At 33.8% G+C, this 72089-nt stretch overlaps 1 protein-coding gene and 1 non-coding gene across 5 annotated transcripts; both read right to left on the minus strand.

The window, feature by feature from the left end:
* Positions 1–9685: 9685 nt before the first annotated feature.
* On the minus strand, positions 9686–9791 carry LOC128042032 (small nucleolar RNA R71). Its single transcript, XR_008197240.1, has one exon. It is a non-coding gene; the product is annotated as a small nucleolar RNA R71 (small nucleolar RNA).
* Positions 9792–17498: 7707 nt separating this feature from the next.
* On the minus strand, positions 17499–24915 carry LOC105773619 (cleavage stimulating factor 64). Of its 4 annotated transcripts, none has more exons than XM_012595649.2 (10): positions 24520–24915; positions 24269–24347; positions 23251–23425; positions 21814–21847; positions 21485–21714; positions 21326–21403; positions 20340–20375; positions 19764–20252; positions 19088–19339; positions 17499–18037 (listed from the first exon to the last, which is right to left on the minus strand). In XM_012595649.2, the coding sequence occupies exons 1-10, from the start codon at positions 24548–24550 to the stop codon at positions 17888–17890; spliced, it is 1554 nt and encodes a 517-aa protein (XP_012451103.1). In that variant the 5' UTR covers positions 24551–24915; the 3' UTR covers positions 17499–17887. The 4 variants fall into 4 exon arrangements, with proteins under 4 accessions (XP_012451103.1, XP_012451104.1, XP_012451102.1 ...); XM_012595650.2 differs by having other exon boundaries at positions 21485–21702; positions 21814–21850; XM_012595648.2 differs by having other exon boundaries at positions 21814–21850.
* Between the last annotated feature and the right edge of the window lie 47174 nt (positions 24916–72089).

Raw genomic sequence — 72089 nt, forward strand, 5'->3', positions numbered from 1 at the left:
ATGGATGATAAATCCAATTGAATTATGCTCAAGTATAATGATTATCCATGTCAAATTCATTTGAATCATGTTTAAATGAACTAACTTGTGTTGTTGATGTGCTTAGGCTTATGCCAAGTTTGTGGATATGAATGATGTTTATTAGTATGCTTGTACAATGCATATGAAACAGGTAAGAAAAGGGAATGAAATGGTAAGTACGTAATTGAGATGTATTATGATGTTATAAAAGGTTTAATGTGATAAATGATGTATTTATATGTGAGTAAACTGCTTATGCTATGGATGAATCTGCCTATATTATGGAAAAATACATTGAGTTGAGAATTAATAATATTTTTAAAGCTTATGATAAGCATTGGGGACGGAATGGAAAGTAACTAAATTGAAAGGTGTATAATCTTATAGAAAGGGTGATGGTTATACATTATGTCCCATAAAATCCTATCATGTTATGAATGATTACTATATGCGACTTTAGTGAACTTACTCATTTATGAGTTGATGACCATATCAATTTATGAACCTTATGGCATTGGCATAGATTTATGTTTATTGTATAAAGTTTATACGAGCTTACTAAGCATTCATTGCTTACGTAGTTATTTTTTCTTTAGTTTACAGTTTATCGGAAGCTTGATCGGGTTAAAAGCTATTCGGAGATCCATCACACTATCCACTAATTTTAATCGGTAGATTTTGATGCTTTGGTTATGGTTATAATTGCATGTATAGGTGGACTATGTCTAATGTTTAGTTAATGATAAAGGCATGTAATATTTCTTTGAATTTGTGAAACTTATGTTATTTTGATGCCTTGATGATTGGTGTGCTTTTGGCACTTTGATGTTTAAAGGTTGGTGTTTATAAAATAAAATGGATGCATGGTTTTATGGCTAAAGTGGTAAGAGTTGGCATGTTTGGAAAGTGATCATTTAGGGCATGTTTTGAGATGAAATTTAGTCAAGTATATTTGGTTGAGGTATGACCATTTGGCCATAACTTGGTATATATATATGTTGGTTGATGGAATCATTTGGAATGGCTAGAATGAGGACATTTAAATGGTTTTGATGCATGTGAGAAGTGGTCCCAATGGTAAGGCCATTTTGATATGTTTGATATAGAAACAAGTTAATTGATAAATGATTATATATGCACATGTATAAGTATTTTATGATTGATGATATCTTAGCATTTTGGTGTTTTCATGGTTGATGTTAGAATTGTCAAATTGATGTATGTTTTAGTGACCATTTTGGTATGTTTGTATATGATTTTGGCATGTGGTCATGGTGGTAAATTTGCTTAGGAAATTAGATGAGAAATGTATGGTTGGTTAATGGCTAAAATTATGCAAAAGTTTTAAACATGTTTAGTGTTTGTGATTGAGGTGCCTTTGGGCATATTGGTTGTATGGATAGATACCATATTGATTTAGCTCCACTATGCATGTTTTAGGTACATTTTTGAATGCTTCAAATAAGTACAAATGGTTTGAATGTGTGAGCATGTTTAGGGTGAAGGAAATGGCTTGAAAATGGCCTATTTCTTATCCACACGGCCTAAGACACGGGCGTGTGTCTCAGCTGTGTGTGACACACGGCCACACGACACGGTTGTGTGTCCCCTGTAGGTTTTTAAACATTACATTTCAAGAGTTACACAGCCTGACACACGAGTGCGTGGCTTGGCCGTGTGAACTAAGTTAGAGAGTTACACGGGCTGGGACACGACCGTGTGAACCTACTTTGAATGCCCACACGACCTGAGACAAGGGCGTGTGTCTCAGTTGTGTGAGTCATACGGCCTAGCCACATGGCAGTGTGACCTCTGTGGTGTGAATTTTTATGACTTTTTTCCTAAAGTTTTAAATGTTTCTGGTTTAGTCCCGAATCGTTTCTAAAGTGTTTCTAAGGCCTCGAAGGCTCGAATAAGGACGATATGCATGTGTTTGAATGAAATATGATGCGATTCATGAAATGATTTGTAATTGAATATTTTAAGTTAAAAATTTCTAGTAATGCTCTGTAACCCTATTCTAGTGACAGATACAGGTTAGGGGTGTTACATTGCATGTATAGATAACATGAAATTTCGTCGTCAAAGTATGAAACATAAATCTTGAGGTTAAAGGATGCTTGTGTTTGGATAATAAAAATGTGTTGTGTCTGAAAGGTCTGGATGTGTCAATTACGTGTAAGTCAAGATATTATTACTTCATGAAAGATGGGTTTAAGTCTGAAGAGTTTGTGTTTTTCTTCGGGGTCTTCAAAGAGGTTCGTTGGGACAAAAACACACGAATCTCTGAAACAACAAGTTCATGGACATGGCATTGAAGGACCATATCGTGTAAAACCGTAACTTGTGGGTTATGGCATCATATGGAAAAAATACTGTATCGTGTAAGGCTGCAACTAGTGGGTATTGTAACACCCCTACCCCATCTGTCTCCGTCGTCAGAGTAGGGTTACGGAGTATTACAGTACAACACAGAACATTTAGTATCAAATAGAATCAAATTTTCTAATTAATTATCAACATTTATATTATCATGTAATTTAAAGTGAAACATGCACTCATGTGCCTAAAATCGGGTCTACGAGGCTTTAAAAATAGTTTAGTAATAATCGATGACCAATTGGAAACAAATTAGAAGATTTAGGGAAAATATCAAAAATTTCAAAGCAAGGGTCACACGGTCATGTGTTCAGTTTGTGTGACAGAGCCCATACCGTGTGGCTCAAGACATGGCCGTGTGGCTACTTCACACACCCGTGTGACTACTTCACATGTCCGTGTACGCTGATCATGTAACTAATTGTGCCTATGTAGTATATAAGGTCACACGGTCGTGTGACTAGACCGTGTAGCTCAAGGTTACGCGATCGTGTAACTCTCTGTGCCCGTGTGGACCAACCTCACTGAAAATAAATAAGGCACGCATCTATGTGAGTAGACCGCGTGTGACACACGACCGTGTGACAACTCGTGTCCCAGGTCGTGTGCATTCAAAATTGGCCCAAAACTTATCATTTTCACTCCCAAAAGCTTAGATACCTAAACATACCAAAAGCACATGCATGCAAGCCCTCAAAACACATTCAAAAACACTCAAAGCATGCCAAACAATCAACCTATGTGCGTAACCAATGTGCCATCACTGACACCACAATTCAAATACTTAAACAATCCATCATCCTAACTAGATACTCAAGCTATAAATACATTTTTTTAAATGACTTGCATTCATTCACAAAGCACCACACATCACTTTATGCCAACTTACCATTTCTTCTTCACATTCAAGCCCTTTCACATGTACCATAATTTATCACTCATGCATGCATATATTACATGATCATTTAACACCAGCACTTGTCCGAATGGTGTCTCCTATAGTCGCTACAGGTTTGAACCTTGGTCGTTGCAACTGATGCCCAGTCCTCGGAGGCCCGTCAAATTTAGCTCATTTCTTAGGATGTTGAATAGAACTAAAGGGATCTGAATCCCTCTTAAGCTTACTCTAACCTTTTTCTCGGTCTCTCCTCTCACGCTCAGTGCACTTCAATTCCTCCGCTATCGTCGCCTTGTCAACCAAAGCTGTAAAAACCCGCTCCCTCTGAGGAGCTATTAGAACTCTGGAATCATACCTCAGTCCCTCCTTGAACCGGATACTCTTCTTATAGTCATTCGGAACCAAACAATGAGCATACCTGCTCAATTTTAGAAACTTGGCCTCATACTCAGCCACAGACCTCTCTCCTTGAACTAAGCTCATAAACTCGCATCTACGAGCCTCAACATAACTCACCCCCACATACTTGCTCTAGAAGGCGTTCTTGAAAAAATCCCAAGCGACTTGTTCAGGTTGGGAGCCTTGCTCAACTGTCAACCACCACTGGTAGGCCTTATCTCAGAGTAGAGATATGACACCCCTCAGTTTCTGTGTGGGATTGCAGTCGATGTCGTTCATGATACGCTCAATACTCAACCATTGTAGGGGGACTCCTATGACACATCTAAACAGCTCAGAACCATTTGATCGGAGTTGTTCAGTAACTAACCCTCGCCCTCTAAATCCAGAATGGGTCTCAGTGACCCTCTCCAAAATGCTCAACATAGCCTGGGACAGTATGTCATCCCCAAATGTTGGAGTCTAAAAGCCATTCTCAATAGTAGGAATACCAAATGTCTCGCAAACCTCCAGATTGGGCATATTGGCCAAAGAGGATGACTCTAATCGATCTTTGCTTCGGCGTCCACGACGCCTAGGAAAAACCATGTCCACGACTGCAATGCTAACTCATTATATCAACTTATCTACAATGCCAGAAGTTCACAGATCAATTCAAAATTCTCATCAGATATCTTATTTTATAATTCATATCATAGTCTCTAACTAAAACCACAAGTTCAATCATCATAGTATTTTCCTAGCCAAATAATATAGCTAAAGTAGGAGTACTTACAAGTTCGACGTTAAAGACTTGATCATTTATAAAATCAATTTTCAGAGTCACTCGAATAATTTTTTCCTTCAAAACACATTTTAACAAAAGTAGAAGCCCAGAAACACAACCCGAGTTTTATAAACCTGGCTCTAATACCACTAAATGTAACCCCTCATACCCAGCCTAGAAGTAAAGGCCAAGTCTAGAGGCTACATCAATTTATATCAAAACAAACCAATCTTTAACTACTTGAAATTTACCTTTCAGAAATCATGTAATTAATTAAAACAAACATAGAAATTCATACGCCAGAAGCATAATTTGAAATAAACACACAATAGCATAAGTTTATAAAAGTGGTAAAATAACTAAAGAGAATTGGCTGAGCTTCTGCCACGTCGACCCGCTTAAGTCTGTGGTTACCTGTAATCCAAACAAACAAACTAAATGAGTTTACACTCAATATGTACCTTATATTCTCAATTAAACAGTAATATAACAGATGTGATTTTAGATCATCTTTAATCAATCAAATTCTTAGAACCGGGTATAGAAACAGACACAGAGTATCTTAGATAGAGATGCAGAACATATCAAATATAGATGTAGATTGCTACCCTATCCGCTACACACCATCTCCGTCCATCCCAACACACCATATAGGGCATAAAGTACCCATCTATCCCTGCACACCGTTTAGTGACGGTATGTCACTTTTTAGAATAATCGCAGCCTAGCTGCCAGATCAGAATGTGATAAATGGACAAAATTAGCAACATATGTGGCTTAGCCACAAGAATTGGCAGATTACTAAACTGCTCACACTTTCTTCTTTATATAGTCCCAATCCCGATGTAGATGCATATCTCATAGATATCAGATATAAGTATACAGTAATACAATTTCATATCAAACTCACGTAATGCTATCACACTTATTTATCAGATCTCATAACAAATGTATATATCATAATAATAGGTTATTCAGTAACAGAGTGTTAGATGACAGTTTCCATGTCTAATTCAGATCATACAAACCCTACAATAGCCCTACGTTCAATTTGAACGACAATTACAACCTTAGGAAAAAATCTTGATTTTTGGTCCACACACCTGTGTGGATTCACACGACCTGGGTAGCTGACCCATGTGGTCCACACGACTTATCACATGCCTGTGTGGCCCTCTTGAAGTTACACACGGCCTAGCACAAGGTCGTGTGGCTCAAAATAGTAAGTTACACGGTCAAGCACACGTCCGTGTGACTTGAAACACAAAATACCTCTCACACGACTTGGACACACGCCCATGTCCCTAGCCCGTGTGACTCTAATTCCAAAACAGTGAGTTACATGACCTAGACACACACACGTGTCCTTGGCACGTGTGACCCTAATTGACAAATAGTGAGTTACAAGGCCTGGCAGACGACCATGTGGCATCAACAGCCATGTTTTCTGGTGGTCAAAATTTGTAGAAAATCGGGTTTTCATTACACACCTGGTATAGTTCTGAAGTAGGAACAACACAGAAGAATCTCGGAACCTAAAACAACCATCCAATAAATGATTAAACGACTTAATCGACCAAATTTTCATAATTTAGCATTGAACTAACTATGTCGAAAGCTTCGACGCAAAACCATTAAATGAAACTAACACTTACCGATGAATCAATGGCAATTACTTGAGTTAGCACGTTGGAGATCACTACCTTCGATATCTACGCCTAAAAATGAAGTTAAACGATCACTTAATAGAGAATTCAAACAAATCAAGTTGAAACCAACTTCGACATAAACGAACGAAAACGAATGTTTAACAGAAATTCTACAAGAAAACTCGCACAATTTTGACTAAAAGGTTGGTAAACATTTAGATCTAAAATCATGTTAGTTTTACGATAGGTGGTAAAATAACGAAAATGCCCTTAGATTAAGTTACCTAAGAAAAAATTAAAATTGGCTCATAATTTGCTTCTGCATTAATAAATAACTAATAATCAGATAAGATTGAGGTGTTATAAGGTCGGAGTGTGTATTGAGTGGTCTTTAGCCGGAGAGTTACTTAAGTGGCTAATGTAACGCTTCGAATTCGGGCCGGTTCGTTCCAGTCAGGTTTGGGGTGTCATATATGTTATTGATATTAATTTATCAATGTCTACTTCTTGGGTTTTAGATACCAGTTGTGGTTCTCATATTTGTACCTATGTATTGGGACTACAAATGAGTAAGAATCTCGCTAAAGGAGATGTGGACCTGCGAGTTGGAAAGGGAGCAAGAGTTGTTGCATTAGCTGTAGGAACACATATTTTATCATTTTCTTAGTGAACTTGATTTATGTTTGGAGGATTGTTATTTTTTTCCCAATTTGACTAGAAACATTATTTCAATTTCTTGTTTAGACAAAATTGGTTTTGAGATAATTATTAAGAATAATTGTTGTTCATTTTATCTCGATAATGTTTTCTATGGTTCAACACTATTAATAAATGGCCTCTTTATTTTAGATAAAGATATGCCCATTTATAACATAAATACTAAAAGATCAAGAATAAATTACTTTAATTAAAGTTATCTTTGGCATTGTCGTTTGGACCATATAAGTGGGAAGCGCATATCAAAGCTTCATAAAGATGGATTTTTGGATTTTTTTTTCAAACAAATTGATATATGTGAGTCTTGCTTGTTAGGTAAAATGACTAAAACTCCTTTTAATAGTAAAAGTGAGCGAGCTAATGATTTGTTGGACATAATACATAGTGATGTATATGGACCAATAAATAATCAAGCCAAGGGAAGTTTTCAATACTTCATTACTTTCACTGATGACTTCAATAAATATAGGTATATTTATCTTATGTGCCATAAATCTGAAGCCCTTGAAAAGTTTAAGAAATTTAAAAATGAAGTACAAAAAAAACTAGGTAAAAGTATTAAGGCACTTCGATCAGATCGAAGAGGAGAATACTTAAGCTTAGAGTTTGATGAGCTTTTAAAGGAATGTGTGATTATCTCACAACTTACACCTCCTGGTACTCCACAATGGAATGGAGTTTTTGATAGAAGAAATCAAACACTGTTAGACATGGTTCGATCAATGATGAGTCATGTTGATCTTTCTACTTCCTTTTGGGGACATGCACTTGACACAGCTGTCTTCACACTAGATTGTATTTCATCTAAATCAGTTCAAAAGGAACCATATGAGATATGGACTAGGAAGTAGCCTAGTATGTATTTTATGAAGACTTAGGGTTGTGAAGCTTATGCCAAACATCAGACGTCTACAAAGCTCGAACCCAGATCTGAAAAGTGCATATTTATGGGATACCCTAAGGAAACTAAATAATATTATTTCTTCAATCCTACCAAGAACAAAGTGTTTGTTGCTCGAATAGGAGTTTTCCTTGAGAGAGAACTTGTCTCTAAAAAAGAAAGTGGTAGAAAAATTGAACTCAGAGAAATCTGAGAGGAACAGTATATCACTAAACTAGATATTAAATAACAACAGGTTCCACAAATTATTGCGGAACAACCAATTATTCTCAAAACACAACTACCACGAAGATTTTTAATGGAACGCCATGTACCTATGAGATATGGATTTCTTATTACAACACATGGTGATATTCTACTTATAGATCAAGATGAGTCTAGGACCTATCAAGAAACAATGGGGAGCCTAGATTCTGATAAATGGCTTGAGGCCATGAGGTCTGAGATGATTCCATGTCAAAAAACCAGGTATGGATATTAGTTGACCCACTTGAAGGTATTAAACCTATAGGGTGTAAGTGGGTCTTCAAAAAGAAAATCGGCATGGATGGTAATGAACAAATATAAAAAGGGTGATTAATTGCTAAAGGTCTTTGACAAGTTTATAAATACAATAGTGTCAATAAATCCACACAATTGGCTCTAGCGTCTCTCTTTTTCTCTTTACTTATGTTAAGTTGATAAACATGATCGCTTTTTATTCTTTTGTTTTCAATTAAAAGTTTATGGCTTAATTTTGGTTGATGCTAGATTAATTGCATTTCTTTGTTTAATATTATTTCTACTTTGTTGATATGTTCTATGCATCATTTGTTTACTCATTCAAATAAAATCGTGTATGTTATTCTTGCATTATAAAGTATTAGAAAACATTTGAATTAATTATTTCATCCAAACAAGATGGTAATTAGTGGACAAAATATTTGAATGGTGCATGTTTGATTGATTTGCCAACGGATTTACCATAACATTGTCAACATAGTTTTAAATACTATTAATTAAAGGAAAAGTAAGTAATCCGCTTTGTCATGCCATAGTCTGTAAATCTTGTGATTGTTATTTTAATTTTCGATAATATTTTGTTTGCCTTGATAATTTTTAGAATTAATTTAGTGATAGTAGATTCAATCACCTTTTATTATTTCCTTTACCAAATTGTATTTACTAATTTCATAAATATTTTGCCTTTCATATACAATCCTTGTGGAGATGATAATTGATACTTATCACTTTATTACTTGTTAATGATTGTGTATACTTGCACATTTTAGGGAACCAAGTTTTTGGTGTCATTGTCGAGGATTTTTAATGTTTATTCATTATTTGTGAATTTTATTTTACAATTTGGTTTATTTTTATTTTTCTATTATTTTTATTTAATTTATTTGTTTTATTTTTCAAGTGTTTATGAACATAAACTAAATCATTGATCTATTATCAATTGACCTTGAAATAGAATGCACCTTTCGACAAAGAAGAAGACAAGCAACCCAGATACAAACCGCACAAACCGCAGATATGAATATTAATTAAAGAGAAGATGCAGTGAGTAATACTCAAAATCAGATCCTTGTTGTTGATGACAAAGACCTTACTATCCGTCAATATGCTATGCCACTCTTTCATGAGTTCAATCCAGGGATTGTAAGACCCGAGATTAAGGCACAATAGTTTGAATTGAAACTAGTAATGTTTCAAATGCTTCAAATGGTGGGACAATTTAATGCAACACCCACTGAAGATCCACACCTTCACCTTCGATTGTTTATGGAGGTGAGTGATTCATTTAAATTAGCAGGAGTCATAGAAGATGCATTTAGGTTGAAACTATTTCCATTCTCGTTAACGGCAAAGCATAAGCATGGCTGAATTCTTTACCGCCTAGTTCAGTAAGTACTTGGTAGTTATTGGTTGAACGATTCCTGATGAAGTATTTTCCACCAAGTAAGAATGTCAAGCTTAGGAATGAAATTACTACGTTGCAACAACACGATGATGAATCCTTATATGAGGCATGGAAACCTTTCAAGGAGTTGTATGGAAGTGTCCACATCATGGTATTCCGTATTGTATCCAGTTGGAGACTTTCTACAATGGTCTCAACGCACACACTAGAATGGTTGCAGATGCATCTGCAAATAGAGCCCTTCTTTCAAAATCATATAATGAGGCTTATAAGATTCTTGAGAGAATTTCTAGCAACAATTATCAATGGTCGACCAATTGATCAGCCACTGGAAAAAGAGTAGCAGGAGTACATGAAGTTGATGTATTCACTTCATTAGCAACTCAGGTATTTTCTATGAACAATATGCTAAAGAATTTTACTAATAATGGTTTCAATACTAACATGGCAGGACAATAGCTAAATCAATTCGAGAACATTTCATGTGTTTACTTTGGAGATTGTCATACATTTGAAAATTTCCCAGCTACTGTATGCGTAACCAAAACCAGAGTAGGAGCGATGTAACAACTCGTTTTAAGTGGTATAAAAAACAATGATTTTGGGACCACAAATCCGACGAATGGGTCCATAAATATAATTATTTAATATTCACGAGTCTAATATAGTATTATATAGAACTTTAATCTGATACTTTTTCTATTTGGACGAATAGTTAAGTATAAGTGGTTTGTCCCTAAAGTAAAGTGGTTTTAAAAAATGAGGTATTGGGACCTCGTTTCTATAAATCGAACCCGCAAATATTTTTATTAAATATCTTATGAGAGGTAGACAACCAAGAAATAGTGGCATTACATAAGTTAGTAGAAGCAGAACCAAAGATAAAGTAGTTCGATTTGAAGCTCGAGCTCCAGCCAGAGCTTATGAAATCTATGCACGCGAGGAGGCCTCAACTCCTAATGTTATTGCTGGTAACTTTTCTATCTTTGATGTTATTGTGTATGTATTAATTGACCCTGGGTTAACACTTTCATATATACCCACTACGTTAATAATGGAAAAGAGGTTACCAGTTGAGTCAACTGATTATGTCCTTAAAGTAATGAACCTATTAGATCAAAGTGTCATAGTTGATCTAGTTTGCAAACAGTGTCTACTGAAAATTAAATGGTTAAAGTTAGTTTTGTTCAGGTTCGGTTGGTTGATGCTTATGTTTGAATTATGGTATCAATGAGGGCATATTGGTTAGGCACTTAGGTTTATTATTATTTGGTATGTTTTCGCATGTTTTGGTACATTTTTTGTAGGTTTGTTGGCTGACAATTGCATGACTTATGGTATAAGTAATTTAGGTTGAAATTTCTTGTTTAGAAGGTACTTTCATACACACACGACCTGTGATACGGTCTACCACATGATCGTGTGTCTCATAAGGTTGCATGACACGGCCATGTGGTCTGCTTAATTTTGGTGCAGGCTTGTCCACACGGCAACAGTTAGTTACACTGCCTAGGCACATGACCATGTTATGGGACCACACGGCCTTAGCCTTGTCACATGGCCTGGCCACACTACCGTGTGACCCTTGTTTACACTTTTTACCTAAATTTTTGTAAAATTTTTAGATTAGTCCAATTTATTCTTATGTTATTTTATTAGCTTCTTGCGCTCAATTATGATGGATTATCATTAAATGATTGTAATTATATTATGTTATGAAATGTTTGATCATTTATATTGAGATAGTGAATAATGTTGATGTTTTACAGTTGTAATACCTTATAGCTCGGGTTAGGTGACCGGACCAAGTATAGGGTGTTACATTTAGTGGTATTAAAGCTACGGTTTAGTCAGTTCTAGGATCGAACGTAGCATGTATTGAGTCTAGTGATACATGCCACTTTATAACTTGTGATAGTGTGATGACTCCTTATCAGCTGACTTGTTTTTGTATAAATAAAATATGTCAACTGAATCCGATCAAGAAAATTTCGACGAGGTATAGATTTATATTTCAGCCATCGATCAAGGAGCTGCTCAAAATTTGCCTAGGTTGCAAAGGCCCAGGGAGGAGGCTCAAGGTGCCTTTCTCCATATGATGAATGACATGTTTACTGCTTATATGAGAGTTAATCTCGCGGCTCAACAACCTCCACCCCCTCGTCCCTCGTCCTCAAAGCCCTATACGATAGAATATCCATAGGATTTTTATTGATAAAGTTCAAAAATATGGGGCCAAAGAGTTTTGCGGTAATATGAGTGATGACCCGACTAAAGCTGAATACTAGTTAGAACACACATAGAGAGTTTTAGATGAGATGTTGTGTCTTCTCGAGGATCATCTGAGGTATGCAGTATCACTTTTAAAATATGAGAATTTTCATTGGTGGTCGACTCTAACTGTTGTAGCGAATGCAGAGGTTGGATACGATATTTAGATCAGTTGTTGAATACGAGTATGAGTTTGTACAGCTCAGTAAACATGCTCGTGAGATTGTGTCTACTGAAAAATAAATGTGTCTCCATTTTGAAGATAGATTAAACGATGAGATCAAGATGTTGGTTGGTGCAATGGAAATCCATGAGTTCGTAGTTTTATCTAATCGAGCTCAAAAAAATGGAAAAAGTATACAACCACAGGAAACAGAATGAAAAGAAAACTCATGACTTTAATAAGAAAAATACATCCAGAGCATTTTCTACTTCCCCGTTGGAGAAAATGAAAGAATCTGGTAGTCATTTTTCAACACCATCAAGGTTTTCTGGAAAAGATAGATCAAAATAGATTAATATGATACCACTGACAACTTCAGTAGCTAGTGTAGGTAATGTTCGGAATATTATTAGACTTGAATGCAACCATTGAGGCCGGAATCATTCTAGGTTATGTAGATTGAAAGGCGGGTCCTATTTTGTTTGTGGATCTCTTGATCAATATATGAAAGACTGCCCGAATCAAGCTGATTTGAATGAAGACCAGAATGTAAAGCCTGTTGTTACTCCTATGAAATACAGAAAACCAGGAAATAGTGGATCAACAAAAGTTAGTACAATCAGAACCAAAGATACACTAGTTCGATTTGAAGCTCGAGCTCTTGCCAAAGCTTATGCAATTCGTGCACGCAAGGAGGCCTTGGCTTTTGATGTTATTGCTTGTACTTTTTCTATCTTTGATGTTATTGTGTATGTATTAATTAACCCTGGGTCTACCTATGCATATGTACGCACTACATTAATAACGAAAAAGACTTTACCAGTTAAGTCAACTGATTGTGTCGTTAAAGTAACGAACTTATTAGGTCAAAGTGTCATAGTTGATCTAGTTTGCAAACAATGACCATTGAAAATTTAGGACTACAACTTTCTCTTTGATTTGATGTTATTGCCTTTTAATGAGTTTAACTTTATTTTGAGAACGGATTGGCTGACGATACACAATGCTGTAGTGAATTGCAGACAGAAATGAATTAATTTAAGATGTCAGAATGGTGAATTGATTTCTATTAAATCTGATAAACCTGATTTTGCATCAAGTATGATTTTAGCAGTGTCTGCACAGAAATTGATCTGAAAAGGTTGTAATGCATTTTTAGCTTATATTCTAGACTCTAGAGTATCTGAAACGAAAGTTGATCGAGTACGGATAGTGTGCGAATTCACGGATCTATTTCCTGTAAAATTGTCGGGTTTACTGCCTAAGTAGGAAGTTGAGTTTGCTATAGAGTATCCGCAACACATGCAGGACCTCAGTCATCGATAGGACGCTTAGGACCAATACTCAAATCATGTAAACTCAAATCATGTAAACTCTAATTACATGTCATTTGTATCCTACAAATTCTTAAAGTTCAAATGGGGCTCGGTAATCATTGTATGTCGTTAGATATGCAATCGGTATATATATGACATTTCATAACACATGTATAATTCAATTTAAACATATAAACACGATTTAATTACATGAACTTACCTCGACGAGTGTACGTAGATATAGAGCCGATTAATCCGAGACTTTCTCTTTGCCCTGATCTAAAGTCGTACAAGGTTTGTATTGATCTATACGGATAAATTTAACTCAATTTAATATATAATTCATTCAATTTAGCCCAAAAACATATTTTAGAAAATTATCATTTTACCCATATATTATTAATTCCTTTGCAATTTAGTCCCTAGCTCATAAAAATGAAATTTTATGAAATTCCACCACAACCCACTATTGTCAAATATCAATTAGGTCCCTAGTAAGCCCTATATTTCATTTATTTCATAAAGTAACCATGTAAAATTTCTATTTTTCAATTTAGTCCTTAATTGACAATTCAATCAAAAATCTCTTAACAAAAGTTGTTTATTTAACAACCAATATTCATTTTCTATCATCAAACATCAAAACTCATGTATATTCGTTAATGTTAAAACCCTGATAGATTAACAGTTTCACAAATTAGTCACCGGGCTAGCTAGATTAAGCTACAACGATCCCGAAAATATAGAAATAATTAAAATAAGACAAAAATTCATACCAATGCAAGGTAAATTTTTTTTCTAAAACTTCAAGCTTCCATGGCTTCCATACTTTCTTAATTTCAGTTGTAAGAGATGAGAATAAATATGATGGCTTATTTTATTTTATTAGTTTTATCTTTATTTTACAAATTACTTAATTAACCTTTAAAAACATTTCTAATTACACTTATACCAAGTCGTGTGCATCCACTATCTCTATTTATGGTCTAATTATCATATAAGGACTTAAACTTTAAGGTTCTATAACTATTTAATACATTTAGCTACTAGAACTCAACTTTTACACTTTACGTGATTTAGTCTTTTTCATCAAATTGAGCATGTAAACGGTAAAATTTCTTAACGAAAATTTTCTACGGTATTACTATCATGCTGTAGGCAATAAAATAATATAAAATAAATTTTTCGACCTTAAATTTGTGATCACAAAACCACTGTTCCGATTTGACTGAAAACGGGCTGTTACACGTTCAAGACTTAAAAACTGTATTACAGACCATGCGTGAAAAATTGATTAAAATTCTGACTCAGGAAGTTAAAGAACTGAGAAATATACGAATACCATTAGTAAAAATACTGTGGCATTGACACGGTATCAAAGAAGTTACTTGGGAATCTAAAAAATTGATGAAATCATAATATCCAAACTTACTCTTAGGTAAAAATTTCGATAACGAAATTTCTTAAGGGGAGAGAGTTGTATTAACCCATTTTATGTAGTGTAGAAAACAGTGATTTCAAGACCACAAATTCGACGAGTGAATCCGTAAATATTATTTAGTATTTACTAATCTAAAGACAACAAAGTGTTTTTACTTATCTTATAACACTTACGAACAGGAGTGTATGTTTTGACAATATCACAATTATGCCTACTGACATAACTAGCATAAAACTTCCAAGGGCACCCTTGGTTACAACATACCCTTGTTCTTCCTGGTTCATTCTTTGTGAACCTTAACTACACTCCCTTAGCAAAGGCATATTTCTTGACAGCATCCTTAAATATATCTAGGAACCTAAGCCTTATTTCCCATATAGGGATTACACATTTAGAGTCATACATATGTCCTATAGAGTTCTACCCATCGTATGGTGTCCTCAGTTAATCATCACCCTTCTCATTGTCCCCCTCTTCTCTTGGATCTGATGAGTCCATGTACTCACTTTCATGCCCATCAACCTCGCCCTCATGAACATTTTCAGTATCTTTCCCTAAAAAATCATCTCCCACAACCCCATCCCCTTCAACATTATCATCATTACCGGCACCTGTTTCTTCACCCTTAGCTTCAAAATCAATACCTGATTTTCAACAGTCTTCCCACACCTCTTCACCTGCATCTTCAACAATGCCAACAGCTACCCTTCCCTAACCCACATCAATATTAATTCCTTGACCCACCTCATCATTATTCCCTCACCGCCACCTGTCCCTAAACTTTATTAAATCTATTACCCCCACCAACCTCTGTATTAATTCCCTTATCAATATTCCCACTACCCCCACAAACATCTCTATTAATTCCTGCAGGTACTTCTCCATCAACATCATCAATACTATCTGCCACAAAGATTTACATCAAATCTATGTTCTAAAATGTTTGACATTTGCCTCACTGTTGCCAACATGAACTAGGACTAAGGTATTTCCATTAAAGACTACATTTGGTACCTCATAGTAAATACAAAATTTACCCCCATAACCCAAGTCTTCTACATTATTTATTATGCCCCAATAGCATAACAAATCAAGGTCAACTTGGAATTTCTCTACGGTCCCTCCTACATAATCCCATTTAGGATTTATACCAAAGTTCCCACAAAAGAAATATCTTAATACATATATCTTAATACATATATTTTTCCTGCATCCCCCGTCATTCTGCAACAAACATGATAAAATATATACTTCATTATTATATTATAGTATATCAATATTCTCAGATTTAACACATCTCAAATCAAATAATAAAAATTACACACAAAAGACAAACTATGGCGGTTTCAAATAATATAAAATGATTATTTTAATATTATTTCCCATATATCTAAAGAAGAGAATCTACTGGTTCTTTTGGAATATACTAAACAAACTAAGCTTTAACATAAAGATACGGTCCGCGTATAGCCACTTGCAGAAGCTGGGACCATAAGTCTGTTGAAAACAGACACAACAGAAGGCATCTCAATCTTTTAAGTTGTTTAAAAAGGCTTATCTTGTTGCTATCATAGCCACTTCACCACAGCAAACACTACCAATTCGATTTTGCTTCGACCCTGCGACTTCTTCAAAATATGAAAGGGGTTTGGGGGTTTAGAGAATTAGGGTTTTGATTTCAATAAGGAGTTAGCTGTTTGGGTTTCAGAAATTAGGGTTAGATTCAAACAATCAGTTATCGTTCTAGGTTTTGGAAGGAACAACTTGATTTTGGGATTAGGATTTTTGGGTTTCGAATCAAAAGATGGGTTTTCTGATTAGGTTTCGATTCATAGAATGGGTTATGTTCTAGGTTCGATTCGTATCGGGGTTTGAATACAATAAGTCTGTACGATTTCTTTGATAGAAATGTGTCGCAACTTTTAGATTTTGTCGGTTCAATCTGATTTTACCCAATGCGGTTGAAGGGTTTCTTTGTTTGAAATATAACATGATTTAATTTTTTTAACAACTGTAATAAAATTCCACGTGGAATTTCCTGTGAAATAAAAAATTTTAACCAACCATTGTGCCACATCAAACGTAGGAGCTTAATTGATTTTCTTCTATACTGTTAAAAAAAAAAATCAAACAACTATATTTATTACGTTACAACCTAAGTACTAAATACTAAAATAACACTAAAACACGAGTAAAAGGACTCAAAATATATCACAAATAGACACCTATTAGTGGTTAAGGAAAATCCATCACCCCCAAGTGATATGATGATATTTATCCAATATGCTCTTGATTAGTATTAACCACAAATCCTTGACCAAAGCAATTAATCCGGAGTAATACGAGACTAACATGGATAAACGAAAATAGACATCATGCCACACTTTTAAACTTGCCTAGAAAATATCAAATTATACAATATCGAAAGGCTATGTTGAAAATTAAATTTGACTCTTCCAAGGTCATGATTAGTTGCTAAACCCTACTAATTGAAATCGATTATATTTGTTGCAAACATAGAAACCTAATATCAGGTATTTCGAACATTAAAGCGAAGACTAATTTAAATAAAAAGTTTTAGGAATTCATGGTGTAATTAACTAAAAGTCGGGCAATAGCTAAAAGCCAAATAGCATTCCAGACACATATTTGAACCCGGGAGAATCAAACATGCATACAGAATAAACCAAAATTGAACTAAAATTCCGAAAATTTTTAGTTGATACACAGCTAACTACCTAAGTCCACAGGTCCCAAGTTAGGCAAAAGGTAAAGCCAAACGGCAATCCAAAAACAAACAACGAGAACATAATACAAAATTCTTTTGGTTCTTTTTTCTCCTATTCCTATATTCTCGTAACAAGCTTATAAATGTTACATTCATGGTCTATGCTTATTTGATTAACAAATCTAGAACTGTATTCTTCTGCAAAAATAAAATAATTTTAATAAAATAATTTTACACGCATTCAGAAAACAATGAATAGACAGCAGAGTGCTACTCCTTCCAGTAAGTTAAAAGATGATGGAAGACAACACCTTGCATTGGAAGTCTGCTAGCTATGATGCCTGCATCTGATCTTGTCGCAATGCCTGTTGAAGTTGAATGACTTGTTGGCGTTGTTCAGGTGGCAATGAACTCAACTGCTCCGGTGTTAGGCTTAGCACTTGCTGTAGTAAAACAGACTCCATATCAGGTGCGAGTTGTGGCTGACAAAGAGCAACAACAGGATGTGAGATCACGCCATACTACAATAGCATTGGTTAGTTCAACATGAATTATGTGATTTATTATCAAATCAATCATATTGAACTATGATTTGCACAAAATCGTGCAAATTTTATTAAAAGTATGCCATGTTTTTCAGATACAGATATGCATAGCATTACTTCCGTACCACAAAACAGTTGTGGTGACTAGTGCTTGTCCTTGACAATTTGGTCATTAGAGATGTTAACAGGTCCTAGTGAATATATGGCATGAACATAGAAAGTTCCTATTGCAGTAGACAGCAAGCATTTATAAAGTCCTTGAAGGATCAAACTGTAACCTTAGAATCCATTTGTGGCAACATATATAGACTCTGTCATATCTTATTTAGTCAACAGTGAAAGATGATATGACACAAGCATTGATAAACTATTTTTCTTAACCTACTTCTACATCTCTCTAAAAGTCAAGAGATTTACAGTTACAAGAAACTGAGATAGATAATAATATTAAAGTTGGTTAACCAGACAAAACACATCGGACCTGATGGTCTGAAATTGAAAGTACTACAAAAACCATACATTTGATAACAAGTTTGAACTTGTATAAACCTCACTTTCCATCTATTTAGGCATAATTAAAACAGCACAGATTTAAGTCTTTCGAACAATGAGATCAGAGGAAATAGTTTAACATAGGACCACATTTAAATTACAACCTTAACCATTTTTATGCATATCATTAACTTGATTAAATTCACTTAATCAATACGTTTGGGATGGTTAATTTTTATTCGCCTCATGTTTGCAGTTCAGCAAATGATTAAATAGACATCAGGACTGCAATGCATGCATCTAGCCCCAATAACAAACTAAATCAAGGAGAAGTTATAATTTGAGAAACTATGTTTCTTTTGCATGAAACCGATACCAACCCTTCCACTTAACCCTCAAGAATGACCTGCCATTTTAGGTTTAAGCAATAACAAATAAAAAAGGAACTCACAATACAGTATGCATTGTTGTAACTTCTGCTATCACTGATTATACCTGAGAAACCGGCTTCTCAGCATATTGCACCTCTTCTGATCTAGTTATTTTATTGAAAAGTGTTGAATCAACGCCAAATGTTTGTGATATTCGGGAACCACTTGCATTGGATATATTCAAAGCCCCTGTTGAGGAAGAGCTGCTTCTTCCATCATCTAATTTTACCATTTTTGATGGCCTATTTATTGCTTCTGAAGGACAGTGAACCGCACTTGACTTCTCTGCAAAGACTGGTGTTATTGATGGACCAGGCTGTAATTAAAAAAAAAGTTAATGCACCATTCTAGGATACTAAAAGCAGCCAACCATTGTTATACTACACTGAGAGTGAGAATCTTATTAACTATTTGAATTTTAAAACAATGGAAATAACTAATTCTTCTAGTTAACTACTCAAAAACATGCTACCCTAAAAAGAGAACTAATTCTTCTTATTAACTATTTGAATTTTAAAACAATCGAAATAACTAATTCTTCTTGTTAAGCTACTCTAAAAGAAGAAAAGAGAGATCATAATATTTACAGTGCTGCAAATTCTTAGAATTTCAAATCCAATGATTTGAAGATTTTTCTCAAAAGAACATAGCCTAGATTTAAAGTAACAAAGGAGAACACAATCTAAGATGCAAACATGTAATTAACATAAACTATTTAAGTTGGTAAAAGATATTTGTACCTGAAATCCAGAATCTGGTAAGGGAGTAGGCAAAGGAGTTAACTGCATGACCGCATTTGGCGATACCATTAGATTGTTGCGACTTAAATTAGCAGTTGCAAGCTGTCCCGAGTGTGGCAATGATGTCTGCAGATGCTGGTTCAAAGATGAGGATTTTGTCACCCGAATTTGTGGTCTGACAAGGGGGTTTTGGGAAGGAAGTTGGGGAACAAAAGACTGTGAAGCAGCTGGTGGTAGAACATGATTGCAGGAATATTGTGGAAGCTGCGTTCGAGGATGTAAAGTTGATTGCACAGTTGCAGAAAATTGGTAGTGAGCTAAAGAATTAAGAGGCATAGCAGACATTTGACCTTCTAGTACTTTAGGGATCAAGCCAGTCTGAGCTTTCTGATGTAGAGTTTGTGCTATTGGCTGCTTACTATGCTGACAATCTTGTATAGAAATCTCTGCTAGTTGACCAGGAGGCAGTTGAATGTTTGGCATCTGCAACTGTAAATACAACAATATATATATTATACATTATATGAACTTTATATGAACAAGCTAACAAAACTTTTTTGAGACAATGAAACGAACCACTTCTGTGGTGACCATTCCTAGCATTATTTGTGCCTGAAAAGCAAAGTGAAAGATGTAAGACCAGATCTATATTTTTCCTTACAGATAAAAGTGTCTTAAAGTTAAGGGTGTAAAACTTGGTAAAGACAAATAATACCTTTTTATTTTGATTGACTTTCTAACAAATGCCTTTTGTTGTTAAAAAAGTTAATAATGTCTCAATTAATTCTGCTACAAACTGAGTCTAAAACAAAGGGCACAAATCAAAGACTATGGGGCTAAATTAATATTATTCAATTTTTTATATATTAAATCATAATTTTATTAAGAAAACTACTTCAATTTTCTAACCTTTACATTTAATAATTCAACCAAATGCAGACAAGTTACAGTCTGCAAAAGAAACTAAAATTGCACAGTAGTTGCATGCAAGAATATACATGTCTGAAACCTAGTTGTATGCTGAGGAAGAAAAGAAACTACCATTGCAAACACATTATTGCATACACTTACAAAGATAAATCATCTTTTTCCCACATAAAAATAGCGAAGTCCAGATAAAGAACGAAAGAAGCATTATTCTGTTCATAGTATTTTTAAGCTTTGAAAATAAACATAAGAAAGAACAAGTACTTTCTCCACTTGACAAGGAAGACAAATCAGATGATTGTTGTCATGATAAAAGAACTAGGGAGGCATCTTGTTATACGGAAATTGTCAGTTCCATGTCGGGTTAGAAAGGACCTCAATCCAGTTGTGACTGGGATATAAGATTTAGTGGAGGAGAATTAAGATAAAAACCTAAAAGAAATTAAAGGGTTTATCGATTGTAATTAAGAAGGCTTGATTTTTGAGCAATAAATTCATTTCTTTTTGGAATTTAGAGCTTTTAAAGAAAGTGGACAAAGGTTGAAAATTATGAGATGGAACTTCTAACTAGAACAAAGACTATCTCTTCGCATTTTTTTTTTTTTTTGTTTATAAATTCCAACAATGAAGCAAACCTGAAAAATAGCTTTCAGCAACTGGGGTTTTGAAAGCAACAGCTCACGGGCTAGTTCCTTATTTCGTGTAGCCATTTTCTGTCAAGAAAAGACATAAAATACCATTAAATTATTAACAAAATGGATCTTTGTAAACAGTATATATTGGTCAAAGCATACCTTCAACTCGGACATAATTTCATTCAGCTGGCTCCTGGACATTTTCGCAAGATGGAGTGTTAAGGGGTCACTGGCTGGTGCAGACTGGTTTGGCAAAACATTTTGATTAGGCTGCAGACCAGCCTGCGCACCACCAAGAGCACCAGCCATGAGAGCTGCAGCAGTAATAGACAAATGGAGACCAATAGGCTGGTGCTGGACAGATTCACCCAGGATTGCTGGACCACCAACTTATTTTTGAGGATCTATAAGTCTCAGTTAAGGGAAGAAAAATAAAAAGGGAAGGGGGGGGGGGGGGAGGTATGGCCCAATGAAACATAAATACTAACCAATATTTGCTGCTATTCCAGGTCCACCACGACCCTGCTATAAAACAAAATTCACTTATTTGCTTTTATTGCAATGAAATAAGCCTCAAGAATCACCAAGGTTACAGAACACAGATTTTTTACAAGCATGAAGTATGCAGCAGGCTTATCCTCCAATATAATGGTTCAAGCCAAATGATAAAATTTCACTGGCCAGCAGTCATATTAGCAAACATTTTCACTGGTCTAATATTATATATATATACACTATTATTTAAGCCCCTGGCTGAGTTGGTGTCACAAGTTAACCAGGCACCAACTCGGTTTGGGGAATTTTGTGAATGCCTTTTCATAATTAAAATAACTTATACTATTTGAGGGATGTTAGTCTCGTAAAAAACAAATAAAAAATTGCATGTGGTTGAATTTGAGCCCGTGCTATTTACATTACTAAAACATTATCTTTACCACTAAATAGAACTTTTATTTTAGTATAATATTTACATTTTAATTGTATTATGCATACTTTCATGTGATAGAATTTCTACTATATACTGAAGTACCTATGTTCAACACCCCATGTCTAGCCTTCTAAAGTCCATCTAAGTACATACAAAAATTTTGAAAACGATTGAACATACCCGTGTTGGGTACATATCCATATTTCACACTCAAACCAGTGTCCAAGTAACATAGACAAAAATAACTTTATCACAATTTTCATTTTCCTCTTACCCTGCATAAGAGTTAAAAATAAAAGGCCCCCTAGAGATGATGATTATTCTCTCTTTCTTTCAAAAGGGATGTTGGTGTTGGAGAATTACATCAATTTCAGTTGTCCTTTCTATCACTTTCTCCTGAGAAGGGACAATGATGTGGGCATACCAAGTTTGAAGCAGTTTTTCTTTTTCTTATGAGTGCAATTGTTAATAGCATGTTTAAGAATTGGAATATTCCCTAGTAAAATAAAAATCTTACAGGAATTTAAAAATCCAAAACCTTGTAATTTAAAAATGAACAGTATTGAATAATTTACAGCAAGAGCATATATACTTTTTTATCTTTCAACAGATTACTGTAATGTTCATAAAGCAGAAGCTAGGGTTTAGCATAAAAAATCGCAAACACAAGTTGATTAGGGTTTAGCATAAATCCATGATAACTGAAATTCTGGAGTCTGGATAAAACACAAACACAAGTTGATTAGGGAGAAGGTAAATTGGGCAGTTCTAGGCTTAAATTAAATCAGATCAACAATGAAATAAATCACATCAATCAAAATAAAAAATATTAAAAAGCTATCTATACTGTCCTAATGCCATCATAAACCAATGTTCATCTGATCACATTTAGAACAATGGAAGTGCAACAAACGAACCTACAACGGAGACAAATTCATGATTCTTTCCAAAAAAACAAAAGATACAGAGAATAATAGAGGTTCCAGGGATAGTTCACCTGTTCCCGATTTCGATCAGAGCCTTTGTCATTTTCAGCAAAATCAACTCGTAATTGCCGGCCATTGATCTCATAACCTTGAAGATTCCGTCGAGCACTTAAAGCTGTCTCCTCATCCTTGTATTCACAGAACCCGTAGCCTTTTGGTTTGCCAGTTTCTCTATCAATCACCAGTCTGAAATGGAGGGAAATTAAAAAATGAAAGACGCTAATAAAGAAAATCTTAGAAAAACAAAGCGTAGCTGGAACTTCAACCATAGAAAAACAAAGCACATAAATATGTAGTTAACTGAGGACAAAAATGCAAATTAAAAACAATCAAATTGATTTGTGCTCTAACTTCTGAACTTTCATGCCCTTAAACTTTATATTGGTCAAAGGTATAAATACTAAGGTATCATATGCCCAGCCACTTTCAGTGGACCTATGTGTTTCGAACCATCAATAATCATAAAGGTAACTTTTCTAACCTTAACATTTAATCTGGACCAGCAATTAATGCAAATGTTAAGAAGCATGTAGATCCAAGGATGATTCCGGTCAAAATTCTTAGTTTCAACTTTAGAACTTCCAAAATGCCTTCTCATCACAAGTTAATAAAAGAAACGGAGATATTTCCTAGTTCATGCACCCAAATTATTTTTACAAGCGAGTGGTGAACATCTATCTACATCAGCACGTTTACTGAATGGCTGTGTTAGCGTTACTCCGGGTTCCCTGACAATATAAATCCTATCCTAAGTGTCAAGATTAAAAAGTTTTAAATTTTCTACAATCATATCGTCATAATTCCATAACCATTATACTTTTCCCAACCATCAGTGTCAAAAATGCAACTAAAGCAGCGAAATCAATTATGCAACACAGTTTGCTTGAAAACAAATTGAATCCAGTACATATTCTTTTCTGGCATAGTTAAAAACATTACAAGATACTGCAATCAATTTAAGCAAACTGAACTTTCAAAACCCCAAGAATTAAATTAAATGTTGGAATTTTGTAAAACAAAAACGCAAACCTGAAGGAAACAACAGGGCCAACCTCCCTGCAGATTTCTATAAGCTGTTCTTCAGTAGCATCATATGGTATATTCCCCACTGACACCAAAAATGACACAAAAGAAATGGCAAAATTCAGGAACTTCATTAATCCATTAAGCAAAAAGAAGACAAAAGATGCTAACAATTAATAAATGGAAACAAATTTTCCTCGGCAATTAAAGAGAAAACAATCTAAGAAATCAGAAGAAAATCAGAGAGAGGGAGAGACCAAAAACGCAGCGATGTTGAGATGAGGCCATGAAAAGGGGGGCGAAAATCAATAGGAGGAGAAGGTGAAGCAAAGCTGAAGCTTCATCTTCTTGTTACTCCGCGTCGCTTTTTTCTTCTGCTTATTTCAGTCCAATTATATGAAGAGATAAAAAAGAACAGGTACAAGTGTATTTCGAATTCGATGGTTCCAGCGCTCAATTGGGTTTTCTCCAAGGATTTATTATTTTCTCAGTGCAAGGAAAGAAATGAAGATTTTCTGTTGTTTTTATTCTTTTTCCTATTCAAATCTGAATGACAGAAACAATCTCTTCCGCTAATATAAGTTTGGGGATTTTGCTTTTCCTTTTTTTCAAACTACTCTTTTTTCAATTCACAAAATTAGACATACTCAAAAACTGAGTTTCCCTTCCGTCCATTACAAGGGTGTAAAAATTTCTTTAAAATCGAATTACTACACCGAATTGATTTAATTCGAACTTAGCACTTAATAATATAAATATATACGTAGTTTTAATTTGGTTAATTCGGATAATTTGATTAAATGATAATTATTAATTTATTTTTTGTATGTTTTATATTTATTTTAATAAAAATATAATTTTCAATTAATTCGTTAACCATCCAAATTAACTAAAATATTTGGGTTTGGTTAATTTTTTTAAAACATTTCGATTTGGTTAAAGGATTAAAAAGTTCAATTAATTCTGTTATTACTAGTTTGGTTCGGTTAACTGTTTGAACACCCCTAACTATATGAGCGAAATATGTCAAAGATAAAAAAATATTTGGTCGAATAGGTTGTTCTTTTAGGCCAGTTTTGGAGAGAGAGAGAGTGAGTGAAAACATGCCTTGTTGGACGCGCTTTCTACACAGTTGGCAGGAAAACACGCCCAGCTAGATGCGTTTTTCTCTTAGTTGGCAGGTGGACGTGCTTTCTTCCAACTGTAAATTCACAACAGTCAAATTTTAAATTAGACCAACGGTAAAATTATAAATGGTCCAACAGTAACTTTTTTCTATACATATCGAGACCATTTTCCACCCTTTTCACTCAAATTCAATTCTCTCCATTCTCTCTATTCTCTCAAGATAAGTTCAAAATTTTCCAATAAATTTGTATAAAAATATTCTAGTTTTACTTTATTATTTCATAAATTATTCATTTTGATTAATTTTCACAAATGGCAAGTTCTTTTATTCATTTCGACGACAAGCACATTTCCACTGCACAATTGGCAATGGTAAGGAAAAAATTTTATTTTTATTAATTTTAATTAAGTTAATTTTAAATTTTTTAAATTATTTTTTTGATATAAATAGGTGGATGATCGGGATTTGAAGGGGTTCATACACAATTTATCAAAGAGCGCACCTAATGCAATTCATGATCATTTGCAAGATGTGGGATTCTTACATACGTCTCATATGCTCAGGGGTTGTAAATTAGATCACACGCTTATCAGTGCGTTGGTGGAAAGATGAAGACTTGAAACACTCACATTCCATCTTTCATGCAGTGAGTGTACAATCACGCTCAAGGACATAGCTTTACAACTCAGTTTAGCGATGGATGGGCCAGTCATTACGGGGGCAGTGGTTATTCCGATAAGGGGGACCTTTGTGATGCATTTTTAGGGAAGGTGCTAAACAAGTTTCAAGATAGCCAGATAAAGATGAAATGGTTGAAAGATAATTTCAATAAACTTGATGATCACGCGATTGCCCTCAAAAAAGAACAATACGTCCGAGCATTCATCCCAAGGATAATCGGGGGCATTTTAATGCCCAATAAATCTCGAAATTTGGTACATATAAAGTGGCTACTACATCTGGTTGACTTCAAAGAATGTGGTCAACTGAGTTGGGGATCAGTCGTGTTGACCATGTTGTACCGGGAGTTGTTTCGAGTGACGAACTTGGATTAGATGTCAATTGATGGTTGTTTGCTCCTGCTGCAGTCGTGGGCGTGGTGGTGGCTACCATTTTTATGTCCCCGAGTGGACGCCCCTTATACATTCCCACTGGTGACAAGGTATAATTCATTTGATAATAATATAATTACCATAGTAAATTCTGTTTATTTATTATATGTTTGAATTAACATATTGTTTGTGTAGGTGAAACCATGGGTCGAGTTATGTGGGACTACCGAAGCAACTCAAAAATATCCAGTTGTTGTTAGATCAACATTCGAAAGCCGAGGTTAGTTAATTTCAAACATATAATAATTACGCAATAAATTAAAATTTAATGTTTTGTAGATAACAAAATTTGTAATTGTGCACTACAATTTAAATTGATGTCATACACCGATCTGAAAATCGTACAACGCATCCCGCATGAATATTTGGCCAATCGAAGTATGTGGGACGCGAATGTGCCTTTGGTAGTTTACACAATGGTGGAGATGAACGAATCTGATCGAATGATGCAACAGTTTGGATGGAGCAAAATATTAAACCGTCACCCAAGACATCGAAGCACTACACAAGCTTGATTTACAAGGGAAAACCGACAAAAATTGGTGAGAATTGCACAAGAAGTATATCAACATTTGGGACTATAGGAACGATTTCATACCCATGCACAAACATTTTTTCGCACCAAAGACGACGACCTCTGCGAAGTACATGCCATGGTTTAGACTCTTTAGGAAGCCATATCTGCTATTGGTAGACGCTAGAAGTAGGCAAATTCGTTTGAGGAGGCCACGACAACCTCCCCAGAATCGTAGGTATAGAGCACGTGGCCAACGAGTTTGTCTTCGGTTCCAACCTAATAAGGGGCACCTATGTCTGCCCACATCTCGATCAATTCCTTCCATATTTTGTTATTCCTTTCACTAACCCCATATATTTTACACATGCACCACTGTACCACCCTACATCTACACCCCCTCTAGGTGTGTTTTCCACGGCACCTCCGTCCCCAGCATATTACGCTGATACAAATGCCGATGTATCCTCTAACAACAACAATTCCCAGATATTGTGCAAAATTAGCTTATGCAACATCAAACAGTTATCCGTTGGTAGTGTTGCAAACACCCTCAACGTCATTATATTATCAAGGTGGTTTATCTTTACAACCACCTTCTCGTAGAAATGAGACACGATGGGAGGCTAGGATAACACCAAACTCAACAACGAAAGAAGGAGATTAAGATAAAGATAGGGGTCGAGGTGAAGAGGAAGAAGATGAAGAGGAGGAGCCAACACCCCAAGTTGCACGAAGAAATCCTACCCACAACCGTCGACCACTATCCTGTGGCACACATTCCGTCCAACGACGTCGAGGATGTTTTTTTCTTTTACTTTTGTGATGTAAATATAATTGGTATCAATAAAATATGGTCATTTTTTTATATTTGTGTTGCAACTCATAATTCACTTTTTTAAATTGTAATGTATGTTGTATAGAAATTTTCCATCCATAATATTTGATACCAAACATTTAATGATAATTTTATAAATTTTTAAAGGTAAATTATTACAATGTAAATCAACTCATAATTTAATAATATTAAATAAACTATACCCAAAAATTAAATTTGATACCTTGAGAGAGCTTCAACCTACCCATTACACCAAATTTATCCTTATTCGTTATTTCACCATAGTAAACAAAATAGTGGATAGGGTAAAATTATCTATCACTTAATTTCTATGAAAAATTCAAAGTAAACATATAATGTGACCAAACGATCTGTGAGGTATACAAAAGAATGAACAAATTTTATACAAAAAAAAATGGAGAATAAATTTGTGTACAATAAAAATGAATAAAATTGTGTAAAAAATGAATAAAATATGTTAACGAGATGTTGTCCTCAATTTAGCCCCCAACAGTTGGCATGTTGCCCTAGTATGCCCTAGGTTCCTATAATAGCTACATAACCTAGGTTGACTAATCCTCTTCCGATCATCCTTATTGTTGTGTATCCGAGTAGAATTCTGTAACACCCTTAATCCATATTCGTTGCTGGATTAGGGTTACAAGGCATTACTAGACGTAGCAGAATTTAATCTAATCATTAACACTCTTTAAACACCAAAGAATAAATTTCTTTCATAACATTTTCAGAGTTAACACTTCCACAAATCAACTATAATGCCAATCAAAATGTACCAATCTGACATATTCAAAATTTTCAAATTTATTAAATCCTAACTTACGCCTAACTATTAACATGTGTTCATTCATGATAAATATATACTAGTAAGAATACAAATTTGAGAAAACTTGTTCATTTAATTCCATAATAGATTTTTGTTTATTTTTTTATAATAATATGACCAATCCTAATTTATTCAAATAATACCTTGAATATGCTATATATTCAAGTCATAATTTAAATAACTTAAAAGTTCACATATCTAAAACACAAACACAATTTAGCCTTATTTAGTACCTACCCAAAGGCGAATATACATGAATATATATATACACTTATGCTTTAACTTAGTGAATAAAATTTAAACACCATATATTATATATGTATTATTTACCTACTATTAAAAATGAATTTCCTAGTGATAGCTTAATAATTTCTCATTCTTTAGTAAACAAGCTAAAGCCAAATTCAATATGCACATAATTAAAATTTATACTTTAGCCCAACATATATATATATATATATATATATAGTTAACTATATTAATGAAAACTAAGCGTAACTCTTTACTTGTACACCAAAATCCAAACATATATACTACAATAATCATTTACGCCATACAAATAGGATATACTTATTAAAATCCAACCACACATATATATTTAACGTAATATTATCATATTTATAAACATTCCATATTTAAAATATCTTATAACCAAATCAATTCAACACTCAATACATATCAATTTTACATATGTTAATCACTTAATTAAATCCAAAATAACAAACCATATACATCACAATTACTTATCTATCACAACTCATATCACCACCAAATATGCATAATTATAAACCTCATTGATAAACCGAATGCAAGTAGTAATTTACACTTACTAACATGTTTCAATTTTTAATTCATAGATTATTCTTACTTAACTACTAATTTCAAACATACTATACACATCATTTATATGTATCTATATATAATACATAACCTATGTACTCTACTTAACATTATTCATCTTATTGAATACATCAACTTACTTACCTAATCTACTTAAAATACCGAAACACATAAAAGGTTATCCCCATTTATTTACATGTCTTACGAAATCTTTACTACCCATATAAGATCAAACTATAATCAAAATATATTTAAACCTTAATCCAACCAAAATAGAACATAGACAAGAAATTTTAAGCCATTTTAACATGGCTTTAATACATACATTTTCGAATTAAACCAACTCCAAAACTAGTCTATACATGCCATGGTTTCAAAAGAAAATTTCAGCTTCTAAAATACCGTAATTAGTCGATAGTGTGATAGGCTTTACTGACGAATCCCCGAGCTTAAAACGACTTCAAAATCTATAAAAAAAAGGTAAACAAATACGAGCACACAGTAAGCTATTTGAAGCTTAGTAAGTCAGAAGCATATATATATTTTTCTCACTATCACTAATACAACCAAATTTACCAAGCTAACTAAACCAATTAAATATAATTATACATATAGTATATGCAGGCCGAATATTAACTTCTATCTATATTACAAGCATATTCATCATTTACTATCTTACCATTATGATAGTAAGCCAAAATCACTTAGAATATCAAACATATTTACACATTATACAATTACTAATTAACCTTGAATCATCAATTTAATATAAAACTTACCTTAATTTCTTAACATGGTATAAATACATACCTGAACTTTTAAATTTGTTTCACATTCGTTCTTAGATTGACATTGCTCATTGAGTAGTTAGAAATTGAAAAAGGACATGTCAATAGTCGGAAAGCTCGTACAACGCCAACGTCCCAGACGTGGTCTTACATGTATTTACAAATCGATGCCACTGTCCCAGACAGGGTCTTACACGTAAACACAAATTGATGCCAACATCCCAGACGTAGTCTTACATGAAATCACATATCAGATATCATATCTATTCTTAAGCTCTTAAAAGGCTTCTAGATACTGAACTTAATCAAATCAAACTCAAAAATGCATTTTTTGTTCTAGTTTAATCACATTCGACCATCAACAAATAAAATTCATAAAATTTCATTTATTAAGTAACTTACATATATAATCAAATTTAACAACATTTATATGCTTACAGACTTACCTCGGATATCGACGGACACAGTCGACTACTTTCGACTTTCCTCGATCCAATTCCGTTTTCTTTGTTTCTCGATCTAAACATATTAAAAATTAACTCTTTTATTCAATAAATCATTTAGTTTAGTCCAAAAACACACAAATGGGCAAATTACCAATTTTCCCCTGACATTTCACACTTTTTACAATTTAGTCTCTATTTCACAAAATACAAAATTAACAAACTATCATTGCACAATAGCTTAGCCGAATATTCACTAAGCTAATGTAAGTCCATGCATGTCATATATTTCACAGTTTAGTCCCTCAATTTACACTTTTCTTAATTTAGTCCTTAATACACATTTTTATTAAAAATTACTAATTAAAACATGAAAATCTAACAACATATATTTATTTTCCATCATCTAACAACAAAAACAACAAGCTCTCTTCAATGGTATATCACAAAATACACAACCAATTCAAAAATTCAAGCATGGGCTTTAAAGATAACTTAGCAACGATCTCAAAAACGTAAAAATTATCAAAAATCAAAACAAAACAAACCTTGAATCAAGCTTGTAAATTGGCCGAACCTAGCTTATGTTTTTCTTTTTTTGTTTTCTTTAGTTTCAGTCATAAGAAGATGAAGAATAATGAATTATATTTTGATATAATTTAACACATATTAACATATTACTAGTTTACTTATTTAACCTTTGTTTATAAATCTATATACCTTATAATACAAGGTCATTCTTGACCAATACCACCCACTCACTTAATAGTGGGCTAATAACCTATTAATGACTCCACATTAAAAAGACATTAGCAATTTAACACATTACACATTAACTAGCCTTTTTATCTTTTTATGCGATTAAGCCCTTTTTCTTTAATTAAGCACTCAAACAATAAAATTAATTCACGAAACTTTCACACATGTAAATTCACACATAATAAACACAGAATAAAAATATTGAAATATTTTTCAGACTCGGATGTGTGGTCCCGAAACCACTATTCTGATTTGGGCAAAAATCGGGCTGTTACAACTCTCCCCCCTTTAGGGATTTTCGTCCCCGAAAATCTTACTGGTGAATAGGTTTGGATAACGTCCATTCATTGTATCCTCTGGTTCCCAAGTTGCTTATTCGGCTCCGTGTTTATGCCACAGTACCTTAACTAATAGAATTTTCTTATTTCGTAACTCTTTAACCTCACGAGCCAAAATGCAAATCGGTTCTTCTTCATATGACATATCAGACTTAATTTCAATCTCGGTCGGACTAATCACATGTGTAGGATCGGATCAGTATCTACGAAGCATCGAAACATGAAATACATTGTGAATATTTTCTAGCTCAGGTTGCAACAGCAATCTATAAGCAACCGGTTCGACACGCTCTATAATCTTATACGATCCAATGAATCTCGGACTCAATTTGCCTTTACGACCGAATCTGAGTATTTTCTTCCACGGTGAGACTTTCAGAAAGACTTTATCTCCAATCTGAAACTCTATATCTTTTCTCTTCAAGTCTGCATATGATTTCTGACAACCCGATGCAGTTTTCAAACTATCCCGAATCACTTTCACTTTCTGCGCAGTTTCTTTAATCAAATCGACCCCGTGTATCTTATTTTCGCTAAGCTCGGTCCAATACAATGGTGTACGTCATTTACGACTGTACAAAGCCTCGTAAGGTGCCATTTTGATACTAGATTGAAAGCTATTATTATACGCAAATTCAATCAAAGGCAAGTATCGTTCCCATGTACCTTCAAACTCAAGAATGCAACATCTTAACATATCCTCAAGTATTTGAATGATTCGTTCAAACTGACTATCTGTTTGTGGATGGAAAGCTGTGTTAAAGTGCAGTTTCATACCTAAAGCATCTTGAGGTTTCTTGCAAAACTGCGATGTGAACCTCGAGTCTCTGTCCGAAATAATAGAAATAGGTACCCGTGCAACCTCACAATCTGAGAAATGTATAATTCAGCAAGTTTATCAAGTGAATAATCAGTACAGACCGGAACAAAGTGAGCCGATTTCATCAATCTATCAACAATAACCCAGATTGCATCTTTCTTGCTCGTGTCAACGGTAAACCGGATACAAAATCCATCGTGACTCGGTCCCATTTCCATTTAGGTATCATGATCGGCTGAAGCAATCCAGAAGGTACCTGATGCTTGGCTTTTACTTGCTGACATATTAAACATTTCGAAACAAAGTCAGAAATGTCTCGTTTCATACCGTGCCACCAATAGTGCTGTTTCAAATCGTTATACATTTCCGTGCTACCTAGGTGAATAGATAATCGACTATTATGAGCTTCCTTCAATATCATCAAAATTAACTCTCAATTTTTTAGAACACATAATCGGTTTCTAAATCTCAAACAATCCTCAGCATCAACTAAAAACTCTGAATCAACATTCAAGTCACACTGAGCCCGTTTTGCAATTAAATCATTATTGGCTTTCTAAGCTTCACAAATCTGTTGAACAAATAACGGTTTTGCTTTCAACTCAGCTACTATCGCACCATCATCAAACATAGCTGTCTACGCGTTCATTGCACGCAAAGCAAACAGTGATTTTCGACTTAGGGCATCAGCAACAACATTAGCCTTTCCCGAATGATAGTCAATTACAAGCTCATAGTCTTTTAACAACTCTAACCACCGTCGCTGTCTCAAATTCAGATCCTTCCGAGTCATCAAATATTTCATCTTTTGTGATCAGAATAAACATGACATTTTTCACCAAATAAATAGTGGCGCCATATTTTCAAAGCAAAAACAATAGAGGCCAATTCGAGATCATACGTCGGATAGTTCTTTTCATGTGGCTTTAATTGTCTCGAGGCATAAGCTACAACTTTGCCTTCCTGTATCAAAACACAGCCCAAACCGTTCAAAGATGCATCACTAAAAATGATAAATTCTTTACCCGATTCTGGCTGAGCTAATACTGGAGCTTCGGTCAACAAGGCTTTCAACTAGTCGAAACTTTTCTGGCACTTCTCTGACCACTCGAACTTAACATCTTTCTGCAATATCTTCGTCATCGGGGTTGCAATCATAGAGAATCCTTTCACAAACCGTCTATAGTAACCAGCGAGTCCCAGAAATCTTCGAACTTCAGAGACGTTTCTCGGAGGTTTCCAATCAAGTATAGCTGAAATTTTACTCGAATCAACCCGAATACCTGATGCTGATACAACATGGCCCAGAAAACTAACTTCACGTAACCAGAACTCACATTTATTGAACTTTGCATACAATTGTTTATCTCACAAAGTTTGTAACACAAGTCACAAATGTTCGGCATGCTCGATTTCATCATGAGAGTAGATCAAAATGTCATCTATGAATACTACCACAAACTGATCCAGATACTATCTAAAGATCTGATTCATAGAATCCATGAAAACAGCAAGTGCATTAGTAAGTCCGAAAGGCATAACCAGAAGCTCGTAATGTCCGTACCTCATTCATAAAGCTGTCTTTGGCACATCAGAGTCTTTAACTCGCAACTGATAGTAACCCAATCTCAAATCTATCTTCGAAAACACTGAAGCCCCTTTTAGCTGATGACCAAATCGTGAATATGTGGCAACGGATATTTATTCTTGATAGTCACCTTATTAAGCTGCCGGTAATCAATGCACATTTTCATCATTCCATCTTTCTTTTTCACTAATAGAATTGGCGCACCCCAGGGAGAAAAACTCGGTCGTGCGAAACCTCTATCTGTCAACTCTTTTAACTGTGCTTTCAACTCTTTTAATTCAGTCGGTGCCATACGGTACGGAGCTATCGAAATCAGAGTCGTCCCCGGTACTAACTCAATACCAAACTCTACCTCTCGAATAGGTGGCAAACCCGACAATTCTTCGGGAAATACATCCAAATACTCACACACAATTGGTGCGAATTTAATCTTCTTTTCAGTCACTTTTCTATCAAGAACATATGCAAAGTAAGCTTCATAACCTTTTCTTACATACTTCTGAGCCAACATCGAGGATATCACTATCGATAAACCATTCAGATCATTAGATTCAATCCGAATATTCTCATCATTCTTGCATCTTAAATCAATAGTCTTTCTTTTACAGTTAACCACAGCATCGTGTAAAGTCAACCAGTTTATACCCAAAATTATATCGAACTCGTCAAATGGCAACAATATTAAATCAGCCAAAAAACACAAATCTCGAATCATCAATGGACAATTCTTACACACTTTGTCAGCAAAAACACACTGGCCTAGGAGGTTTGATACTCTAATCACAAACTCAGTAGACTCAACAGACAAAGTCTTACTGGATACTAAATCTCACATACATATGAATGAGTCAAACCAGGATCAATCAATGCAATAACATTAGTATCATAGAGAGTGAAAGTACCAGTAATAACGTCTGGAGATGAGGCCTCCTCACGTGCGCGAATGGCATAGGCTCTAGCAGGTACGTGAGCCTCAGATCTAACAGCTGTATCTTTAGTACCTCTCTAACTGCCACTCATATTACCTGCGTTTCTGGGTGGTCTACCTTTAACTGTAGTGTTACCCGATCTCGTGTTCTGTACCGAGTTTTGATTCACCAACTCTGGGCACTCACAAATATAGTGATCCTTCGACCCGCATTTAAAACAAGCTTTATCAAGCAATCTACAACTGTCGGGATGTTGCTTACCACAATGTTCACATTCAGGTTGATTTGATCTGACATTACCCACACTCGCTACTGAAGTAGCTCTCAAACTCACAGGTGGTCTATCCCTATCCCGTCATGAATACCCCGCAGTAGCTTTTGAACGGCTAGTATCATCTCTAAATTTCTTTGAGGTTGACTGGAATGACTTGTTGAATGGTCTTTTATGGAAATCTCTAGCTTGAAAATTAGCTTTTCTCTTCTCTTTCCCTAGCTCTTCAGCTTTGCAAACTCGTTCAACAAGTACTACAAACTCTTTTATCTCAAGTATGCTAACAAATAGTTTAATGTCTTCATTTAGCCCATCTTCAAACCTTTTACACATAATAGCTTCGGTTGATAAACACTCTCGAGCGTACCTACTGAGTCTTACAAATTTTCGCTCATACTCTGTCATTGTCATCCGACCCTGCTTCAATTCAAGAAATTCTTTGCGTTTCTAATCAATAAATATTTGACTAATGTATTTCTTACGGAACTCAGTTTGAAAGAATTCCCAGGTCACTCGCTCTTTCAGAACCACCGATACTAATGTATTCCACCAGTGATACGCAATGTCCCGAAGTAAAGATATGACACAGTTTAAGCACTCATCAGGGGTGCAGAATAGCTCATCGAACACTCGGATAGTATTATCGAGCCAGAATTTAGCTCGTTCAGCATCATCATCATCAGTGGCTCTGAACTCTTCAGCCCCATGTTTTCAAATTTTATCAACAAAAGGCTGAATCAATCTCAACGGATCACTTACTTAAGGTATAGTAGGCATTAAAGATGGATTAATCGGGGGTAAAGGTTGTTGTGCAGCCGGATTAGTCCGGATATATTGAGTAAACCAGTCGTTCATCATTTGGTAAAAGACTTTTTTTGCCTCTACCTCCTGGTTACTCGAAGTCAGTCTAGAGTCTATTAGCTCGGTCCCTTATACGGGAGTAGGCGCTATACTCTCAACATCATCAGTTACGGCTCGATCGGGATCCATTACTATGCAAAAAGGCATTTTCAGATGTCAGAAGTTATCAGACTATCGCAGTATAAATCATGGCATGTATAGCTAGACTCCATACGCTACCTAGAATCGACTAAACCGTTGCTCTGATACCAATAAAAATGTAACACCCTTAACCCAAATCCGTTGCTGGATTAGGGTTACAAGGCATTACTAGACGTAGCAAAATTTAATCTAATCATTAACACTCTTTAAACACCAAAGAATAAATTTCTTTCATAACATTTTCAGAGTTAACACTTCCACAAATCAACTATAATGCCAATCAAAATTTAGCAATCTGACATATTCAAAATTTTCAAATTTATTAAATCGTAACTTACATCTAATTATTAACATGTGTTCATTCATGATAAATATATACTAGTAAGAATACAGATTTGAGAAAACTTGTTCATTTAATTCCATAATAGATTTTTGCTTTTTAATAAAATGACCAATCCTAATTTATTCAAATAATGCCTTCGAATATGCTATATTGATAGAGGGTTGCGCGCGGACCAAGATCGAGTTGCCAAGTCACGAGAAAACTCTTACGAGGCTCTAAACGAACAGATCTGAAACGAAACAAAAATTAAAAGATTAGAACTTTGAATTTCCAGATCTGGAATAAAAATCCCCAAATCAGCAAAGAATCAAATTGAGAATAGGAATAAATGTTAATAAAGGTTCTTGGGGAATCAAGAACATGTAATTGAACCCAAAGAATACTCCAATCTGCCGAATCTGAAAAGAAAGACACAAACAGTAAGTTAAATTTCCCCAAAATTCCAGCAATCAAAACAACCTAAATCTGAAAAGAAGAAATCGGCAAGAACAAGGAATTTAGGGATTTTGAACGAATTTTCTTGCCAAGAACAAAAAGGCGATCGATCTTTAGTAAAGAAGAGGCGAATCGGATCTGGAATGCTTTGGAATGCCTGAAACGCAACAAGAACAGCAAACAAAGTGATTAAATAAAATCGACACAAGCAGAATTTAAAAGAAAAAAATTGACAGCAAGAAATTAAAAGATAAGTCCTAAGAAGCCTTGAAATCGATAAAGATTTCACAACTCCCTTCAAACGGCTCTAATCTCCCCTCCAATGAAGAACAATGGCAAGAAGAAGACTGAAGATGGCTCCCACAATCAAAAAGATTGTTAAAACTACTTTTAAAGGAAACTCAAGAGAAAATTCTTGGAGAAAACTCAAAGAGAATTTTCACTCAAACAAATCTGAAATTTTCAATGTAATTGTAATGTGTCTAAGGGTGGCTGGCCAAGCCATATATATAGGCCTCCTAACTACTTTGCTAGCCCAACTAGGAAAACTTAAAAAAAAAAACCCTAATTTTGACTTTTAAAGGGGAATTTCGTCCAAGGCCTTTAAATGGGCCTCTTGGACTGAATTTTTACATAAAAATTTATTCATAAAGTCTAAAAATTAAAATTAAGTATTTAAAGAATTAAATTGGGCCACTTTGACAATTTGGTCTGATTTTCAGCTAAGTCTAATTTAAACTTCTGGATTGGGCTTGGAACATCTTATTGGGCCTTGTCTTCAAGAAATTGGGCTTGTAATCCATTCTCTCCCGAAATTGGCTTGTTAATGCTCGTAACTGATATCTAATACGCCTTAGTTGCAAGATTCGGTTTCTTGGATCAAGATTTCCAAGATTTGAAATCTTGATTTTCTTGATTCTTGAAATTGCTCAAAACAGCAAAATTGGACCAAGATTCGATTTCTTGATTTTCTTGAAAACAAGAAAGTGAATCTTGATTTTCTTTTTCCTTCGTATACGCATCTAAGGCCTTTGTGACTTGTATCATATATATTCAAGTCATAAATTAAATAACTTAAAAGTTCACATATCTAAAACACAAACACAATTTAGCCTTATTTAGTACCTACCCAAAGGCGAATATACATGAATATATATATACACTTATGCTTTAACCTAGCGAATAAAATTTAAACACCATATATTATATATGTATTATTTACCTACTATTAAAAATGAATTTCCTAGTGATAGCTTAATAATTTCTCATTCTTTAGTAAACAAGCTAATACCAAATTCAATATGCACATAATTAAATATTTATACTTTAGCCCAACATATATATATATATATATATATATATAGTTAACTATATTAATGAAAACTAAGCGTAACTCTTTACTTGTACACTAAAAATCCGAACATATATACTACAATAATCATTTACGCCATACAAATAGGATATACTTATTAAAACCCAACCACACACATATATATTTAGCTTAATATTATCATATTTATAAACATTCCATATTTAAAATATCTTATAACCAAATCAATTCAACACTCAATACATATCAATTTTACATATGTTAATCACTTAATTAAATCCAAAATAACAAACCATATACATCACAATTACTTATCTATCACAACTCATATCACCACCAAATATGCATAATTATAAACCTCATTGATAAACCGAATGCAAGTAGTAATTTACACTTACTAACATGTTTCAATTTTAATTCATAGATTATTCTTACTTAACTACTAATTTCAAACATAGTATACACATTATTTATATATATCTATATATAATACATAACCTATGTACTCTACTTAACATTATTCATCTTATTGAATACATTAACTTACTTACCTAATCTACTTAAAATACCAAACACATAAAAGGATATCCCCATTTATTTACATGTCTTACGAAATCTTTACTACCCATATAAGATTAAACTATAATCAAAATATATTTAAACCTTAATCCAACCAAAATAGAACATAGACAAGAAATTTTAAGCCATTTTAACATGGCTTTAATACATACATTTTCGAATTAAACCAACTCCAAAACTAGTCTATACATGCCATGGTTTCAAAAGAAAATTTCAGCTTCTAAAATACCGTAATTAGTCGATAGTGTAATAGGCTTTACTGACGAATCCCCGAGCTTAAAACGACTTCAAAATCTATAAAAAAAAAGGTAAACAAATACGAGCACACAGTAAGCTATTTGAAGCTTAGTAAGTCAGAAGCATATATATATTTTTCTTACTATCACTAATACAACCAAATTTACCAAGCTAACTAAACCAATTAAATATAATTATACATATAGTATATGCAGGCCGAATATTAACTTCTATATTACAAGCATATTCATCATTTACTATCTTACCATTATGATAATAAACCAAAATCACTTAGAATATCAAACATATTTACACATTATACAATTACTAATTAACCTTGAATCATCAATTTAATATAAAACTTACCTTAATTTCTTAACATGGTATAAATACATACCTGAACTTTTAAATTTGTTTCACATTCGTTCTTAGATTAACATTGCTCATTGAGTAGTTAGAAATTGAAAAAGGACATGTCAATAGTCGGAAAGCTCGTACAACGCCAACGTCCCAGACATGGTCTTACACGTAAACACAAATCGATGCCAACATCCCAGACGTAGTCTTACATGAAATCACATATCAGATATCATATCTATTCTTAGAGCTCGTAAAAGGCTTCTAGATACTGAACTTAATCAACTCAAACTCAAAAATGCATTTTTTTTGTTCTAGTTTAATCACATTCGGCCATCAACAAATAAAATTCATAAAATTTCATTTATTAAGCAACTTACATATATAATCAAATTTAACAACATTTATATGCTTACAGACTTACCTCGGATATCGACGGACACAGTCGACTACTTTCGACTTTCCTCGATCCAATTCCATTTTCTTTGTTTCTCGATCTAAACATATTAAAAATTAACTCTTTTATTCAATAAATCATTTAGTTTAGTCCAAAAACACACAAATGGGCAAATTACCAATTTTCCCCTGACATTTCACACTTTTTACAATTTAGTCCCTATTTCACAAAATACAAAATTAACAAACTATCATTGGACAATAACTTAGCCGAATATTCACTAAGCTAATGTAAGTCCATGCATGTCATATATTTCACATTTTAGTCCCTTAATTTACACTTTTCTTAATTTAGTCCTTAATACACATTTTTATTAAAAATTACTAATTAAAACATGAAAATCTAACAACATATATTTATTTTCCATCATCTCACAACAAAAACAACAAGCACTCTTCAATGGCTTATCACAAAATACACAACCAATTCAAAAATTCAAGCATGGGCTTTAAAGATAACTTAGGAACGATCTTAAAAACGTAAAAATTATCAAAAATCAAAACAAAACAAACCTTGAATCAAGCTTGTAAATTGGCCGAACCTAGCTTATGTTTTTCTTTTTTTGTTTTCTTTAGTTTCGGTCATAAGAAGATGAAAAATAATGAATTATACTTTGATATAATTTAACATATATTAACATATTACTAGTTTACTTATTTAACCTTTGGTTATAAATTTATATACCTTATAATACAAGGTCATTCTTGACCAATACCACCCACTCACTTAATAGTAGGCTAATAACCCATTAAGGACTCCACATTAAAAAGACATTAGCAATTTAACACATTACACATTAACTAGCCTTTTTATCTTTTTACGCGATTAAGCCCTTTTTCTACAATTAAGCACTCAAACAATAAAATTAACTCACGAAACTTTCACACATGTAAATTCACACATAATAAACACAGAATAAAAATATTGAAATATTTTTCAGACTCGGATGTGTGGTCCCGAAACCACTATTCCGATTTGGGCCAAGATTGGGCTGTTACAAATTCAACCAGCCTTTTGGGTGGCGAAGCAATCAAATATTCAGTACCAGCTCTATAACACCCCTAACCCGTTTCCGTTACTAGATCAAGGTTACAGAGTATTACGACATACATTCAATCAAATGACATCGCAAAACCATTCAAATATTAATTTAAATATATATATTCACTCCACACATTAAGCATAGGATACATATGCTTATAAGCCTTAAATGAAGTTTACGGGGCCTTAAAAATAGTTTGAAAACAATCGGGGACTAATTTGAAACAAAATATAAAAACATAGAAAAATTTGAACTATTTTAGAAACAGGGGTCACACGACCGTATGACAAAGCCCAAACCATGTGGCTCAAAAACATGGTTGTGTGGTCAAACCGTGCGCAATTCAAAATTTGGGTCACACGACCGTGTCGCAGATAGTGTGACCACTGGTGTGCAAATCGAAATAAGGTCACACAACCGTGTCATAGACCGTGTGCCAAATTGTGTGAGATTCGGAATAAGGTCACATGGTCGTGTCTTCATGCCATGTAACTACTTGATGCCGTGTGGAAAAACCTGCACTTAAAATTAATATGACTCATAACCATGTGAGGAGACTGTGTATGGCACACGGTCATGTGATAGTCCGAGTCCCAGGCAATGTGCACCTAAAATGACTTCCAAATCAAGCTAAATCATTACCCATTTCTTAGGTTCCAAGCCAAACAAAAAAACAAGCATTCATATACCTTTAAAACACATTCAAACAAGCTTAAAACATACCAAAACATACAATCTAAGTGCCTAACCAATATGCCCTCAATGAAACCATATTTCATATACCAACCAATTCACATTCAAAGTTCACAAGTAATTACTTTAAACAGATACCAAACTTACAATTCATCCATTCCATTCATATCTAATTCTACCATAACCTATTCAATCACAAGTAGCATAAACAAAATAACCAAAACCTATACATATAGACCATTACAAGCCAAAAGCCAAAGACATATATACAAGTGAGCCAAAATCAAGTTTTAACAACATCATCCATGTATAGGATGTATCACAAGTAATAAGTATCCAAAACATATACAAGACACACCTATTACATGCCATATAACCTAAAAGTAAACATGTCAAAATCTACCAAAAAATATTTTGATAGTGTGATCTTCAGGTTGACCCAATCGTCCGATTCCACAAAATGTTATTTACAAAGAAACGAAAAAATGACACGTAAGCTTCAATAGAGCTTAGTAAGTTGAATGGTTGAAACGATAAAACTTACAGTATAAACATAATACATTCACATGATTAATAAACAATAATCTTGTCAACCACAATCATTTAATATGTGAGTTTACATATACATATATGAGTTGCATAATCTATTCAATCACACGAGATCATTCGATATCAAGTCACGATAATATCAAAAAATCATGCAAACATTTATATAATTTAATAACAAGTTGTTTACGACTAGAAATTTTCCCGATGAAAGATATAACATATATAGATACGTGGTTATCCATCCGTAACACAGTAGAAAGCTCAAACGAGCCAAACCAACTAAGAACACACCTTGGCACCAAGTTCCTAGCCCATAGACTAACATCCCTCTAGAAACACACTTGGACACCAAGTGTCAAGCTTGAAAGCTTTACATCCACCCCCAATAACATGCCAGAATCAGTATAAATATAACACGATAGTCAGCAACAAATGCTGAACTCCAATATATTTAGTGGATAATAACAAGTCAAGAATCATCATCTCATCACAAGTCAATCCTGTACAACGTGCAATATAACCTATTGGCATGCCAATTGTACCTTATCCTATGGTCATCCGGGCTCAAAACATATCATCGTGTTAACAATGTTCAAGTCAATTACTTTATCAACTCACAACAGTTTATAAAAATTCAATTATACCAAAAATATTCAACAACCACAATTCACAATCAATATAACATTTCAAATTATACTAAACTAAACCTAATGAACTTACCGAGGCTAAACTGCAGAGATAGTAAAATTTTTAGGGATTGATCAGTAATTTTTCTTTTCCATGATTATCTACTTGTTCTTGATCTATAAAATAGTATATTTCAATTTATTAGCTCCAACTACATATAATATTCAATTTATTGCATATGGCTTCCTATTTACAATTTTTCACATTTGTCCCAAACTTTTACATTTTATTCAATTTGATCCTTAAGACCAAAACATGATTATTTTCATAATTAAACCCTTTATCCATTTGACCTAATTAATAATCATCCCATATCAGTCCTTACATGCTAAAATTTCACAAGAAAAACATGTTATAATTATTTTATTTTCAATTAAATCCTAAACTTAAAAATTATACAAAATTACTTTAGAAAATAATCCTATTTAACACCCAAGCTTAATAATCTACCATTAAAATTCAAAAATATATCATACTTATCAATGAAATCTTCCAAAATATTTAATAGCTTTACAAATTAACCCCCGGGTTACCTAGATTTCATTACAACGATCTCAAAAACATAAACAATTTTTAAAAATAGGATCAAATTCACTTACATGCAATAACAAGAATTGACCGAAGCTTTCAAAGCTCTCTAATGGTGCATTCAGCTAGGAAAAAAATAAAGGAAGAAAATGATACTTGGTTTTTCTTTTGTTTTTGTTTTATTTACCTATTTACCATTTTACCCTTTTAATTTAACTTAATAATTAACAAAGTTTTGTCCATAATTGTCCACTATCTTTCTATAAGGTTTATTTACCAATTAAGTTCATTAATTTACATTTTAATAGCTATTTAATACATTTAAATAATATAAACTAACTTTTTCTACTTTTACAATTTAGTTATTTTTAATTAATTAATTATCTAAAGATTAATTTCTTAACCAAATTTTAATACAACCCGAATAACCTCATAAATAATAAATAATTAATATGTATGAACCCACACGTTAAAATTGTGGTCTCAAAACCACTATTTCCAACACCACTAAAAATCGGGTTGTTACAAACTCAAATGGGGCACTCGACACAGGTGGCCACATATTATCAACTAGAACTAAGAGAATTCAGATTTCCATACATTGTACATGTGTTCCAGTCTATACACTTCGTTAATATATGATGTGTATTGTATTCATGTCTGTGCACATGCAACAATTGCATGTGCGCATGGGAATCGAAGTGCTTGGAATTTCCCACAATTGTAGGTCCATTGTGTTAATGAAACATGGTACGCTACCTCGGTAATATATTGTCGGGTCTAGTGTATTCCGTGACTCGAAATGATAGGTTTTGACGTGAGTGACACACTACATGCATAGTGTTTGCTTTCTCTACATTTTGTTTAATTTATTTCATGAAATCCTTGCACCAAACATGACCGTCCGCTATCTGTCAAACATATTTCTCCGACCGCTTTGAAAATAAGGCTGCCAAGTGAAAGTATGTTTCTTTCACAATTGAGGTTATCGAAAAATGACATGTTCCCTTCAATATAGAATTGATACATTCCGCTAGGTTCATTGTCATGTGCTCGTATCATAGACCCCTATTATATGTTTGTGTCCACTGGTTGAAGGGTATGTTAGGTAGGTATGATGCACCATATCTGTTGATGGTATGCAAGTTATCTAGCATTTCATGGAAATAATGTTGGACGAGCTCATACCCTATCGAAAATTCAAAGTAAAAAATTATACCCATGAATGCAAACACTGTATATGTTATAGCATGATTCTAGAAATAGTGGAAACTACATACCTATTTTAATTACTTATTCTCATTGACTATTGACTTGCTGTCAAATGTAGTTTTCAATTTAGGTCAATTCCGCACTTAAGAAGTTATTTCTATGCAATTTAGGATTTTAATTTACATTTTCAATAATTAGGCCTTAGGATAAAAAGTGATAAAAATAAGTATTTTTAACACATTTTGTAGGTGTTGTGACCCAACAAGCTGACACCGGCCTTAGGTTGTGCTAATATGTTCAATTGAGTGTGTAGGATGGAGATATAATGACCCAAATTGACGTGAAAGCAAAGGTAGAGTGATGCAAAAATTTCTCAGAACGTCAAAGCATCAAAAGAACGACATTAGGCTGAAGTTGCATGTCGTGTTACACCTCGCAAGGGGTGTGGCACGACACAAGGCCGACGTGCTGCCCAATTTGATCGGGGTTATTTTCGTCCGCGTAACCAAACTTATTCAAATACCTAGGATGTGTTGAAGACCTAATTTGGGTTGCCAACACTTTTATAAAAAAGATATTAGGGGTTGAATGCAACTAAGTCATCTTAAACACCTTCAAAAACCCTCGTAGTTTAGAAGTAGATTTTGTTTATTTTCTTTTAAATTTTTCAATACTTTATTACTTTCCTCTTGAAATCAGTTTTGATTCAAGAGTTATTTATATTATTCAAGTATTTTAGTTTATGTCCTTTTGCATTCGTTGTATTTCTTTATTCGAATCAAGAGATTTACTATACCGTTCCCCATTCGATATTTCATCCACGATTATTCAAATATCTTTTCTTCTCTGAATTGATCATGTTCTCTAGATGTTTTATTCAATTGAGTGGCTAATCCCTCAGGGAAGATTAACGAGTGGGTGGAGATGTGATGAACGGAGGATTTAGGGTTTTTCAAGAGGGATTAGTGGTATAAATTATGTGTTCTTAAATTGTTAGGCTTGACAACCCTAATAAGTTATCATAGGCAAGACGAGGTCGGTAGATAAGTCGAACCAAGTAAATCGTAATTTATCCTGGTTGAGAAAGCGAGGTCGGGAGATAAGCAAGTATCAACCAACCAATTAGTTAATTAGAGGCTGGGAGGTAATTGTGACACCCCAAACCCGACTAGGACAAACAGACCCGAATTTGAAGTATTACATTAGCCACCTAAGTGATTCTTTGGCTAACAACCACCCAAAACACACCCCTGACCTTATAACACCTCAATCTTATCTAATTATTAGTTATTTATTAACGCGGAAGCAAATTATGAGCCAATTTTAAACTTTTCCTAGGTAATTTAACCTAAAAGAATTTTCGTCATTTTTACCACCTATGGTAAAACTAGCCGGATTTTAGATCTAAGTGTTTACTGACCTTCTTTTAGTCTAATTATACAAGCTTAAAAATTTCAGCTTAATTTGAGTTCGTTTACTATTTCTAATTCAAGTTTTATTATTAGGGACTAAATTGTAACTTAAACAAATTAGAATACCAATTTAAAGAGACAAAAATTCAAACCCCCCAAAACCCACACGGCCATGTCCCCCAGACCGTATGTCATTAAACAACTGTGTTTGCATCTTGAAAAACTTTTAAACTGATCGTACATGCCCGTGTGTGATGGCTTCAGTCTCCACATGCTTTTGTCACTTACCTAGACACCCTTGTGAAAACCACTGTACCTATTTTTGATAAAAACTCATTTTAAAACCCGATTTTGCATATTTTAATGGCCAATTAAACCTGATTTAATTACGATTAATTAACATACATATACATACACCTTCAATTGAGTTTATTGACATCAATCAAGCCTCAATTATATAGAATTAGGCAATGAATTCCATGCATAACAAACACCGAATAAATCAAACAAGTGGCGTACCTTAGTTGCTAGTAAACCACTCTATGGAAGCTTCATTTAAACAATCGTTAGTACAAATTTCATGATTCACACATTCTGTTATCAATCACCATGTTATCAAGCAACAATACATCATAAATCATTCAATAATTATACTCAAATATGCCTCAAAATTATTATAAAACCATCCAAAATAAAATGTCTAATGTCCAATATCAAATTACAACCAAAGTTAAATTAATTCTCGGGAGTTCCACAATGCCCGATTACAGTCTCTAAAATGTGTAATAAAGTCTCTACTAAGCCTAAATCTCTTGAAACTCTCTTCCTCGGCTCCTCAGCTCCTCAATTCTGACGATTATCTACACAAATTGTGAGGGTATGAGCTTTAAAAAGCTCAGTGGTTGTTAATAAAAATGACTAGTAAATCAACATCCAAATCATGCTTAAATCACATCCAATCAATCACCAATTATCAGCCATAATAATGAAACATGTCAATTTAATTTCCATATGCTTTATCAATATCAAGAATCAATTATTCATGGTTTACAAACATCAAATGATATAACAATAATGGTTTACAAACATCAAATGATATAACAATAATCACACATAAATATATTGGCATATGCTTCTCATGGCTTAATCGGGTGATCATACATCGTATAAATAGATCTTCAAACTCCCACAAATATCAAATACAGTCTACTGCGTTGAGCGGGTCGAAGCACACGCTCCCTTATATCACTTCAAGTAACCCAATGAGTGGAGACTTATGCTTAACACTCCCTTATCTACTCCAAACAAATCAGTACACCTAAAGCCATATGCTCATAATGTCACAAATAAAGGTGAATACTCACAAATCCTATGACATGTGAACTATATCTAATGGATCCACCATGCATGTTGCCAATATATTCAGTCAAACATAGCATATAAATCAATCATTATTGTGCTCAATTTAATATGACAAAATGCTTATATGTAACATGTAACATAGCCATTTAACATCTAATGAAATCAAGCATTTCATTTGTCATTTTCCAATTGGTAACAACAATGTATCCTGATCGAAAACTCTAGTAACCATGCTCTAATCATCAATATAATTAGCCTAATTAAACTACACAAAATCACCTGAATGCTTACTTACCATAATTTAATAAAAATTCAACTCTTGTACATATAATATTAATCTTGCAAAAATCAGCCATTCAACCATAATTAATCAATTGAAATCATCAATAAAGCTATTAATTAAACATAAATGAAGGTCAATTTACCAAATCACCCTTAGAAACACTCACCACACAATTTATTCTACCACAAACAAGTGATAAACCAAGTAAATCCAAGCTTCAATTCCTGTTAGCTCAATCCTCTTCAAGATTCAAAGCTTTAATAGAGATAAAGTAAACATTACCAGCTTTCCAATGCTATAATAAACACAAATTTTAATTAACTATACTAATTGAAATCCTCTCACAAAGATACCTTACTAGATTTGTAACATCAAGTCGAAAACTCGATTCCTCACAAAATCGATCTCTCCAACCTTCCTAAACACTTTCAATCATCAACACTAGATCAAATACACATATACTAAGCATCAATTTCATCTTTAAATAAATGCCACAAAATTCTGGAAAATTAATTCATGAAGATGATGAAATTCAGATTTCTTTAAATTACCTCAAAAATCATGTTTAATCTTGGTAATTAAGATGAAAAAACTTTTAATAGATCCATTTTGAGTTGGAACATCCATTGATTTGTGGATGTCCTCTAAAAATTCAAGATCCACCATTAAAGAACCATGTGTTCTTGCAAAAAGATAACATTGATAAAAATCCTTTAATTGACTCTCGAGTCATGTGAAAATGTTTCTAATCATTATAAAAATAAGTTTAGGATTGAAAATTACCTTTAATTCGCTCTAAATTTGTTGATTGAAAATCTTGAATCAAGAAACTTGAGAAATTTCAGAATATTTTTGGCTAATTTTGAGAATAATTTTGGGTGAATTGAGAGGGTATTTTGAGAAGAAAATTGGTTGGATCTATTCTCTGATGACAAATCTGATGTAAAAAAAAAATTTAAAGCTCTCTAATCTGATGTAAAATGTGTGAAAAGTGGGCTAGATACACTAAATTTTCCCTTGTTTTACAATTAAATCATATTTAATTAATATTTAAATTTTACTCAAATTACCCCTAATAAATATTATTTTAAAATTATTTTTCAACCCAAATTGATTATTTTCACTAATAATTATTTAAAATATTTAAAATTAATTTTTTAAAAATATTTTTTTAATTTTTTGGATTATTGTTTAATCGATTTTAGATAAAATTAACCTCCTAAATTAAATTAAAAATTACTAGAAACCCTATAAATTCTTAGTTTCAAACTCAGAACCTGAAAAATATACCCGAAACTACTAGAGTTGCGTGACATTTGAGAAAATGTGAGTACTCGCCAATATTTGCCCACCAAGCTTAGAATTCGCCAATTGAAACTGGCTGTTGGCATTCTCGCTAGCTTGGATCTCTAAGTGTATGTCACCAACGATATGTCATTATGACTAAAATATTCTCTTCTTCTTCGTTAAACTAGAAGCTGAGGTTTATGGGGTAATTAGTAGATGTTTCAACTCCCTTGTAAGTCTGGTAACTCTGTATGTTAGGATTTTGAAAGAGTAAGGATGTTAAGAAGCATATAAATAGTAAGATATGAAGAAGAGGCCCTACATGAGGGTCATCTGTAACCAAGGTGATAGTAAATTATCTGTAAATGGGTTTCTAATGGTGATTCCATGTTCTTTTAAGCTATTGCTACTACTGGTTCAGGAAGGATGATTAGATTTAGAAATTCGAGCTACAATAAAGGTGAGTTTTAAGTAAGTCTTTATCCTGACTCGTGTATTTTAATTTACAATGGAAAATTGTATGATGATGTTATTTCGAATGTTTGGTGAGTGTGAGTGTGTGTTAAGTATCATAAACTTATTGCATATTTACAAATGAAATAAATAAGTTACTGCATGAACAATAAGATGTGTGGTATTTATGCATATGGTATCAAGTATGAGAGAGTATGAATTAGTCAGGTGAGTGAATGGATCTAGGTAACTGTATTTAGTGGTAAGTAAGTAAAAGATCCATTTGTGATGCCTCTAGTAGGGTAAGTACATTGCTAATCGGATAGACAGATCACAGTGACAACGAAGACACTCATGATGTAGCCTATTGTGAGATGTAAACCAGACTGGCAAAAGACGATATGAGGATGCGTAAGACCAAGTGGTTGAGACCAATGGCATTGTATTTCAATGAAAATATTCATGGTGATGCGTTTGTTGAGATGTAAACTGGACTGGAAGATCACAACATGAAGATATGTATAAACCCATGAGGGAGAAACCCATGACACCCTCTAAGTTAGTTCATTAGGATAGTAAACACGTAACTTTATGTGAAACCTTTGTGTAATATTCTGTAACGCCTTTGTGGCATATTCTACAATGTCTTTGTGGCATATTCTACAATGCCTTTGTGGAATATTTTGTAATGCCTTTGTGTGGCGTATTCTATAATACTTGTGTGGCGTATTCTTTAACGCCCTTAAGGCAAAATCTGAAGAATCGCTCTTGGGGTAAGGATCCGAGTAAGTTTAAGGATATCTCAGTTGGATAGCCTTATGATGAAATTTTATATTGACCTAAGGGTATTTCCTAAAATTGTTCTAAGTTGTGTTTCTGAGGAGTGAATCTACAATAGTAGCCGTCAGTATAGAGATTTTGGTGTATTAGCATCCAATAAATTCACTAACAATTTAATTTAACACTAAAACCTCCTTGGCAATGACACCTACAACTTGACCACAAGCCAACGTGCATGCACCGTGGCTTGGAAATATGTAATTGAATAAAGAATTAAGTGTGGTGTCTGCAAGTGTACAGGTCAAATTACAATATAGTTATAGTTACAATGAAACACTTTGAAAGTATTCTAAAGATCATACCCAAGGGAGGTCTGTATAAACCAAACTAACAGTAAATTCTAACATTTTAAACTAGGTCTAAATAGCTACTGATTTACTCATTATAGTACAACTAAAACTAAAATTAAGAGTTGAAGAAATAAATACTAATTTGCATAAATCACAAAATTCCAAATTAATAATCAATTTAAACAATAAAAATGATGATTAACTTCCATGATTGAGATTAACCTAGATTTGGGAATTTTACCAATTAATTAAGAACTAACCTAGTTAATACATTTTGACCTAAAACTAAATTAATTAATCGGTTTAGTCCACTTATCTTTCGACCTGATGGATCTAAACCAGGCTAGGTTGAACTAGTTCAAAGTAGAATATCATTTCAGTCTCATTTACATAAGTTACTTCCTAGAGTCGTTAATTCTAGGGTTTAAGCGTATTCAACCTAATCCAATTAATTGGGCTATGAATCCTAATTTTAAGCTAACCACTCCCACCTCGGTCAATCAACCTTCCTAGGGTTTTAGTTACCAGTCATTCTAAATGCAAATGATCCTACCCACTTACTAAACATTTAAGCAATGAAAAAAAAAAGAGAAGGGAAAAGAAATCTCAAGAATCCAAGAATATGATAGTACGATGGACGAACGTCCACGTTAGACCTGCGAACAATGTTTGATTATCAATTTGAATGGAAGCGTAAACAAAAATAAAATAAAATAAGAGAAATAAGAAATCAAACTGAAAACAACTTTGATTGAAAATTGAAAAGTACTAGAACAAGAATTGAAAGAAAAAATAAAATCTAAGTGATCACCTCCCGACGTGTGAACATCAATAGTGAGAATACTGCTACGAAAGATGTGGAATTAGTCAGTGTTCACAAGTATACGGGTTAGGTTGTAATATAGATTGTTACAACGAAACATGAAAGTATTTCGAGGATCTTACCCAATGGAGGCATGATTAGATTAATGTTAATTTCTATATCAGCAACTCTAAGCAGTACTAATTTGAAACCACATTATGATAATTCATGTAGAATAATTAAATAGAAATAAATGATAAAAAATATACTAAATAGTAGAAATAAAGTAATTGTAAATCTCTCGACAGAACAAATAGAAGACTAACTCGCTTCAGTGCTCATAGCTAACTCCTAATCTAGGGTTCTATTTAATCAGCTAGTAGTTAACCTAGTTATTACCTCTCGATCTCTAACTAACCTAACTAGTCTGTAAGACCTACTTATCTCTCGACCTCACAGCTCAAACCGAGACAAGCTAAGTTATGCTTGATAGACTATTCTCTGACCTCATCTATCTAAATAATTTCCTAGGGTTGTTAGGCCTAGGGTTTAATCTCTCTCAACCCAAACCAACTGATCTGATAAGAAACCCTAAAGTAGTCATTAACTCCTCTCACATCCGCTTGCTAATCTCCCTTAGATCTTAGTTGCTCATGAATCTAATTGCAGAAATCCCTATAATTCAAACATCAATGAATCTTAAAAGAAAAAGAGGGAAGAAACAGATTGATTCTGAATATTATTGAAGTGTAAAAACTTGAAGATATGTAATAACGTTGCATGATTCACAATCCTAAAACTGTAACACGAACAGTTGAAAAACTAATTTGAAAATTGAAACTAAAATATTACAAAGCAAAAGCCTAATTTTAGAATTAAAACTAAAGATGAAAGAGGGAAAGTACTCAATTAAGTTATGAGCATTCCTATTTATAAGAGTAATGTTAGATGACTCATTCAGACCTAATACAAATGACTAAACATAATTAAATCGAGTTGTACGAACGAAAACACCCTTGACATTTTAATTGGCCTTGTTGCAGCTCTGTTGTGACATCGAAGGTAGTATACTCCTTTAAGGTGCATTCAAGGTTGTGTCGCAACATCTTATGGTGTGTGCGCGACATGGACGATAGTATGCTCCTAAGGCATTGTAACAACACGTTTTTCAGAGGTGTCGAAAATGGTGATTTTGGGACTATAATTTTGACTAGTGAGTTTATAAATATTATTTATTTAATATTTTTGAGTAGTGTCGTATTAAAGTTTGGTTCAATAATTTTGATGTTTGATTGGTTAATTAAGTAAAACGGATTAAATCATAAAAGTCAAAAAAGTAAATTACTATTAACTGAAAGCTGCTAAATGACTATAAAGACATGATTGTATGGCCTTATAAAGTAATTATACCACTAATAATTATATTGGACGATTAAAGGAAAAGGTTTAATGAAATTTAAAGGTTTAATTAAAGGTTAAGTTGGTAATTAAATAATTGCTTAACATAATCAAGTAACCAAAAAAATCTTCTTCTTCTTCATTCCACCAGATTTTGATTGAAAGGCCATTGAAATGAAAGCTTAGAGTGTTCGATTCATGTTCTGGCTTGCATGCAAGTGAAATTTTACTCTGTTTTTAGTAAATTTTTTTTATTTTGTGATCGTTGTAGCTTAGTCTAGCTAACCTAGGGATTATTTTGTAAAATTGTTAAAAGTTTTAGGATTTTCTATTAATGAATTTTAGGAGTTCTTAAGGTGGGTTGATAGATTTATTAGTTTGGTTGTCTAATAAGACTATTTTGTAAACTAATTTTAGTTAATTTTAAGTTTAAGGACTAAGTTTATGAAATAATAAACATAGCAAGGAATTCTTGTGAATGTAGTCATTTAGGGACCGTCAAAGGACTATAATAAATTTGGCATTAAGGTTTTTGGTCTAATTGTGAAATATATGTAAGTTTTGATTTAAGGACTAAATTGTATAAAAGATATATGTTTAGGGTAATTTTGTAAAAATGAAATTAAAGGGATTTTATGCATCTAATAAGTATTATAATGTGTTATATATTGATAGTTTGAAATTACTTATTATTTAGATCAAGAAACAAATCAACCGGACAATAATCATATAAAATAAAAGATAGCGAGTATCGATGTTGCATTCATTGCTATTTTTGGTTAGGTAAGTTCGTATAGTTTATAAAAAATTTGATTGTGGTCTTTGTAAATTGATGAGTTGTGTATGTTGGTGAATGATTTATATCGTTTAGAAATCTTAAACTTTATATGAATCCAAATGCAATGATATTGTATTTGAGGTACGTGATTGAAAATGAGAAGTATATGGATGATATCATGTGAATGTGATAATGGTTAAGTAATTAAATGATATGGTTATGAAATAAGACTTGTATGAACTTTGTGAATGCCTAGGATTCAAATTACATGTCATTAAGGTTATTATCGTTTTGAGTGTTGGTATTGGATGTCCTACCAATGGCTAAGATCCTGCATTTGTTGCAGATTCTTCACAAATCGTGTGGGCAACATCGTGTAGCTTATCATTCTAACCCATAGCTTATGTGAGCTGGCCCATTTCACTGCTCTTGTGAGCATTTTTCCCGCGTATCCAACGTTACTTCACTATGGTTCATCGAGTGAAAACTAGACATATATAAAAAGGTTAATTGTCATGGAAAATGGTTATATGATGTAATAACTGGGATATGAAATGGTAAAGTGTTAAATCTGAAAGATGATATTTGTACTAATTGTGATTACCTGTGTATGATTATTTTGCTCGGATAGATTATACATTAATTTATGAAAGTACTAACCTGTAAGATTTGTGATTTACATAGTGTAAAAAATAGAATGTCGGTAATGAAAATCTATCGCAAAGAAAAGAGAAATAAAAAATAAAGAAAACACAGATTTTTACATGGAAATCCTTTCGGGGAAAAAAACCACGAGCAGAGGAGAAGAAAATTCACTATGTCGAGTTCGAATGATTACGAATGATTACAAGAGGAGTAGACTATGTCTATTTATAGGCTTGTAGAACCATATTATAATAGAAGTGTAGTAAGATTGAAACACCTTATTCTAATCAATATCAAATAGATGGAGTTTAATTAGGTTTAAAAAACCTTATTCTAAAAAAAAATAAAAAGTGTAATTCTATATGGATTTTACTTTTATTTTATTTTACCACTGTATTTTATTTAAAAAAAGATTTGGGTCACTTAATTCTAACAATCTCCATCTTGACACAAATTCTCAATGAACAAGTTCTTCATCGCGAACTCTCAACGAACAAGTTCTCCACCTCTTCCATAAAACCCCTTATGGATTTAACTTCAACAATGAACACCAACTAAGTCTAAGCAATACTCAAACTTGGTTATAGGAAGTGACTTAGTCATCATATCTGCATGATCTTCATGAAAACTAATTTTGCTCACAACAATATTACCACAAGCAATAATATCACGAACAAAATGATACCAAACATCAATATCTTTTTTTCTTTCATGAAACATTTGATCTTTTGTAAGGAAGATGGCACTCTGACTATCACAAAATATTGTACTGATTTGAGGGTCTTCATTGAGTTCACTAAAGAGTCCCTTCAACCAAATAGCTTCTTTACAAGCCTCAGTAATCGCCATGTACTCAGCTTCAGTGGTAGACAAAGTGACTGTAGTTTGTAAAGTGGCTTTCCAACTGATTGCACAACCTCCGATTGTAAAGAAAAAACCTGTGAGAGATCTTCTTCTATGAAGGTCTCCAGCAAAATCAGCATCAACATACCCAATGACTCCATCTCTAGTTCTTCCAAATTGTAAGCAAACATTAGTAGTACCTCGTAAGTATCTTAAAATCCACTGAATTACTTTCCAATGTTCTTTACTGGGATTCACCATGTATCTGCTAACTACACTGACTGCATATGATAAATTTGGACGTGAACAAACCATAGCATACATGAAAGATATCATTGCACTAGAGTATGGAACATGTGACATGTACTCAATCTCATCATCTGATTATGGAGACAAAGCCGATGAAAGTCTGAAATGGGATGCTAAAGGAGTACTAACAAGTCTGAAATGGGATGCTAAATGAGTACTAACAGGTTTAGCACTTTGCATACTGAACCTGCAAAGAACTTTCTCAATGTACCCCTTCTGACTTAGGTACAATTTACTTGATTTTCTATTTCTAAGAATCTGCATACCAAGTATCGTCTTTGCTTGTCCCAAATCTTTCATCTCAAATTCTTCACTTAGTTGGGCTTTGACCTTTCTTATCTCTCATTTATCTTTCGCTACTATCAATATGTCATCAACATAAATGAGTAGATACACAAAAGAACCATCATTTTTTTCTTAAAGTAAACACAACTGTCAAAGCTACTTCTTTTGAAATCATGAGAAGTCCTAAAGGAATCAAACCTCTTGTTTTACTGTCTTGGTTACTGTTTCAAACTGTAAAGGGAATTTTTTAGCAAGCAAACATAGTCCTCTTTTATTGAGACTATAAACCCCTCTGGTTGTTGCATGTAAATATCCTCCTCAAGTTCTCCATGAAAAAATGCAATTTTTACATCTAACTGCTCAAGCTCCAAATCATGCATGGCCACAATACCAAGCAAAGCTCGAATCGAACTATGCTTCACAACTGGGGAGAACATATTTGTGAAGTCCACTCTTGGAATTTGACTGTAACCCTTTGCAACAAGCCTTGCTTTATATCTGGGTTCTTCAACTCCTAGAGTCCCTTCTTTCTTTTTAAACACCCATTTACAATGAACAACCTTTTTACCTTTAGGAAATTTTACAAGATCCCATGTTCTATTTTTGTGGAGTGATTCCATCTCCTCTTGCATAGCAAACATCCACTTTTCTGAGTCTTCACAGCTAACCGCCTTAGAATAATTAGATGGCTCTTGGTTTACATCTATATCTTCAACCACATTTAAAGCATAGGTAACTTCATCAGCCTCAGCATACTTCTTTAGAGGTTTAATTTATCTTCTAGTTATGTTTTTGGCGATAGAGTATTGTGGTGAAGAAGAAACTCTATTCTGAATTTTTGTACTGGCTTAAAGAGTCGACTCTGTTGTAGATTTTGGATTAATCTGATACTTCAGCTGCTTTAGATTTTCTTTATTGGAAGAGTCTTTAAGAGATAAGTTAGGTAGCATAGCAGTTTCATCAAAAACAATATATATGCTAATCACAACTTTTCTATTTTTAGGACACCATAACTTATACCCTTTTACACCAGCTTTATAACCAAGAAAAACACATTTAATTGATCTCGGTTCCAATTTTCCATTATTAACATGAGCATACGCATGACACCCAAAGATCTTTAAATCAAAATAGTCAGTAAGATTTCCAAACCATACCTCTTGTGGAGTATTTTTCTCAATGGTAACGGATGGATATCGGTTGATCAAAAAAATACAATAGAGACTGCTTCAGCCCAAAACGACTTCAGTAAGTTAGCATTCGACAACATACATCGAGCTTTCTCTATGATCGTTCTGTAACATCATTTTGTTGTAGAGTATGACGAACTGTCAAGTGTCTCACGATCCCTTCTGACTTGCATAGTTAATTAAACTCATCAGAACAGAACTCTAAGCTATTTTTTGTGCGAAGGTTTTTTATTTGTTTTCCTGTCTGTTTTTCAATCATAGTTTTCCAAGACTTAAATACGAAAAACACATCGCTTTTCTGCATCAGGAAGAACGCCCAAACTTTTCTAGAAAAATCATTAATAAAAGTTAGCATATAATTAGCTCTACCTCTCGAAGGAACTCTGGATGCCACCACATATCAGAATGAATATACTCCAATGTTCCCTTCGTGTTATGGATTCCTCTAGTGAATCAGACTCTCTTTTGCTTACCAAAAATGTAGTGCTCACAGAAATTTAGTTTACAAATTCCTTGACCATCAAGAAGTCCTCTTTTGCTTAATTCTGTCATGTCATTCTCACTCATATGCTTTAGGCGCATATGCCAAAGTTTAGTAATATTATCATCTGATAAGGAAGAGGAAGCGACGGCTGCATCACTAGTAACAGTAGAACCCTGCAAAATATATAACCTGGCAGTCTTTCTCTAACCTTTCATCACAACGAGGGAACTTTTGGAAATCTTCAAAACCCTACTTTTAGCTGTGTATCTGTACCCTTTTGAATCAAGAGTACTCAAAGAAATTAAGTTTCTCTTCAATTCTGGAACATGTCGCATTGCACTAAGTGTTCTAACAACTCTGTCAAACATCTTAATTTTAATCGTTTGAACACCTGCAATTTTACATGAAGTATTATTTCCCATCAAAACAACACCTTCAGACACTGTTTCGTAAGTTGTAAAACAATCTCAATCAGAACTCATGTGGAAGGTGCAACCCTAATCAAGGATCCACTCCTCGCTTACTTTAGAATTGTTGATAGAAGTAACAAGAAGTTTACCATCACTGTAGTCTTCTACAATTTCAGCTTCACCGGAATTTTCTGGTCGTTTTCCTTTTTGATTCACAGCCTCCTTTTTGATCTTGTCTTGTAGCTTATAGCACTAAGATTTAATGTGCCCTTTTTTCATGTAGAAGTTACAAGTTTTACCTCTGTTTGAAAACTTTGATCTACTCTTAGATTTACCGCGAGGATTTCGTTCCTATGTCCTTCCACGACCATCATCTGCATTCTGATCCTGTCTCCCACGAATAATGAGACCCTTTCCCTAAGAGTCAGGTTTAACCACAAAATGCTTCATCTTATCATACGAGTTCAAAGAATCATAAACCTCATCAACTGTGAGAGACTCGCGCTATATAAAATCGTGTCTCTAAAGGTTGGGTAAGATGGGGGCAACGAACAAAGTAGAATCAACCTTAGATCTTCCTTATCATACTGAACCTCCATGGCCTCCAAGTTTGAGAGAATTTATGATACGAGTCACAAAGGCTTTAGATGTGTACATGAAAGAAAGAGAAAATCAAGACTCACTTTCTTGTTTTCAAGAAAATCAAGAAATCGAATCTTGGCCCAATTTTGCTGTTTGGAGCGATTTCAAGAATCAAGAAAATCAAGATTTCAAATCTTGGAAATCTTGGTCCAAGAAACTGAATCTTGCAGCCAAAGCGCCTTGGATCTCCGTTACGAGCATCAACGAGCCAATTTCGGTAGGAGATAGACTACAAGCCCAAGTTCTTGAAGGCAAGGCCCAATAAGAAGATTCCAAGCCCAACCAAGAAGTCAAACCATACTTAGTTGAAAATCAGGCCAAATTGTTAAAGTGGCCCAAATTGTAAAAATTTTAAATGTTTAATTTAATTTTTAGACTTTAGGAGTATTATATGTAAAAATTTGGCCCAAGCAGCCCATTAAAATGACTTGGCCGAATTTCCCTCTTAAATTTGTTAATTAGGTTTTTTTAAGTTTTCCTAATAAGATTAGGAAATAGTTATAAGGCCTATTTATTGGCATGGCCGGCCACCCTTGTTACACACACATTAGAATTACATTGAAAAATTTTCAGATTTTTGCTAAGTAAAAATTCTCTTAGAGTTTTCTCCAAGAATTCTCTCTTGAGTTTCTTTAGAAGTAGTTTTAACAATCTTTTTGATTGTGGGAGCCATCTTCAGCCTTCTTCTTTCCATTGTTCTTTATTGAAGGGAAGATTAGAGCCGTTTGAAGGGAGTTATGAAATCTTTATCGATTTCAAGGCTTCTTAGGACTTTATCTTTATTTTCTTATTGTTCAGTCTCTTTTAAATTTCTACTTGTGTCGATTTTTATTAGCTAATTTGTTTGCTATTCTTGTTGCATTTCAGCCTTTCTAAAACTCCAAGATCTGATTCGGCACTTCCTTGGACATAAAGAAACGTTTTTGATTTCACAAAAGCACATCTTTTCTTGCCGTTCAATCCCTAGAATTAGTTTCAATTGATTTCGTAATCTGTTTTAATTTATTTTTTGTTTTGTGTTCTTTGATAGATTCGGCTGATTGGAAGTTAATCTTGGGGCTTAATTCTGCGTTCTTGGTTTCCAAGATTGGCTATCTATAAGTGTTTTGATTCTTGGTTGTTCTTTATTGATTTGGGGATTTTTAGTTTCCAGATCTAATTGATTCTAATTAAGTTTTGCTGTTTCGTTTCAGATCCAAACGTTTAGAGTTTTTGTAGGAGTTTCCCGTGACTTGACAACTCGATCTTGGTCTGCGCGTAGCCCTCTATCAATTTATTTAAACACTATTAAGTGTTCATGCACAGATGCACCTTCCTCCAAACGATGAGCATAAAGATGCTGCTTCATATTTAACCTACTGGTTAGAGTTTTTGACATACATATTTGTTCCAGCCTCTTCCATCATGCATTGGTGGTCATCTCCTTCATCACATCCTGTAAAAATTCATTAGACCAATGCAGATGTAATTGTGTTAACGCTTTTCTATCCTTACGCTTCTTTTCTTCATCTGTTAATGTCGAAGGCATCTTATCTATCCCTAGCAGGGTATCTTCCAGATCCATCTGCGCAAGAACTGCTTGCATTTTAATCTGCTACAACACAAATCTGGTGATACGATCCATCAGTAAAATTTCATACTTCAAAGACGCCATTACCGTGATTGAGATGAACAACTCGAAAGCTCTGATACCAATTTGTAAAAAACTAGAATGTCGGTAATGATAATATATCATAAAGAAAAGAGAAATAAAAAATAAAGAACACGTAGATTTTTACGTGGAAACCCTTTTGGGAAAAAACAACCATGGGCAGAGGAGAATAAAATTTACTATGTCAAATTCAAATAATTACAAGAGGAGTAGATTATGTCTATTTATAGGCTTGTAAAACTATATTCTAATAGGAGTGTAGTAAGATTGAAACACCTTATTCTAATCAATATCATATAGATGAAGTTTAATAATGTTAAAAAAACCTATTCTAAAATAAAATAAAAGAAGTGTAGTTTTATATGGATTTTACTTTAATTTTATTTTACCACTGTATTTTATTTAAAAAAGAATTCTGGTCACTTAATTCGAACACATGGGCTAACCATGAGCATAGAATTTTGCTTGCGAATTGGTATAATACATGCTTTAGTTGTTTTCTTTACAAAACAGTAAGTTGAGTTAATTTTTATATGAGGTTACTAAGTAATGATTTGTTTACATTCATTGTGTTTGATTTCTTTGTAGATCATTAGAAGTCGTTGTCGGTTAGAAGTCAAGTTAGAGCTCACACTATCCGTTAAGCGAATAGATAGAATTTTGACCATTTTGGGATAGGATATAAGTGGCATGTAGTAGGTGCTTTAATTTCATGTGTATATATTCAAGTTGTGGTATGGTTTGACTATGTGTATAATGATGTGGTATTTTTCTAAGTTGGTGCTTTTGTTTATTAAGTATGTACATATTTAAGGTTGTTTTGGTCATGTTTTGTATGTTTTGTTTTGGTATGTGATATGGTGAAATGGTTCAAATATTAGGAATTTGTTTTCTGAATGGATGGTTGTAAATGTGAAATTGAATATGCTTGAATTGAGGTGCCAAATGTGGCATATTGGTTAGGCACTTAGGGTGTATGAGATAGATGTTGTTTTAGGTATATTTTGATGATTATTGAACAGGTTTGAGTAATGGTTTAATATTGCTTGTGGCCTAAGTGAAATTGAATGAGGTAACCTATGGAGAAAGTGTCATTTAGGTGCACACAGGTAGATAGAAGATCGTGTTCCATACACGGGTATATGGCACAGTTGTGTGGTCTATGTGATTTACTTTTCAATTGGCACACACAACATCAGTTAGTTACACAATTTTGAGGCACGGTCGTGTGTCTTCTCCCACACGTCTTTAGTTCCTACACATGATTTGTCAACACTGCCATGTCCTATAGCTTTACATGGCATCAAGTTATCACATGGCCTGGTCACATGGTCGTGTGACCCCTGTTTTGCATTTTTACCTCACTTTTCTCAAATGTTTCTAATGAGTCTTTGCTTTGTTTTAAATTGTTTGATAGCTTTGGTAAGTACAATTCAACACCGCCAGGATATGAATGAGATGTTATTGATTATATGTTTGATAAATAACAATTGTATGAGAATGTATTGCATCGATATAACATTATTTTGTTATGTATTGTATAGTAGCATCCTGTAGCCCTAATCTGATAATGGAGACAAGTGAGGGGTGTTACATTTAATGGTATCAGAGTTATGGTTTAGTCAATTTTCGGGATGAACGTAACCTGTATCGAGTCTAGAAATACATCCTACCTTATAACCTATGATACTGTGATGTCTCCTGACTTCATTTGATTCTTTTTCATATAAATAAAAGATGTCATTTGAATCCAACTGAGCTAATTTCGATGAATTCAAAGGTAATGTTTTGACCTTGGTGCTTGAGGCTACTTAGAGTGTGCCCATTTCTAAGTGCCAAGAAAGTGAGGCCCGTGGAGCCTTCTTCCATATGATGTCGAAATGGTTTATTGATTTTATGCAAGCAAATCCAATGTCTTAGGAACCTCCACCCCCTCCTATACATCAAGTGATACCCCTATTCCCCAAGGTTTGGATTAGGTACGAGTTAATAAGCCTCATATTGATAAAATTTGTAAATATGAGGCTGAGGAATTCTGTGGTGAAGTTGAAAATGATCCAGAAAAGGCTGAGTACTGGTTAGAAAATACCTTGAGGGTATTGGATAAATTATTGTGTTCACCTAAAGACTGTCTAAGGTGTGTCGTGTCGTTGCTCAAAGAAAAAGCATATCATTGGTGGATAACATTAATTATAGTAGTACCGAAAGACCATTTGAGTTGGAAATTCTTTTAGACTAAATTTCAAAAGAAATATATCAGTCAGATATATCTAGAAAAGAAATTCAGAAATATCTAAAGTAGGGCCATAGGAAAATAGTTGAATATAAGAGGGAATTTATTCGACTTAGCAAATATGCCCGTGAATTAATTCTATCAAAGGCAATCATGTGTACTCGATTTGATGAGGGTTTCAATAAAGAAATTCAGTTGCTTATGGGGGCACTCGAACTGGAAGAATTCGTTGTTCTAGTTGATAGATCTTAGAAGATGGAAGGTATTAGTAAAGTGAAGAAAAAGATTGATTTTGAGACTTGTGACACTAGGAAACAAAATTTCGGTAAATCTTTTTCCTCTCCCTCGAAGACAATAAAAGAATCTCATAGTTTATTTTCAATTCCATCTGGATTTTCTGGGAGAGATCAAGGAAAGAAAAGTAACTCGAAACCTCAAGCCACCTCTGTAACTAGTGTCAAAAGTGTTCAAATTTCAAACAAGCCTGAACGTAACCAATGCAATAGGAACATTTCAAAGAGTGTCAGTTGGAAGGAATATATTGTTTCGGATGTGGTTCGCTAGATCATTTCCTTAGAGATTGCCCTAAAAGATCTGATCGAAATAAAGTTCAAAATTTACAATCAAGGGTTACTCCTTCGAGAGGAAGACAACCAAGAAATAGTGGAAATGCCAGAGTCACTAGAAGTGGAATGACAGACATTGTATTTCAATCTGAGGTATGAGCTCCTGCTATGGATTATGCAATTTGAGCTCTCGAGGATGCTTCAACACTTGATGTTATCGTTGGTACATTTTCTCTCTTTGTTGTTACTGTTTATGCTTTGACTGACCTGGGGCCAACTCATTCGTATATTTGCATTGCATTAGTAATTGATAAGAAAATACCAATAGAGTCAACTGGATATGTGGTCCGAGTAACTAATCCACTAGGTTAGTGTGTTTTAGTTGATAAGATTTGCAAGAATTGTCCACTGAGAATTCAGGATTGTGACTTTCCGCCTGATTTGATGCTTTTCCCCTTTAATGATTTTGACATCATTCTTGGCATGGACTGGTTGACCTTGCATGATGCTGTTGTAAATTGTAGGCAAAAATATATTTTTTTGAAATGTCAAAATGGTGAGTTAGCAATGTGGAAACAAATAGATTTGACAATCCCACCAACATTATTTCTGCTTTATCAGCTTAGAAGCTTGTCAAAAAGGGGTGCGAGGCATATTTAGCGTATATCCTTGATACCAAAGCTTCAGAATAAAAAATTAAACTAGCTTCAACTGTATGTGAATTTGTTGATGTATTCCTAGAAAAGGTGACAGGGTTACCACCAATCAGAGAGGTTGAATTTATTACTAAATTAGCAATGGGAACTTATTTGATATCGATTGATCCCTATAGAATGGTTTCAACTAAATTAAAAGAACTTAAAGCACAGTTGCAAGAATTGTCAAATAGAGGGTTTTTTCGATTGAGCGTATCTTATTGGGGTGTGCCAATATTGTTTGTAAAGAAAAGGAAGGGTCGATGAGACTGTGTATTGATTACATGCAGTTGAATAAAGTCACGATTAAGAGAAAATATCCTTTACCCTGCATTGATGATTTGTTTGATTAGTTGAAAGGTGCAACAGTGTTTTTAAAAATCGATCTTCATTTCGGATATTATCAGCTCAGGGTTAAAGAGACAGATGCACCAAAAATAGCTTTTCGAACCAAGTACGAACATTATGAATTTTTAGTTTTGTCATTTGGTTTAACAAGTGTTCCATTTGTATTTATGAATCCAATGAATAGAATATTTCTGTTGTATTTAAACAAGTTCATTGTTGTTGTCATCGATGACATATTGATTAATTCGAGAAGTGAGAATGAGCATGCCCAACATTTGAGTAAAGTATTGCAAACATTGCCCAAGAAATAGTTGTATGCAAAATTTAACAAATGTGACTTTTGGCTTTGTGAAGTCAAATTTTTAGGTTATGTGGTATCAGCAGATGGTATACAAGTTGATCCTAGTAAGATTTCAACTATACTGAGATGGAAACTTCCAAGAAATATCACCGAAGTAAGAAGTTTTCAATAATTATAGATGTTTTGTTAAGGGTTTTTCGATAATTGTGTTGCCAATGACGAGATTGTTGCAAAACGACATTAAATTTGTTTGGACTAATAAATGTCAACAAAGTTTCGAGCAGTTGAAAACAATGTTAACTGAAGCTCCCGTTTTAACTCAACCAGAATCCGGGAAAGAATTTGTAGTATATAGTGATGTTTCACTCAGTGGTCTAGGTTGTGTTTTGATGCAGAAAGGTAAAGTTGTGGCTTATGCTTCCCAATAGTTGAAACCGCACGAGAAAATTATCCAATGCTTGATCTAGAACTTGCAACTATTGTGTTTGCCTAAAAATTTGGCGACATTATTTTTACGGAGAAAAATGTCATATTTTTACCGACCATAAAAGCTTAAAATACTTGATGTCCCAAAAACAACTGAATTTGCGACAACATAGATGGTTGGAGTTGTTGAATGCCTATGATTTGATCATTGACTATCACTTGGGGAAAGCTAATATTTTTTTTTATATTCTTTGAGTCGAAAATCGTTATTTGCTTTAAGATCCATGAACACTCATTTGATGTTTGAAAATGATGATTCGATTTTGGCTGAGTTAAAGGCTAAATTGATATTTTTGCAACAAATTCATGAAACACAGGAAAATGATGCTAAATTGAATGCTAATTGGGAACAGGTCGAAAAAAATACAAGATACAAAATTTCGCATGAGTTCTGAAGGTAGTCTATATTTTTTAAATAGATTATGTGTACCAAAGAATTCTGAAGTTAAATGAGAGATTTTGCGGGAAGCTCACTGAAGTGCTTACTCGATTCACCTTGGTAGTAACAAAATGTACAACAACCTGAAACAAATGTACTGGTGGCTAGTATGAAACGTGATATTTCAAAATTTATGGCTAAATGTTTGAAATGTCAGCAAGCGAAGGCCGATCATTAGGTTTCGTTAGGGTTACTACAGCCTGTTATGATCCTGGAGTCAAAATGGTAACGAGTCACCATGGATTTTGTGTCAGCATTGCCATTATTGCCAAGAAAGAAAGATGCGATCTAGGTTGTTGTTAATTGATTGACTAAATTCGCACATGTCATTACTGTACGCACAAATTTTTCACTCGAGAAATTAACAGAATTGTATGTCTTAGAGATCATCAGATTGCATGGAGTACCGTTGTCAATTATTTCTGACCATGATCCGAGATTGACCTCTAGATTTTGGGAGAAGTTACACGATGCTTTGGGTCCTAAATTGACTTTTGTACAAAATTTCATCCACAGATTGATGACCATTCTGAAAGAGTGATTCAAATACTTAAGGATATGCTCTATTGTTGCATTCTTGAATTTGAAGGTAACTGGGGAAAATTTCTTCTGTTAGTTGAATTTGCTTATAGCAAAAGTTCTTGGGCGAGTACTAAATGGCCACATATAAATATTTGCATGGTCAAAAGTATAGAACTCCATTTTACTAGACTAAATTGAGTGATAAAAAGCTTTTGGATACCGACTTGATTCGTGAAATCGAAGAAAAAGTTAAGGTTATATGAGATTGTTTGAAAGGTACTTCTATTCGTAAAAAATCGTATGTCAATTTAAAAAGAAAAGACATCAAGTTTCAAGTGGGCGATAAAGTGTTCCTGAAAGTATTTCCCAAGAAGAAAGTTCTCCATTTCGGCCGAAAAGGGAAACTCAGTCCGCGATTCATCGGTCCATATGACATTTTCGAGAGAATAGGGTCGATAGTTTATCGTTTGGCTTTGCCGTTAGAATTTGAAAAGATTTACAATGTTTTTCAGGTGTCGATGTTGAGACGATATAGATCTGATCCCTCTCACATGATCTTTTCGATTAAAGTAGAACTACAGTCTAATATGACATACAGTGAAGAACCGATTAAAATTATGGCTCGGGAAATTAGAGAATTGATAAAAAAAGTATAGATTTAGTATAATTTCTTTGGCAATGACATGGGGTCAAGTAAGCGACTTGGGAATCGAAAGAAGCTATTAATTCACAGTACCCGAACCTTTTCTCTAGTAAGATTTTCAGGGACAAAAATTCTTTTTGGTAGGGAGAGAGTTGTAACAGCTTGCTTTTTAGTGCTGTCAAAAAAAGTGGTTTCAGGACCACAATTTCAACTAGTGAGTTAGTAAATATTATTTATTTAATATTTACGAGTCTATTTTAGTGTCATATTAAAGTTTGGTTCAGTAATTTTGATGTTTGGTTGGTTAATTAGGTAAAAATGATTAAATTGTAAAAGTCAAAACATTTAATCACTATTAATTGAAAGGTGCTAAATGACTATAGAAGCATGATTGTACGGCCTTGTAAAGTATTGAGCTTAAATTATTCCACTAATTACTTTAGTTGTTGATGAATTTGTAATCAATTGGTTTCTACTTAGCTCAATTTACATTAAGTGAATCCTATGCCTTGATAATTTATTTTTCGTTCCAAATCGATGATTTAATGTTGTTTTAAGTCATGATGCAAGACAAGCACATTTAGATGGTTCGAATGGACTCAATTAGGAATCCAATTCCCACGGATGGAGCTGATGGATAGGGCTGGGCATATGCTGATTTTTGAAATTAAAGTTGACGTAGTCAAAATGCAAATTCGAAGTAACCAAATCAACCACAAAAGACCTTGACAGCAAGAGCAAGATTCGGTCCAATGTGGAGGTGCATTAGGCCGACATTGTGCGACCGATCGACAAGGGAATCAGATTTAATTCTGATTCGAATTCCCCTCTTTCCAGCTATGACCGATCCTAGTATACAATAGACAAACCAACTCAGCCTTGAGAAGTTAAATTGGAGTGAAAGTCTAATTGGTTTGAGCTAATTTTATGCGATAGGATGAGCAAAAATCAAGGAGGAGATCAGATTTTTTCTATTTTTGAGGCCGCTTTTATTCCATTAAAAAGGGAGAAGAACTAGCAGGAGAAAAAGTAAAAAATGAAGAAGAGAGAAAAATTGAGAGAAAGGCTCGAAGAAATCAGCAAGCATAGCACCCCCAATCAAGTTAGCAAGTGCCAATCAAGGAGCTGAAAATCTGTCCAAGAGTTCAGCGACTTTGAGAGGAGGGAAGCTCGTCGACTAGAGCAATATTGCTAAACGAGATTGATTCTAATTCCACTATGTTTTTAATTAATTCTTATTTAGTTATGGTTGCTATGAGGGGCTAAATTTCTTATGCTTAGTTAGGCACTTATGAAGCCAAATGCAAGTTGAATTAAAGACTCACTTTATTTTGAATTAAAATTTGGTAATCCGTAGTTGATTATTTTTCAAAGAGTTTTTCTAAAGCAAATTGGATTGATCACCTAGTTAATTTAGAGATTCTCCTATCATCATCTAAGTTAAATTTTAGAAATCGAATTTCTTAAAGAATACTTAGAATCGGTGAAAACTAATTAGCTAGTCACTAATTAGAACAAATATGGATTAATTACATGGAAGCCACTGGGGGATTTTCTATGGTTAATGCTAGGTGAAGCCTCTCTAGTACCTAACGTATCTTTAAACGATCACACCAAGGGCTGATTAAGGGTAGTTTCAGTTAAGAACGTTTCATAATTAGATTAAAATCAGTAGAGGTAGGGAGTCACTTCGTAAGTGATTTTACAGCCTAGCTATCGAATAGATTTTCTAGAATAAGTTTGAGTCACGATTACTTGTGTTTGGTAGATTAAGGAGTCGATAACTAAGCATCCTTTTATCCATTTGATTCTAAAATTCAAGCGTTTTCGATTTAAACTACTTCTGTTTATCATTTTCTTTAGCAAGCAACATTCAAGCAAACCCCCCCATACGTGTGCGTGTGTGTGGTTTGCATTTAATTTTATTTCAAACTTTCTTTCAAATAGGTTTAACACAAGCTTCCTCGTGGGATTGACACCTTATTTGCCCTATATTACTAGTTAATATTGGTCGAGTAGTGGATTTAATTTGGTGGACGTAACGACATCTCACCAAGTAATTATACTATTAGTAATTATAGTAGACAGTTAAAGGCAAAGGTTTAATGAAATTTAAAGGATTCAGTAAATGTTAATTTGGAATTTGGTAATTAAATAAATGCTTAACATAATCAAGTAACCAAAAATTATCATCTTCTTCATTCCACCATATTTTGACCAAAATTCCATTGCTAGAAAAGCTTGGAGTGTTCGGTTCATGTTCTAGCTTGCATATAAGTGAAAATTTACTTTGTTTTTAGTAAGTTTTATGTTTTTGTGATCGTTGTAGGTTAATCTAGCTAACCCGAGGATTATTTTGTGAAACTGTTAAAAGTTTTAGGATTTTCTATTAATGAATTTTTCTTGAGGTGGGTTGATATATTTATGAGTTTGTTTGTCTAATAAGATTATTTTGTAAAGTAATTTTAATTAGTTTCATGCTTAAGGACTAAGTTGTTAAAATATTAAATATAACAAGGAATTCTTGTGAAATGTAGTCAATTAGGGCTATTAAAGGATTATAATAAATTTGGCATTAAGGTTTTTGGTCTAATTGTGAAAAATATGTAAATTTTGATTTAGGGACTAAATTGTATAAAAGATAAAAGTTTAGGGTAATTTTTTAAAATGAAATTAAAGGGATTTTATGTATCTAATAAGTATCATAAAGTGTCATATATTGATAGTTTAAACTAATTATTATTTAGATCAAGAAACAAATCAACTAGACAATAATCGTGGAAAAGGAAAGATAGTGGAGTAGTCGTTGGTGTTGCGTTCATTGTCGTTTTTTGTTAGGTAAGTTATTATAGTCTATAAATTAACTTAATTGTGGTCTTTGTGAATTAATGACTTGTGTATGTTGGTGAATGATTTATATCTTTTATAAATCGTAAACTTTATATGGATCAAAATGCAATGATATTGTATTTGAGGTATGTGATTGAAAATGAGAAATATGTGGATGATATCATGTGAATGTGATAATGGTTAAGTAATTATTTGATATGGTTATGAAATAAGACCTGTATGAACTTTGTGAATGCCTAGGATACAAATGACATGTCATTAGAGTTATTACTGTTTCGGGTGTTGGTCTTGGATGTCTTACAATGGCTAAGATCCTACATTTGTTGCAGATTCTTCACAACTTGTGTGAGCAACATCGTGTAGTATATCATCCAAACCAACAGCTCGTATGAGCAGACCTATTTCACAACTTCTGTGAGCATTTAAAGTCACAACTCGTGTGGGCATTTATAGTTACAACTCGTGTGAGCATTTTTCCCGCGTATCCAACGTTATTTCACTGTGGTTCATCGGGTGAAAACTAGACATATATAAAAGGGTTAATTGTTATGGAAAATGGTTATATGATGTAATAATTGGGACATGAAATGGTAAATTGTTAAATGTGAAAGATGATCTAATGGTGATTACTTGTGTATGATTATTAAGTTCGGATAGATTATACATTCATTTATGAAAGTACTAACTTGTAAGATTTGTGATTTGCATAGGCTAACCATGAGCATAGACTTTTGCTTGTGAATTAGTATAGTACATGCTTTAGTTGTTTTCCTTAAAAATGAATAAGTTGAGTTAATTTTTATACGAGCTTACTAAACAATGGTTTGCTTACATTCATTGTGTTTGATTTCTTTGTAGATCATCGGAACTCACTGTTGGTTGGAAGTCAAGTCGGAGCTCACACTATTCGTTAAACGACTCGATAGAATTTTGACCCTTTTGGGATAGGTTGTAATAACCCGATTTTAGTTAAATCGAAATAGTAGTTTTAGAAACACAAATTCAAGGTCAGAAAATTATTTTAATATTATTTTTGGTGTTTATAGTATGTGATTATATCTGTGTGAAAATTTCGTGAGCTAATTTTATCGTTTAATTGCTCAATTTGAGAAAAAGGACTTAAGCGCGTAAAATGCAAAAGTTGCATAGTTAAAGGTATTAAATAGCTATGGAATATTAATTAAGGTCCTTATGTAGTAATTAGACCATTATAAAAGTGGGTGGACATTTATGTGCATGGTTAGTGGAATTTTAATGGTTTAATATCAAGGATAAAAAGGTTAACTAGTAAATAATCTAAAATAAATAACATAAAAATTTAAAGTCATCATCTTTCTTAAGTTTGTTCCACCGAAAATTAAAAGGGAGAAAGCCATAGTTGAAGGCCTAGGTCCGGCCAAAGCATTTTTGTCTATTAAGGTACGATTTTTATCCCGTTTTTAATGATTTTTACGTTTTTGAGATCGTTGCTGTAAATGGCCCAATTAGCCCGGGCCCCATAAACAAAAAAAAATATAAAACCAAATAATTTCTAATTAATGTCCAAATTACAAAAAACTCAATACCAGGCCCAAACTATTAACCCAATACATCCCAAACCCAACTAAACCTAAAACCCTAGCCCAACAAAACAACCCAAAACACTTTCAAAAAAAAAAAACTAAAAAACCTAGCCGCCACACCTCCTCTTTCACTTCACGCCACCAAGCAAGGTCCGCCATCGCCTACTCAGAAACGGACTAGAAGAGTCCAATACCAACACAAATAGAATGTAAAAGTAGAAAAATAGGAAAATTTCGAGCTATAAAATGCCCCGATTCTATGAATTTTGGTGGGGAAAATAAAAAGAAAAAAATAAGAAAATCAAATCAAGATCGGTTTTATATCAAGGTAGTTGTTTTTATTTCTTTTTGGTTCATTATTTATTTATTTATTTACTTTGTTTTAAAGAAAACAAAATTAAAAAAGGGTTAAAAATCATACCTTTATGGTGGAGGAGGTGCCGATTCTGGTGAAAATCGGCTTTCCAGGAGTTCGGGGGTTGAAAAATAGGAAAAAATAGTGACTTTTCATTTTCCGCCATCATGGGCGAGCAAAGACTGTCGCCGCGACCGCGACGATCATATGTGGTCCCATGACCGAGTTCGGCCGGCCTTGGGGGCTGTTGCAGAGAGAAAAAGGGAAGGGTATTCAGTTTTTGGGGAAAAGGGGTTTAAAATGATTTTTTTATTAAAAATTTTGACTTTTATAAGCCTTGTAAAACGACGTCATTTTGGGGCTGATTCCCATAGCCCAAAACGGCATCATTTCACTTTTAACCCGCGCATTGACCCGACCCATAGCTAGGATCCGCGTGTTTCTTAAAGATGGACTATTTACGCGCGCGGTCCCTCCGCTTTTGCGATGGTTTGCAATTTGGTCATTTTTCCTTCTTTTTCGTTTCTTTTAATTTAACCCCGTAATTTTATCCCTGTTTCATTTTAGTCCCGCATGAAGCTGTGCGTTTAGGGAGTTTGGGATTATTTCCCAATTGGTCCCCTTCTTTTGCATGCATTCCATTTGGGTCCCTATTCCCAATTCCTTTTTTTATTTTTTTATTTACGATTTGTGTCCTTAATTTTGTTTTGATTCGTATTTAAACCTGATTTGTTTGGTTTTATTGTTTGTTTATATTTTTTATATATATACTTAGACTTAATAATAATAATAATAACAT

This window comes from Gossypium raimondii, chromosome 6 (assembly GCF_025698545.1).
Source record: "Gossypium raimondii isolate GPD5lz chromosome 6, ASM2569854v1, whole genome shotgun sequence".
NCBI lineage: Eukaryota > Viridiplantae > Streptophyta > Magnoliopsida > Malvales > Malvaceae > Gossypium > Gossypium raimondii.

Excerpts from the sequence above, each read along its gene's own strand:
- LOC105773619 (XM_012595648.2), bottom strand. The coding sequence starts at position 24,550 with ATGGCCTCATCTCAACATCGCTGCGTTTTTG. Across the intron at positions 20,376-21,325 it reads TGCTGAAAGCTATTTTTCAG|GCACAAATAATGCTAGGAAT; the intron begins GTTTGCTTCATT and ends TTTGCTTTTCAG. Across the intron at positions 18,038-19,087 it reads CTGAGAAGCCGGTTTCTCAG|CCACAACTCGCACCTGATAT; the intron begins GTATAATCAGTG and ends GCTCTTTGTCAG.